General features: G+C 42.4%; 1 protein-coding gene across 2 annotated transcripts; it reads left to right on the top strand.

Moving 5' to 3' along the window:
• The first annotated feature begins 20,385 nt into the window (after positions 1 to 20,385).
• Positions 20,386 to 53,902, top strand: SMARCE1 (SWI/SNF related, matrix associated, actin dependent regulator of chromatin, subfamily e, member 1). 2 transcript variants are annotated; one of them, XM_063138807.1, is made up of 11 exons: positions 20,386 to 20,460; positions 22,832 to 22,875; positions 25,360 to 25,403; positions 35,568 to 35,672; positions 40,801 to 40,881; positions 41,861 to 41,992; positions 42,662 to 42,833; positions 46,326 to 46,498; positions 47,809 to 47,910; positions 50,768 to 50,978; positions 52,027 to 53,902. In XM_063138807.1, the coding sequence occupies exons 2-11, from the start codon at positions 22,869 to 22,871 to the stop codon at positions 52,236 to 52,238; spliced, it is 1,239 nt and encodes a 412-aa protein (XP_062994877.1). In that variant the 5' UTR covers positions 20,386 to 20,460; positions 22,832 to 22,868; the 3' UTR covers positions 52,239 to 53,902. The 2 variants fall into 2 exon arrangements, with proteins under 2 accessions (XP_062994877.1, XP_062994876.1); XM_063138806.1 differs by having other exon boundaries at positions 35,568 to 35,735.
• The last annotated feature ends 18,187 nt before the right edge of the window (positions 53,903 to 72,089 follow it).

The following is a 72,089-nucleotide window of genomic DNA, read 5'->3' as shown; positions in this document are numbered from 1 at the left end:
CAAAAAGACATACATGGGAGAAGGTGTTCAGAGTGGTATGCAGGACTCTGGCTATTTAGGGCTTTCAAGCACTTTGAATTAGGCAGACAGTATACCTGTGCTAAGGCTGGCATCATATGATCTCTCCTTCAAACTGCAGCTAGAAAGTGCAGCTGCATAATTCACCAGTTGAAGATCCTGAACCATCTTCCCATGTAAAGCACATTACAGTTATCTAAATGGGGAACAAATGCAAGATCACAGCTAATTTATAGTCTAAGCGGGTAAATGATACTCATGGCTACCTTTGCCATTTTTGAATCAAATAGCAATGCAGGGTCCAGGAGAACCCCTTGGGATAACTGATATTTTAATGGGCATGTAACTACAGAACAGGCAATAAAACCCAAATTACCACATCTGCCAACTAACATCAAGCTCTGTCTTGTCAGGATTCAACTTTCTGGCCCACATCCAGCCATTATTATTATTATTTATTACATTAATATACCACCTTCTCCCCCCCCCCCAAGAAACCCTCCTCCTCTCTATTTCATCCTCCCAACAACCCTATGAGGTAGGTTGGGCTGAGAGTCTGCAACTGGTCCAACATCAGCCAGTGAGCTTCCATGGCCAAGTGGGGACTAGAACCTGGATCTCCCGACTCCCAATCCAACATTCTCGCCACTATACCACACCATAAAGGTGTTCAGGCAATTGTTCAAGTATCTGATATAAATGAAACATTGGGTTGGATATAATCAGCATATGATGATGCCGAATTCCCAAACTCCAGATATTGCTCTCAATAGCTTCATATTAAACAAGGGTGAAGACTCACAGCTTTGCCGGATAAATCCCAAGGAGTAGAACAGCAGTCACTGAATAGTACCTTCTTGCGCCAGTCAGCCAAATAAGAACCAAATCAAAGAATGGAGCTTCCAATCACTCAAGCTTAGTCCAGAAGTATTTGATAGTCTTATATAAAAAGATGCTGAGAGGTTTAAGAATTTCGAGAGGAGGACACAGTCAAGTTCCAGCATTCATCCGACAGGGCCACTTAACAGCCTTTGTTCTTAACCCCATTCAATGCTGACTGATGCGGTGGTATAAAAATTGGTTTCATCCAAGATCTGGCCACTCAGTTGCCAGTCCAAGGGTTAAAAAGATCAGGAAGGAAACTGCCCATAGCAAGATTAATTGCTGACCAGCGCAACAAGTGAACTGCTTTTACATTATCTCAGAAGTTATTGATTCAAAGATCACAAAAATTGTATGTAGCTGTGTTCATATACCAAGCAGGATATAACACTTTGAAAGCGATTTGAAAACAGTATGTGGAAGAAGTCATGGGTGTCAACAATTGTCAATACCGTTAGAAAGCAGTACTGTAGAGCCAATTGAAAGTGCTGGTTTTGACCTTTAAGGCTCTAAGTGGTTTGGAACCAGGGCCGGATCTACACTACTGCTTTAAAGCGCTTTATAACAGTTATAAAGCGCTTTTAAAGAGCTATAAAACTGTTACAAAGCGCTTTAAAGCAATAGTGTAGATCCGGCCCTAGTTACTTGAAGGAATGCCTTCACCCATATCAGCCTGCCCACACTTTAAGATCAGAAAGAGAGGCCCTTCTCAATTGCCCAACTGTGAGAGCAATTAGGTGGGTGTCCACATGGCAGAGGGCCTTCTTTGCGGTGGCCCCAAACCTCTGGAAGAAACTCCCATCGGAGGTCTGCCATGCACCATTCTTGCAGGCTTTCAAAAAGGCCTTAAAAACATTTTATATTACCATGTAATATAAGATGCTTTTAATGTTTTTAGGGATGTTTTTGGCAATGTATGTTATGTTTTGGTTGGGTATTATGTATTTTGTCATTGTTGTTGTTCCCTGCCTCGATTGGAGTGGAGAGGCAGGTAAGAAATAGAATTATTATATTATTATTATTATTATTTCCTTCCCATGATAAATACAGTTATAGCTGCTATTGTTCCTGCTGGTTTTATTGTTGGTTTTATTGCTTTAGTTGCTATTTTATTGTGATGTTTTTATTGCTTTTAATATTTTAATATTTTATTGTTTTTCATATTTTGCGTATTTTATTGGAAGCTACCTTGCGATGGCCTCTGCCCTGAAAGGTGGCCAATAAATAAATGCCTAATTACAAAAAAATAAAAAACCAAAGTATAGTAATGCCTTTTGACTCAAAGGGCTCACCCTTTCATTGTGCAGGAATCTCTAGCAGAGAAGAGTTAATCTGTAAGGCGTTAATGTGTAGATGAAATGTTCATTAGTGCAAAGGTAATCCTTGACTTTGTTCAAGACCTAAGACAAAAGTCTCAAGTGAAGTCCATAATCAAGCGCAACAAACGATCCTTAAATTCCTGTCTTTGCCTTTTCCAAGACCCACCTATTTTCACTGACAACCTAGTAGCCCAACAAATATGTACTTAGGACACAGCATGCAAATTATTGCACAAGCAAAATAATTACACAAAAAAACCCCACCCTCCAATGTTACACAAGCCCTGCCACAAACGCAACAGGGGAACCCTATCCGTCAGGTCACTGCCAACTATGACTATTTCTCTTGATCTCAAAGAATAACAACCTTACCCTTAAACTGAAACTTGCACATATAATAACAAAATTACAAAAAGAACAAAACCAAAAAACCATAAAAGCAAACGCATTGCTGTTCACTGAGCTGTGTACAAGAGATTTGGCAGACGAAACAAATAGCTAACATTCAAGGAAACTGACTACACAAATCCCTTATTAAAATTAAATATTTTGTTTAGCTATACAAATCTCATAATTTAAGATTTCTCCCTTTTCTCTATTCAAACATGCCAAAGGAATGATGATAGACCGTTTCCATCTAAATACACACAATACAACCGCGCCCCCGGGAAAATGTCACATGTTAATTGTCATGATAGATTTAATCTGATAGATTTAATCTCTCTTAATCTGATTTCAAAGTATTCAGTGTTACCTTTTATGTAGTGACTATATTGCTTGTGAGGTGGAGGGGAGGAAAACACCTTTTGGGATGACTTGACAGTTGGCAGCTTCTCCAGACAGCATATAATTACAAAAAATAATAATACATTGTCTGGGAAATTTCCTCTAACTTTGTTGCCTTTCATCCAAGCTCTGATTTGTTTTTGTTTTTTTATACCTTAGCCATTCTCATTCGAAAGGCTCGTGGTGAACAATCATATTTTTAATACAAACTTCTATCTTTACAGCTTAAAAAGCTATGTTAGCAACAGATAAAATCAGATATCAAAAATATAATATCGGGGAGTAGACTCACTAGAATCTAACTTTCTGTGTAAAGATATTGATTGATCGATCAACTGGATGGAGGAGCAATCACATGAACAGAAGCTTGCTGTTTGAAGTAGTGCCTCCTAGGTTTACCACCTTGTTAAGATCTATGCCATAATTACTGGTGAGCCATTTTTTGGGGAGAGAAATTACTCACAGGTCATTCTGGGATTGGGTGTTGAGATGCCAACAGCCACCCTTTACTCCCTTCTAACTCAGCGCCTAAACTGACCTTCCAGCAGGTTCCATTGGTATATAGATCCCCTGCCACGCCCCCAGATACATCCAGGCAATAATGGGGGTGGGATTTGGCCCACAGGCCTCCCATTAATGACTCTCACCTACCTATGTATAGGCAATCAGTGAAGACACTGGTCACAGACCATCCTTACATTTTTCCTCATTAGTCATTACTATTGGTCAGGGGATCAGGTGCTGTTGCCCAGCAATGGCAGTGGGCCAAGGCAACTCAGGCCTGCTCCGTGATCAGGTCCACTGTGGCCTGTTCTGAGGTAATTGCACTGGGTGGCCAGCAGAGATTTTTGTAAGGCCAATAAGAAATCAGGCCTACCGCTTTAGGAAAGGCCTAAGGCAGAGCCCAAGAACAGTTCAAGAAAAGCAGGTTAGATCCAAAGTTCTGCAAACAGAAAGGAAAGGAAGCAACTCCAAGATCAAAGTCAATCTGCCTCTTGCACCAGAAACTGTCATCTACAGAGGGAGGGTTTCAACTCATCATAAGCTTCATCATGTCAGTACATGCTATAACTAGTGCTGTGCACAAATGGCCTCTTGAAATTCTGCACCCTATTTCATGGCAGGGGTGAGGGGACAATTTCACTGAATTTGTCCAGAGGGAAGAGAAATCCTCCAACAATTTCTCACAGGTAGGGCTCACCATTGTCAAGAGTTACATACCACAGCTTTTTTTCCTTTTTCCCAATGGGTTATTTGGCACTGCCATTTCAAGTGGCAGCAGTATCGTCTGTGTTGGCAGCCTGGCCCCAGTTTGCAACCTCCACAATCCCCATACCAAGGAGATATCTGAAGACCAGGTGATCGTGGATCCAGAGGAAGGCTGAAAGAGATCTCTGCTGAGTTCTACACCCTGGTTCACCAGTGAGCAAAAAAGCAAACAGGCCTTGGGAAAAGAGAGCCCAGTTTGAGCTCCAGCTGGAGGGAAGGGTGCACCTTTGAGTGTAGGGTGTAGGTCTTGCATCAGTTTCCCCTACTCAGAATAGTGAGGAAGAACTAGTTGGTTGCCTAGGTGTTCCTGCCCCATTGTGAGGTCAAGCCAGCTTCCCTCAGCTCGCAAAAGGCCTTTGTGATGCGGGAGTGACATCAGGAAGAGAGTCCAGCTTGGGCCCAGAACAGTTGGCAGATATCATGGACATAGACATGGACATGATATTGGGTGAAATTCCCTTAGAGCTGCCAGTACTATTTGCCATTTCCTGTGTTGTTGGTTTCTTCTGGACAGCCACCACCTTTCTGGTAAGATACAGAGATTACCTGGGACAGGGGTTGTTAACTAGGGTGACCATATGAAAGGAGGACAGGGCTCCTGTATCTTTAACAGTTGCATAGAAAAGGGAATTTCAGCAGGTGTCATTTGTATATATGGAGAACTTGGTGAAATTCCCTCTTCATCACAACTGTTAAAGCTGCAGGAGCTATACTAGAGTGGCCAGATTTAAAAGATGGCAGGGCACCTGCAGCTTTCACTGGTCTGATGAAGAGGAAACTTCACCAGGTTCTCCATATATACAAATGGCATCTGCTGAAATTCCCTTTTCAATACAACTGTTAAAGATGCAGGAGCCCTGTCCTTTTCATATGGTCACCTTATGTTAACCCCTCTTCATGGCCCTGATCCAGATACATCCTGGAAGGGGAACCCACTCTTAGAGACTTGGTAGGGGGCACCCCTATGCTAGCTCATAGGCAGCCACGTCACCTGAAACCATTTTTGACCAGTGACAAAGCCTCTTCATTGGGCTCAGAGCAAGTCACCGGTCCTTGCAAGAAACTTCCATGCCAAATGTGCTCATTCATAACCACCAGTGGTTATGAAAGAGGACCCAAGGGGCTACCTACCACATGCCTGAGCATCATCAGAAGTGGTGTATTTGATCGCCTGCATCAAGTGCTCAAATATTTAAACCTGTAAGCATAAAAAACCTGAGAAAATCAGGAGGTCTTCACCTGGCACCAAAAAGATAATAAAGTGACCCCCAAGGCAAGCCTCTCTGGGGACAGCATACCATACTTCCCAACACTTCCTTTCTTTTTCCCTTCCAGGTGCCAGACTTGTGGCCCACAGAACCAATGGCATCTGAGACAAAGACACTGGATTGGAGGGCCAGCCGGCCTCTTGCTAGGAAGGAGCCTCTTGTGAGCATCTCCCTCCCGGAGGCTGAAGCCATCCCCCCTGGTGGAAGCACCAACACCCTGGGACATTTGTCTCAGCTGGACTCTCTCGGAGGTGGGCGTTTCTTCTTTTTGAGTCCCCCTTATCTTAAAGGTGCTGTTACCCTATGAGAGGCTGTTCCCCAATGCCTGGCACTTTTGGACGTTCTCTTACTGTGGGCCCCCACCCAAATGCCCACATCCCAACAGCCTCTCTTGCCTGAGCTTTTGAGGAAACCACCAGTGAAGCGGCCAGGCAGCCTCACTAAGTCTTGGGGTCTCCTGGTCTGTGGCTTGAATTTCTGAGGCTTGGAGCTGAATTTCTGAGATGGGGCCAAGATCAGTTGGGAGGTGTCTTGCCAGGGAACATGTCAGGCTATCTCTGTGTCCTTCCGTCTCTCCACAGGTTCTTCCTGCAGCCCTCCAGAGCCCCAGGATCTCTCTGCTCCACCCACCCCCCATCTCACCAGCCACACCAATGGGCACAGGAGTCTGTCATGGAAATGAGGAGACAGGGAGCTGGGCAAAACCAGGAGCTGCTGAGCAAGTGCCCTCTGCCTTGACTCTGCCACAGGGAGGCCAACTTTCCAGGAGGGGGCACATAAGCCCTCCCCTGAAGAAGTCCTCCTGCCTCCTGGGAATGGAGGTGGGATTCACCCCCCCTCCCAGGAATCAGCATCTAAAATAAGGATGGGATAGCTCACCCACCCCACAATCATCCAGACATCTAAGGAGCAGTGTGACGTCCAAATCCCAGCAAAGGACAGAGGAGAGGAAAACAGGCCAGATGGACAAGTGCCAGATGCCACCCACTCTGCCTGTGCCCAGGAAGACCCACCCCATCACTTATACCCTGCAGTCATCATGAGAGAGAGTCCTGCACAGTTTAAGAAGACCCTCGGCCAGAAATGGAGGCTGCTGGAGAGGGTGAAGCTAGGTGAAATAAGGGTACATTCCCCAGAGCCATGCAGCGGGGCAAGTAACAACAGTGCCCCTGGAGAACCGGGCACCAGGGCCTTCAGCAAGGGAGGGATGACAAAACAGAGTCCAGTGAGGGCCCAAGCCCAGGCCGCCTCCTCCTCAGCCCAACTCAATGTTTTTTGCTCCATGCCGAATCTACCCCTTGCCCAATTCATATTAGATGTCTTCCTAGAGCTCAGCTGCTTGTAACAGCAATATTATGATTTCAGGTTGTTTGATAATATCATAGAAATAAATGGCTTGTATTGGAGGTTCACTTTCAGATGTGTAAGTTTCATCCCTGCTTCAACGATATTTCACTAGCAAGAGTTTCCCCACATCTCTCAGAACTGGAAATCTAAAGTAATTTGGGGGCATGACTCAGAGGTCACTCCTTTAAATATTAATAATTGACTGAAATCTCCAGATTTGTAAAATTTATGAGGAGTTCAGCATCTAGAACTGGTGTTCAGGTGACCGATTTAGCTTGGGGCGGCACAGCCAAAGTGCTTCATGTACTGATTAAAATGTCCGGCTGCTATTGGCTCCCAAAATTATCTGAAGAGGATTTTAGCCCAAAGGGATCTGTCAGAACATGCGAAGCTCTGGTCAGAACTGGGAGGGGATCTACACTACTGCTTTTAAAGCGCTTTAAAGCACTTTGAAAACATTTTGAAAACTGTATATGCAGTGTGTCCTGGGCCTCAACAGTTGTCAAAACTGTTATAAAGCGCTTTAAAGCGCTTCAAAGCAGTAGTGTAGATCCTGCCTGGGTCATGAATTATAATGGGCATTTTAAAAACATGCTTCAGAATGCATATGTTTAATTCATGTTTAAGGGGTTGATCATTTGGCTACTCTGATATTTCACTAGCTGCTGTCAGGCAAGGGGAGCCCTGCTTCATTTCCATAAGCAAAGATCTCTATCAGATGACCATAAAAATGGGCAAAACAACCACACTTGTGTATCTGGTTTGCTTGTTGGTTTCATTCAGGTTCACAACATCTTGCCTTAACACTGTATTTGGCTGGTAAATCCTCACTTGAGGGGCATTCCTGATTAAGGGACCCCAACAGACTCCCCCTGCCTGTTCACAGGCAAATGTCATGGGTGACCAATGACTATATACAGATCAAGTCAACATTGATGGGATACTTCTTGAAGTCACACTGGGTCACATCCAATGCTATGCTAGTGGGATAATGACAAGAGTTGGCATTGTTCTACTGACAAGAGAACACAAAAATAGTACAAAGATGTTCAAAAGCACTATAATGTTGTTGTTGTTTAAAAAAAGCAAAGGAAATGAAAAGGTCTCCTTTGGTCACTGAAAATATCACAATGAAGGCACCAGCTGAGCCTCTCTGTTAAGGGTATTCCACATCTGCAGTGCCACCAGAGTATGTCCTGGCTTAGAATGTAAGCTTATGTGGCATGTGGCAAGGTGTTGCTGTTTTATTCTTTTACTATGTACAGCACTATAAATAAATAATAATAATACTGTCCGTAGTGTACACAGATTGACCTCACTTTCATAATCAAACATGTCACTCCCATACCAAACTCCTTTTCCTTTTGCCTCACCATCAGTCTAGGCTGGATTGATGCCATCATGGATTTAGACCCTCAGGTTCACCTAGGCCCAAGGGCAGAACCTGATTGCTCAAGTCACATCTGTCCACTTGGCAGCACCATGATAGAGGAGGACTCCTTCACTGCTGTCAAGGCCACTTGGTAGGCAGGATTAGCTGCTCTTATTTGTGTCCTGACCCATGTGTTCCAAAGCTTGTGCCATTAGCAAGCAAGCCATCGTCCACCCTGCTTCATCATCCAGATGACTCTGGCTGCCATGTTCATTGGCCAGAAAACCAAGGGCTATTGGGAGGCTGTATGTTCCTTCCTCCTAGAAAGAGCTTCCTAGTGAGGGTGGAGACCTAGATAGGGGGAGACCAACCTGGCCCCATCCATTGGCCAGAGAAGGAACAGCTGCAGGGAGCTTCTTTCGCCCTTCCCTGCCAGAAGGAACTCCTAGAAGACAAAACTTGGGAGGTATGAGAATTCTGTTTTGATTCTTTGTTCATTAGGATGTGCCCTGTTTGCAACCTCGAATGTCAATGGGATTACAATCATCAGAAAAAAGCTTGCAAAATTCTCAACTTAAAAATTACAGGTAAGCATGGTCTAGGAGAACAAAATGAAGCGGGACATAGGCTGATAGAATTCTGCCAGGACAACTCACTGTGCATAACAAACACTCTCTTCCAACAACCGAAAAGACGGCTTTATACATGGACTTCACCAGATGGCCGACACCGAAATCAGATTGACTACATCCTTTGCAGCCAAAGGTGGCAGACATCTATACAGACAGTAAAAACAAGACCTGGAGCTGACTGTAGTTCAGATCACGAACTTCTTATTGCACAATTTAGGATCAAACTAAAGAGAATAGGGAAGACCCACAGATCAGTTAGATATGAGCTCACTAATATTCCTAATGAATATGCAGTGGAAGTGAAGAATAGATTTAAGGGACTAGATTTAGTAGATAGGGTCCCGGAAGAACTATGGACAGAAGTTCGCAACATTGTCCAAGAGGTGGCAACAAAAAACGTCCCAGAGAAAAAGAAAACCAAGAAGGCAAGATGGCTGTCTGCTGAGACACTGGAAGTAGCCCAAGAAAGAAGGAACGCAAAAGGCAACAGTGATAGGGGGAGATATGTCCAATTAAATGCAAAATTCCAGAGGTTTGCCAGAAGAGATAAGGAATTATTTTTAAACAAGCAATGTGCGGAAGTGGAAGAAAATAGAATAGGAAGGACAAGAGATCTCTTCCAGAAAATTAGAAACATCAGAGGTAAATTCCAGGCAAAAATGGGTATGATCAAAAACAAAGATCGCAAGGACCTAACAGAAACAGAAGAGATCTAGAAAAGGTGGCAAGAATATACGGAAGATCTGTATAGGAAGGATAATAATATCGGGGATAGCTCAGACGGTGTGGTCAGTGAGTTAGAGCCAGACATCCTGAAGAGTGAGGTTGAATGGGCCTTAAGAAGCATTACTAATAACAAGGCAGCAGGAGACGACGGTATCCCAGCTGAACTGTTTAAAATATTGCAAGGTGATGCTGTCAAGGTGATGCATGCCATATGCCAGCAAATTTGGAAAACACAAGAAAGGCCATCAGACTGGAAAAAATCAACTTATATCTCCATACCAAAAAAGGGAAACACTAAAAAATGTTCCAACTATCGTACAGTGGCACTTATTTCACATGCCAGCAAGGTAATGCTCAAGATCCTGCAAGGTAGACTCCAGCAATTCATGGAGCGAGAATTGCCAGATGTACAAGCTGGGTTTAGAAAAGGCAGAGGAACTAGAGACCAAATTGCCAATATCCGCTGGATAATGGAGAAAGCCAGGGAGTTCCAGAAAAACATCTATTTCTGTTTTATTGACTATTCTAAAGCCTTTGACTGTGTGGATCATAACAAACTGTGGCAAGTTCTTGGTGGTATGGGGATACCAAGTCATCTTGTCTGCCTCCTGAGGAATCTGTATAACGAACAAGTAGCAACGGTAAGAACAGACCACGGAACAACGGACTGGTTTAAGATTGGGAAAGGAGTACGGCAGGGCTGTATACTCTCACCTTACCTATTCAACTTGTATGCAGAACACATCATGCGACGTGCTGGGCTTGACGAATCCAAGGCTGGAGTTAAAATCGCAGGAAGAAACATTAACAATCTCAGATATGCAGATGACACCACTTTGATGGCTGAAAGCGAGGAGGAGCTGAGGAGCCTTATGACAAAGGTGAAAGAAGAAAGTGCAAAAGCTGGGTTGCAGTTAAACCTCAAAAAAACCAAGATTATGGCAACCAGCTTGATTGATAACTGGCAAATAGAGGGAGAAAACGTGGAGGCAGTGACAGACTTTGTATTTCTGGGCGCAAAGATTACTGCAGACGCTGACTGCAGCCAGGAAATCAGAAGACGTTTACTTCTTGGGAGGAGAGCAATGACAAATCTTGATAAAATAGTTAAGAGCAGAGACACCACACTGACAACAAAGGTCCACATAGTTAAAGCAATGGTATTCCCCGTAGTAACCTATGGTGCGAGAGCTGGACCATAAGGAAGGCTAAGCGAAGGAAGATAGATGCTTTTGAACTGTGGTGTTGGAGGAAAATTCCGAGAGTGCCTTGGACTGCAAGAAGATCAAACCAGTCCATACTCCAGGAAATAAAGCCAGACTGCTCACTTGAGGGAATGGTACTAAAGGCAAAACTGAAGTACTTTGGCCACATAATGAGAAGACAGGATACCCTGGAGAAGAGGCTGATGCTAGGGAAAGTGGAGGGCAAAAGGAAGAGGGGCCGACCAAGGGCAAGATGGATGGATGATATTCTGGAGGTGACAGACTTGACCTTGGGGGAGCTAGGGGTGGCAACGGCCGACAGAAAGCTCTGGCGTGGGCTGGTCCATGAAGTCACGAAGAGTCGGAAGCGACTGAACGAATAAACAACAAAAGCAAGAATTAATGTGGTCTTTGAAATGTGCACTCCACTCTCCCCCTCTCCACTCAAAATCATTTTCACATTTTAAATTTATCGGGGAAACTGCGTTATCACAGTGCACTTTAAAAAATGTGCACCAAAATGCACATTTGTCTTGTATGAATTGGTCGGGGTGGGAGCACTCATGTTTGAGCAATGGGCGTGAGATGAACATCAGAGAACTTCAACAAAAATGAACCTCACTGGTTTTTCCATACCTATTAGAAATGAAGAACAGGTGCCTGAATTCTGCTTTTGTTCCTCCTCCCTCCCTGTTCCTTTCCCTTTTGTGCCATGTCTTTTGGATTGTAAGCTTGAATACCAGGACAATCTCATGCTTAACCTTTGTATGCCATTCTGGGAGCCCTTCTTAAATGAACAGCCCTGTTCAAATGCATTAGAGATCACATAAAAAGCTTTAGCAGAAAAAGAACAGATGCCAGGTAAAGGCAGATGGAGAAGTAGGAGCTATAAAAGTAAGTAAGTAAGTAGTTGCTGCAGGAGCTGAAGGGGGAGTGGCCTGATTGTCAGTTGGACTCAGCAATCAGTGCCTAATTGCTGTTGATTGTTGTTGGCATTTCAGTGACCTCATTCTGGTTCCTGATTTGGAGCTAAGCAGAAGCAGGGAAGAGCAGCTGGCCCAGCTCAAGTAGGAGCTATAAAAGTAAGCCAGATTCCCAGGGAGCGAGCGAACAGGAGTTTGACAGGGGGAGTGTAGGGGAAGAGGAGACCAAGGACAGGGGAAGAAGAGAAGCCTCAAGGAAACCCAGGAGGCTGCCAATTCAAAGAGGCCGTGTGCTTGCCATGTGCTCCTGAGTGCTGAGTGAGAGGTCGGTGTGAATAGTTGCTGCAGGAGCTGAAGGGGGAGTGGCCTGATTGTCAGTTGGACTCAGCAATCAGTGCCTAATTGCTGTTGATTGTTGTTGGCATTTCAGTGACCTCATTCTGGTTCCTGACTTGGAGCTAAGCAGAAGCAGGGAAGAGCAGCTGGCCCAGCTCAAGTAGGAGCTATAAAAGTAAGCCAGATTCCCAGGGAGCGAGCTAACAGGAAGAGCAAACAGGAGTTCGGCAGGGGAGGTCAAGGGGGAGGCCTCTTAAAAAATAAATAAAATAATAAAAAAAATAATAAAAAATAAAAATAAAAAAGAGGTGGGGGGAAAAAAAAAGAAAAACATAAAGAGAAAAAAACCCCACAAAACCACCAACAAACAAAAGCAAAAAAAACCCAAAAGATTACTTTCCCTTAAGACATCCTCATATAGTTGTGTACCTTCAGAGAGGACACAACAAAGCAAAGGCAATTCTACTATAATCAAAAAGGAAAAAACCAAAGCAGAAATCGACAATATGGATGGAAAGGAGTCCCTAGAGGTGGTGACCTGCAAAGGGTGTGCAATGTTCGTGTTTCTGCCTGAGCTCAACATGGCGTATACCTGCAACAAGTGCAAGCTGGTGGCACTTTTGGAAGAAAAAGTGAGGGGACTTGAGCAGCGAGTGTCCACCCTCCAAGGAATAAGAGAAGTCGAGGAGTTCTTAGACCGAACGGTGGAACTGCAACAGCAACAAGAAGCACATGAGATTGAAGAACAACAGCCAGCTGAAGCCGAAGTGGAGTATGCTGAGGGGAGGAAAGCCAATGAAGAGGAAACTCCTTGGAAAAGCGTGACAGTTAGGAGAGGAGGAATTAGAGGGCGTTCTGCACCGGTGGGGCCATTGGAGTTAAGCAACCGCTTTCAGCTTCTGGAGAATGAGACTGAAGGACAGTTTGCAGAGGAGGAAGTACAGGAGACACCATGCAACAGTGACCAAGGGACAGAAGGTAGGTCAACCAAGAAGAAGAGAAGAGTAGTCGTTGTGGGAGACTCCCTGCTGCGTGGGATTGAAACCCAAGTATGTCGTGAAGACCCATGGACTCGCCAGGTGTGCTGTCTCCCTGGAGCACAGATTAGAGATGTGGCTGAAAGGTTACCGAAGCTCATAAAGACAACGGACACATACCCCTTTCTTCTCATCCATGTGGGAACAAATGATGTCGCCAAGCAGAGCTACGAAGAAATCATTTCAGACTTTGAAGTTCTGAGAAGGAAACTGAAGAACTTTGGGGCCCAGGTAGTTTTCTCATCCATCCTCCCGGTTCTTGGAAGAGGATTAGAAAGGGAAAGAAAAATACTCCGGATGAACGACTGGCTTCGAAGGTGGTGCCGTCGTGAGAGTTTTGGATTCTGGGACCACGGGCTACGCTACTTGGAACATGGACTGCTGGCAAGAGATGGGTTGCACCTCACAAGGGCTGGAAAGAATGAGTTCGGCCACAGCATGAAGAACTTCATCAGGAGGGCTTTAAACTGAATCTTACAGGGGTGGGAGACGTAAATTTTGAGGCAACAATGGATGAAGGCCAATGCACCACAGTACAGAGAACAGCTCCAACAGTGTCCCAAAATAGTGTCTGCAACAAGGTAGGAACAAAGCCAGACTATAAAACACATGGTCTTCGATGTCTCTATACTAATGCCCAGAGCATGGGAAACAAACAGAATGAACTTGAACTCTTATTACATGAAGGCAAATACGACTTGATAGGTATAACTGAAACTTGGTGGGATGACTCCCATGACTGGAATATAGCAATTGAAGGATATAACTTGTTCAAAAAGAACAGAAGAAATAGAAACGGAGGTGGAGTTGCACTATATGTTAAAAATACCTATCCCTGCACAGAAATACAGGCGGATGAGATTGGGAGCCCCGTCGAGAGCGTCTGGATTAAAATAAATGGGGCTAGGAATAAAAAGAATATGATAATCGGAGTCTACTACCGACCACCCAATCAAGGAGAAGACGAGGACGAAACTTTTGAGAAACAAATTACCAGTGTTTCAAGGAAGTGTGATGTAGTAGTGATGGGGGACTTCAATTAGCCTGATATCTGTTGGGAGACCATTACTGCCAAAAGCGGCCCTTCCAAGAAATTCCTGACATGTATGGGTGATAACTTTCTCCTACAGAAAGTGGTGGAAGGAACTAGAGGATCGGCAATCCTTGACTTGTTATTGACCAATAGGGATGACTTAGTGGATAAAGTGGCAGTTACGGGAACTCTGGGGGAAAGTGACCACGTCATACTTGAATTCTTGATTATGAAGGAGACAAAAGTCGAGCGTAGCCATACACGTACTCTGGATTTTAGGAAAGCTGATTTTAATAAACTCAGAACTATAATAAGTAAGGTCCCGTGGCAAGGGAACCTAAAGAGAAAAGGAGTGCAGGATGGGTGGGAGTATCTAAAAAATGAAATTTTAAAGGCACAGTTACAAACAATTCCAACAAGGAGAAAAGATAGAAGACAACAGAGGAAACCAATGTGGCTCCACAAAAAGCTTATTGATGAACTGAAAACAAAAAGGGATACATATAGGAAGTGGAAGGAAGGCCAGGCTACAAAAGAAGAGTACAGACAAGTGGCGCAGAAGTGCCGAAATGGCGTCAGGAAGGCTAAAGCTGTGAATGAGCTGAGATTAGCGAGGGATGCTAAAAGCAATAAAAAGGCTTTCTTCAGATACGTGAGTAGTAAAAGACAGAGGAAAGAAATGGTGGTTCAACTGCTTAATGAGGATGGCAAATTGATAACAGATGACAAAGAAAAGGCTGAAGTGCTCAATTCCTACTTTGCCTCGGTCTTCTCCCAAAAGCGGGTCTATGACCCCCCTGGAAAAAGTGAAGCAGAAGTTGAGGGGGCAGGATTGCAGTTTGAGATTGATAAACAAATGGTCAAAGAACACCTAATTTCCTTGAATGAGTTCAAATCTCCAGGGCCCGATGAACTGCATCCAAGAGTAATGAAGGAGCTAGCGGAAGAACTCTCAGAACCTTTGTCTATTATCTTTGCAAAATCATGGAAGACGGGTGAGGTGCCGGATGACTGGAGGAGGGCTAACGTTGTCCCTATCTTCAAAAAGGGCAAAAAGGAGGAACCTGGGAACTACAGACCAGTCAGTCTGACATCCATCCCTGGGAAAATTCTGGAGCAGATTATAAAGAAGTCAATCTGTAAACACCTTGAAATCAATGCAGTGATTACTAGAAGCCAACATGGATTTGTCAGGAACAAATCCTAATTTGATCTCATTTTTTGATAGGATAACCTCCCTTGTGGACTGTGGGAATGCTGTGGACGTCATATATCTTGACTTCAGCAAAGCTTTTGACAAAGTACCACATGACATTCTGATTAACAAACTAGCTAAAAGTGGGCTAGATGGAACAACTATTAGGTGGATCCACAGTTGGCTACAGAATCGGACTCAAAGAGTACTTATCAATGGAACCTTCTCAAACTGGGGAGAGGCAACGAGTGGGGTGCCGCAGGGCTCAGTCCTGGGCCCAGTGCTCTTCAACATTTTTATTAATGATTTGGACGAGGAGGTGCAGGGAACGCTGATCAAATTTGCAGATGACACAAAATTGGGTGGGATAGCTAATACCCTGGGAGACAGAAACAAACTTCAAAGTGATCTTGATAGGCTGGAGTGCTGGGCTGAAAACAACAGAATGAAATTTAATAGGGATAAATGCCAAGTTCTACATTTAGGGAATAGAAACCAAATGCACAGTTACAAGATGGGGGACACTTGGCTCAGCAATACTACAAACGAGAAAGATCTTGGAATTGTTGTAGATCACAAGCTGAATATGAGCCAACAGTGCGATATGGCTGCAAGAAAGGCAAATGCTATTTTGGGCTGCATTAATAGAAGTATAGCTTCCAAATCACGTGAGGTACTGGTTCCTCTCTATTCGGCCCTGGTTAGGCCTCATCTAGAGTATTGCGTCCAGTTCTGGGCTCCACAATTCAAGAAGGACGCAGACAAGCTGGAGCGTGTTCAGAAGAGGGCAACCAGGATGATCAGAGGTCTAGAAACAAAGCCCTATGAAGAGAGACTGAAAGAACTGGGCATGTTTAGCCTGGAGAAGAGAAGATTGAGGGGAGACATGATAGCAGTCTTCAAATACTTAAAAGGTTGTCACACAGAGGAGGGCCAGGATCTCTTCTCGATCCTCCCAGAGTGCAGGACACGAAATAACGGGCTCAAGTTAAAGGAAGCCAGATTCCGGCTGGACATCAGGAAAAACTTCCTGACTGTTAGAGCAGTGCGACAATGGAATCAACTACCTAGGGAGGTTGCCACACTAGAGGCATTCAAGAGGCAGCTGGACAACCATCTGTCAGGGATGCTTTAGGGTGGATTCCTGCATTGAGCAGGGGGTTGGACTCGATGGCCTTGTAGGCCCCTTCCAACTCTGCTATTCTATGATTCTATGATTCTAAGTTGCCATGATAGAGAAAGATATCACAAGATTCCCCACATCTGTTGGCATACCTGAGTAATATGGTACCTGAAGCATTAGAGGCCCACGTTATAACAGAGAGGAGAGAAGCTCCTCTATGAACTCAGTATTGAGCTTCTCTACAAATAGAATACAATCCCACAGCCTTAGAGGCTTTCATTCTCTTCAGTTATCCCACCTTTATGAAACACCCCTTTAAACACGACCATGTGATTTTGAATTCAGACCTTCCCTTCTTGGAATAGCTCTATGTGTTTAATGAGACAGAGCCATCTAGTAGCAGAATTATAGTGTGATGCTCCAGATAATACCATATTATTTAAGTTTTGCTTTGTTTTTTAAGAAATAGCGCTGAAGACGTCCTGGACTTTGACAAAGTAGTGTACCTTATCCAGAAAGTTCTGTGAGTAGCCAATCACGAGCATGCACTAAACTGCTTGTTTAGAGAAGCTCATTGTCTACAACAGGAGAAGGTGACATTTGGGGGGGGGGCATGTAGGCACATTTTGCAATTTGAGAAGCTGTCCTAGACACCACCACAAAATGGGTACCCAGCAGAGGAAAGCATCGCCCTACAGCCACCCACCGTACTCATTTCCTAAGAATGTCTCTGAGCCCCATATATAGCCCAGGAGCATTCATGTGGATAGAGGAAGGGAGCAGTTGCCTGAAAGGGATTCAAGATGCCATTAAGACCGAAACAAAATAAAAAGTAGGAGGGGTAGAGACCAGTCATTTCATCCAGCACTGCCTCATTGGTCACCCTGCACTGCAACAGTCAAGTGCCACCTCCTCCCTTTCCCAGACAACAATCCGGGCAAGCCTGAACTCCATCTACCAAAAGCAAAAAAAAAAGGGAACCCTCACTGTGAAACTGAAAAGAAAGGGAGAAGATCCACCAACACTCCTTAAGTTGAGCGCACAAAATATAGGGAGCCCAATGTGTTGTGCATATACCAAAAGCCTCAACACGGTTTATCCTAGCCAGCAGCCATATAACGAATGTCAATGGACATTTAGCAAACATTTAATAAACATATAGCAAAGTTACTGGTGATTAACAAGGACAAAAACATGTCATAAACGTGAAAGACTACAAACAAGGGAAAACGTATAAATGTAATATTAAATATTAAACAATGACTCCGGATTGTATGCACCGTTTCCAACTTCGTCAGTAATACATGTTTTCAATTTTCAAAAGTTAAGCATTCGCAATAACATAAACATATAAGCTTGGCATGTTGGCTGCAGGTTCTAACCTCTTTGGTAGACTGTTTGCTTCCTGAAGAAAAATGTTGGACTCTATGTCCAAAATTGGGGTAAGGATTTGTAATCTGTAATTGACAACTTCTAGAGACAGCATAAGTCTCAACCGAAGGAGAAGGCCCATATTGCGCAATACAGACTTCAGCCCAGAACGGGTATCGGAACGTGGTTTTGGTGCAATATTTGGAGCTTATTACATCAGGATCACCTAGTAATGTGTGTCAGGTGAGTTTGGTTGACTTACCTCACTTGTAAGCTGCTGTTCCGGCCTGTTTTGCACAATATGGACTATGCATGGAACGGGTATTGGAACGCAGTTTCTTTGGATGTTTTGTGGCTTATTGCATCCCTGCCATGGAGTTATGTGTGACTGGTGAGTTTGGTTGATATCACTCGTTCAGAAGTGGCCGTTCCGGCCATCCCATTCTGTTCCGGATGTTGTTTTGGGAGTTCTGGGGTAAATAGTGATATAATATTGCAAAGGTTTTAGTCCTAAAATATTGTTCCCAAGTGTTGCTAACACATGCCACCGGTTTTGGTATGGTTTTTTTTAATATAAAGGGTTCGTTCCGGCCTGTTCCGTTCCAGCTTTTACACAGTCCTTTCCTCAAGTTACTTTCAAGAAGAGCAAGTACAGAACGAGCACGAGGCCCATTGAGTCTGCTGTTCTAATGGCGCTGCTTCTCCTGCACACAGCAGGACAGAGCAGCAGTGCCGATGAGGTTTTCTGTTGTTGTTGCACAAGGAAGGCCAGAAGGGGCGTGGGAGGCAGATGACGTCATGTGAGGGACCTGAGCAAACGCCACGAGTCCCCAGTAATGAGCGTGCAATAAAGAGCTCGTTGGATGGGGCTAGTCTTGATCAATGTAAAAATAAAGGCAGATCATTAGTATGTGTAGAGTACCTGTGAAATAAGGCTCGCCTGGCACCAACATTATCTTTTCAGTGCCAGGTTAAGACCTTTCTCTTCTCCCAGGCATTTAACAGCATTTAACTACATATGCTGAATTTGTTTGTTTTTTAACAGACCCCAGAATTGCTGTTTTTTATAAGGATACTGTTGTTTTTATGCTTTTTATGTTTTTAAACTTTGTATATGTGTTTTTAATGTTTACTGTTTTAAACTTTTGTAAACCACCCAGAGAGTTTCAGCTATGGGGTGGTGTATAAATGCAATTAAATAAATAAAAATTTCCCCTCACCAGCAAATATCCACAACTGTCCCTTTAAACATTTTCAGTACTGGGTGTGCAACAAGGACAACAGTCAGGGTTTAGCATCTCACTTTAGAAATTTAAAACATTTATTATAATTGTCAATCATCTCTGAAGGTAGCTTGATAGGAATTTAAGGGACAAATAAAAGAGGCGCGGAAGGTATAAGATGCCAATTTACAATCCTGCCCTGAAAACTGAACAAGAAGCTTGGGCTAAGATGCTTGCATGTATATATTGTGCACCCTTGCCTCAACTTCCTGACCCCTTACAAAATAGATGTGCACATCTGAAATATATCCAATGTCTATCCAACAGAGATAAGAAAAATTGTAAAGGGAAATTCCAGGTTTATACTGGAAGTCATTTTTTTTGTCTCTCTGGGGCCAGAAGAGAGAGGTGCTTATAGATATCAGTGGAGAAATCCAAGGTTTTAGCATAGTTGTGATTGGATGGCATGTCCACTCAGAAACAAAAGGCAATAGTTCATTGTTGATACTGCAGGTCAGAAGTGGAGTTGAAGGTGGTTCGGGTTTGCAGCCTAAACCCAATGCTCAGGTCACTTACTTATGCGCCACTGATTTGAACATAGATGTCTTGAACTTTTAAATATTTAAAAGCTTTCTTTTTTTTAAAAAAAAAAAAAAGTCCTAAGACTTCAATCCCATTCATATTGACCTGGAAGTAGTCCTTACTGAATAAAATGGGACTTATTCCTGAGTAAGCATGCGTAAGAGTGTGCTGTCTTTTGTTGCCCAGTCACAGACAGATACGGTAAAAGTCCTGAATTTCTCCATGGATTTCTATCTGCATCTCACTTCCATCCCAAAGAGAGAGAAAATACCTAAAAAGAAACGGAAATTTAGGGCACAATCTTATGCATATTTAGACAGACAAAAGTCCTACAATTCTCAGCATTCCCAGCAAAATGGAAACCCTTTCTTCGGTCTAAACGTTCATACGACCGCAATGATGCCTTTTGCCCAACCGCAACCACTTTTGGGAAAACGTCATCACGTCCTCACGTGACCTAGCACGCAACCACTTTCTTCCGCCCCTCTGTCAAGCTTATGGTTACGGTAAATGTAATTTTAAAACAAATTCGCAGTTTCGCTACAATCTAACGTCATCTTGTTTTAGGAAGAAAGGAAGAAAATTACAGGAAAATCCCCTCCCAAAACGGGGGACTTGTTTATTAGGGGGGATGCGTGGGAAGGTTGCTGTTTTTTTTAAAAAAAAATTAACGTGAGAGTAATGTGAGTGTGGAAAGTACCGGAGCGGAAACGGAAGTTGCCCCTACTCGGCTTTCCGCTCCCTGCCCACCATTTCTGACTCCATCATTTCTCTCAGGTTAGAAACAAAGAAGCGAGGCCTCAGTTGCAGCCGGTGAGTTTGCGGGGCCCAGCCTGGACTTGGCTTAGAGGAGGAAATCTTCCCTCTTTAGTAGCCCCCCAGCTGTGAGAGTGGCGCTTTCTGCCTTAATAATCGCGCGATGAAAGACCTTTTCTTCTTCCTCCAGTTCCCCCATCCCCGACACAGCAAAATTATAACGGGCGAAGAGACACTGTCAGTATTTCGCCTCCGGGTTGTTGTTGTTGTTTTTAAAATTCCTGGAGGTGTTTCTCTTTTCTGATAAAAAAATCAATGAACCAATCTAGTAGCACTTTTTAATTCAGAACGTTTCTATCTTCGGCTGGGAAATAATTTGCTATATTTGCTTAACACTTTTTTTGTGTGTTTTGGTATTGTCAACAACAAAATCAGTGCTATACACACCAGGGAGTAAGCTCCATTAAACCTAATGGGGTTTACTTCCGAGTAGCTATGTATAGGGTTGCACTGTCTTTAAAAAACAAAACCCATTCTGTATTGGTTCAGATCTCAACTCTGTTGTAAACTTTGTAGTGGGCTGTAGGCAAGCTAGTCTTTTCTTAGCTTCCAGTTCCCTCATCCATAATATCAGGGTAATAATGCCTACCTATCTTACATGTTTGTTATAAAGATGACTGAGAAAAATTATGCAACACACTTGGTTACTAGTTCACAATCCAAAAGGGCTGGGGTTTCAACTGCAAGCAGGTGAGGAATATTGCAGACAATGTAAAATCATATGGAAATCTATCAGCCCAGCCACAAAGGAGTGTCATCCAGATATTTCAACCTTTTTTATTATTATTGCTTATATTTAGTGTCATATAGGTGCATATTGATTTAAAAAGTAAAAAGGACAGGTGCCATTGGGTGTTTGCAATCTATATGTCAAAATGGGAGACCACAGAGAAAAGAGAGGGAAATATGCAGTTACATCTTTAATCTAAGGTAAATCCATAATTTTATGGCTTTTACTACCCTAGTTAGCATTTAGGATTGCAAACAGGTTTTGTTATAGGAGGTCAGGGCAACGTTGGAGGGATTGCGCTCCAATTTCTGCCCCTGTTACAGACTCCACTGATGTTGAATTGCCATCAAATTACAGCAGTGAAGGGGGAAAGCTGCATTTCCCCTTTAAAGCAAGGTCGGTAGGGAGCATGTGCCTACATTTGATGCAAGAGTGTGATCCCCAAGGGCCACACACACACACAAAATAGATGGGAGGTGCATGTTGCCCACCCCGGCATTAGGGTATAAGTGTATTAGGGGTTGTGCCTAAATTCTTCACAGAAAAATAACACAATATAAATAATTCTTTACCATCCTACATAAAACAGACCCCAGTGTGCTGCAAGCAGAAAAGGAAGAGGAGGAAGTACAACCTATACTACAGTGACAAGATATAAAAGAGGGCAGAGCTCCTGCAGCTTTAACTGTAGTGATGAAGAGGGAATTTCACCAGGTGCTGCCTGCATACAAATGACACTTGCTGAAATTCCCTTTTCAATACAGCTTTAAAGACACAGGAGCCCTGTCCTCCTTTTCATATGGCTAACCCTAGTTTTGGTTATAGTTGGAGGGGCATGCTACATACTTTGTAAGGGATCAATCCTATGCATATTTAGACCCCCAAAAAGTCCTACAACTCCTATTATGCCCTAGCTAGCATAGCTAGGGAATGCTAGGAGTTCTAGGACTTTTTCTGTCAAAATATGCATAGCATTGCACCCTAAATCAGTTCTTATCTTGTCTCAGATTTCTTACTGCTACTCATATTTGGTATGCTTTTTGGTGAAGAGTGGATACCAGGTTTGTACGTTGTCATTGCCTCTACTTCTAAAACATTTATTATTAACATTTATATACTGCCTTATCGGCTAATAACCAATCAAGCTAAATATCCTATAGGGTGTTTCCAAATCTGCTGCCTCTCCACATACAGAGACTATGAGGTACCTAAGAAGGCACTTCTATGACGAGAATTGTTCTTATGCCACCAGTGGTGAGGGGCTTACACCATAGATTACAAGCAGGGTTTGAGTATCTCCGATGTTCTATGATCACAACAGATAGATGAATTCCTATAAAGCAAGATGTCTTTAATCGGTGTGTAATGTGTAAAGTGTCAGAGAAATGAAGAGGAAGGGAGTAACTTCAGGATTATTTTCTCACTTCGTTGCCACTTGTTGGTATGAGTCAGGAACTATGTTTGATGTGTTTGTCTGTTGATAGCTTAATACTAAGGATTGTAGAGTTTGTGTTTTGTGTGTGGCTCTTAGTCACTAAGTCAATTAGGTATTAGTGGACCATATTGGGCCAACTTTTTATACACAATGTGTCAAGAGAACATGTTTTACAATTTTGTTCTATTATTCATATTTTTCAGATCTAATGTCATCTGGTTGAACATTTTATCTACCAAAATGTCAAGTAAGTTTAGCAGAGTTTTTTCCTCGTTTAATATAACATATCCAAATTATTTAAATCCATGGCTCAGTGCTGATCGTGACCATACTTTCTAAAGCAGCTTTAACTGTTGTGATAAAATGGGAATTTTGCCATGTGCTGTGTGCATACAAATGACACCTGCTGAAATTCCCTATTATATGCAACTATTAAAGATACAGGAGTGCTGTCCTCATTTTCATATGGTCATCCTAGTTTATCTGATGGCAATTTTTAATTCCCCAGGCAGCAGCTAATAACACGTTTGAGATAGGAAGAATGGTCAAACTTGCAAAGTTGTAAAATCAGAATATTAATGAGTTGGATCCGGACTTAGTCATTCTTAGAGTGGACCCATTGGAAGCAGTGGGTCTTAAGTTAGTCATGACGTGTCCCATTGATTACAGTGAATCTACTCTAAGCATGACTGAGTCTGGATACAATTCAATGACTTGGTTCACACACTACAACAACCCATTGAGGATTAATTAATTACAATGGGCTACAATACATGCCAGCCCCCATTATGAATATCCAACACTTGGTAGCTTGTCATATCATGCAAATCTGACTGGTGAGCGTTATTTGAGGATTAAAGAACCCTCGTATAACCTATGGTCTGGTTTAGGTTTATGCAAGAGTTGTTTAACCCTCAAATAACCCTGCTGACATGACAAGCCACGGCAACCCTCAGTTGGGTGTTGCATATTCATAGTGGCACTCAGCACACACTGCACCTTCTCGGGGGTAAATTAACCCATGATGGGCTGTTGTGATGTATGAACTGACTCAACATCACCAAGAACAATAGACCTCTAGCCCAGTCCTTCCACTATCCCCATCCCTGTCTCTACAGTTCTTGGTTTGCAATCCCCTTGATGGGTAGGGATCCCCAACATCAGAACCCTGCAGCTCTTGTTGGCACCGCTGACCACCACTGTAATCACTCTGGATTTTGCTGTCTTATACTTTTCCCTGGCTCTCTAAATGTTGATTCCAGCATATAGTTCTGGGGATGCTTTCGTCTCCTTGCATGATATATTTTAGAGGTTGTACAAACCGCTAATTTAACTCAGGTTTCATGTGGAGAGTTGCTTGTATGAAAATGTGTCTGCATGAAAATTATGCTTCATGTTAAATGAAGCATAATTCATTTAGAGTGAAGGTTTCCCATCAAAGAAGGCTTCTAGCATTGCTCTCTCATGTGTAAAACTTTTCATATTGGGACACTTTTGAAAAAGTGATATCATATAAAAAGACTGAGAAGGGTGTAGTCACATGAGAGGCCTGTATCATCATTAACTGTATCACCATTAACCAATCAGCCATCCGTCTTGGTGTTTAACTATTTATTTATTTATTTATTTAAAACATTTATATCCCGCCCTATATCAATAAAATCTCAGGGCGGCATACAAATAAAAGCATACAGTATAAAAACAATAAATATACACAGCTAAAAACAAATTAAACCATAAACCAAGTTAAAACGATATATAATTTTAAAGCAGTAAAACTATTAAAACAGTTAAAACAATGTGCCTAGTGAATTCAACCATTAAAAGCTTTGTTAAAAAGCCATGTTTTCACTTGGCGCCGGAATAAAATCAGCGTTGGCGCCAGTCGGCCTCCAAGGGGAGGGCATTCCACAGTCGGGGTGCCACAACAGAGAAAGCCCTCTCCCTTATCCCAACATAGCGTATATGTTGCGTTGGTGGAATGCAGAGAAGGGCTCCTCCAACTGATATCAAGTCTTGGGCAGGCATATATAAGGAGAGGTGCTCACTGAAGTATCGAGGTCCCAAGCCATTTAGGGCTTTAAACGTCAATACCAACACCTTGAATTCCAACCGGAAATGTATAGGCAGCCAGTGCAATTCCTTTAAGACCAGTGTTATGTGGTCTCTGTAAGACGTACCTGCCAGCAGTCTAGCTGCTGCATTTTGCACTAGCTGCAACTTCCGTGTCGTCTTCAAGGGCAGCCCCACGTAGAGTGCATTGTAGTAGTCTAATCGGGAAGTTACCAATGCATGCACTACTGTGGCTAGGTTGTCCCTGTCCAGGAAAAGCCGTAGCTGACGGATCAGCCGAAGCTGTCCCCAAGTACTCCGTGCCACAGAGTCCACGTGGACTATGCACCTGCTCCTTTAGAGGAAGCGCCACCTCATCCAGAACAGGTCACTAACTAGGAGAAGGGATGTACAAAGAATAAGTCTGTTATGCTTTTAAGTTATTTGGGCTTGTTCATTCTATTAATGCCCTTGAGTTCTCAGGAACTGCGAACAAACCACAACATGGGTACGCCTATAATAGTGCTTTAAGTGTTTTCTAAACTTACAGCATCCCCCGTTTTTTTTCTTTTGCTCATCCATTCACATTTTCATTGGTTATTCAAGAATTGTCATTGCAGTTTACATGTTCCACCTCCTCTACATAGTAAATTGTTCTCTCCTTTTCTTTTTTAATCAGAAAGGCCATCTTATGCCCCACCACCCACCCCAGCCCCCACAACCGTAAGTATTTTTCTTATTTCACAAACTCTGGAGCCTGACTTCATTTTAGTCCCACAGAGGGTATATAGGGAGTTCCATACACAGAATCAGACTAATGGTTGCTCCCTCCCAATATGGTTAAACTGATTCAAATCCACAGAGGTCTTTGCCAGCCCTATTTCTGGAGTTCTCTTAATGGTGTTTTTCCAAGAATTAGGATTTGGAGTCTCATGTGTGCTCTGTCTCCAAACTAACTTACAACATGAGCTTATTTGGTATGAGATTTAGCATTAACTTTTGAAAGAGTTGATATTTATATTGCTTATTGGGATGACATCTTTAACTTAAGTTATTGTTGGCTTCTGTTCAAACAGTCTTAAAGCTGAATATATTTCCCCTGGCTTCCAATACATTGTTGGAAGTCAGAGGAAATGCAAGCTGTAGTGCTTAAAATGTGCTCAGTTGAGAGCATATGCATTTGCAATAATAGATTTGTGATTTCCCCCCCTAGTTCTAATAGTTTTGTGTTGAATTTATTCCCAAAGAGTGAGATGCAGACACCTTGGGAGGGGAGGGGAGATATAAAATAGCAAAAGTGCTGTACAAAATAATATATGGTTTTCATTTCCTTATTGAAACTGATAGTTCTGAGCAAAGGCTGTTGATTAACCTGAGTAAAAATATTGAGAACACCTGTGATGTATACAGTGAATAAAACAAGCTAAAATAAAAGTTCTCTGAAATGCAGAAGGCTAGGATTCAGTCTAGGCCTACAGATTCCACTGTTCATGAGTGTTGGGGGCTGAGATACTTTTCACACTATCCCAAAGTGATGATTTCTATATTGTAGCCCTTATGGCTCACCTTATCCACATGAATACAGGTGGGTTAAAAAGCTTACCAGAACAGAACCGAATTCCATTTTATAGGAACATCTGGAAGGAAAATGTTTATTTAAAATATTTGGTACCCCACCTTTCACTTTCACAAAACTTGAAAAACTTTAAATATAGAAACATCAAAAAAAAATTTACAAAATATAATTCAAACAGCAGAACCACAAAAGTGCATCAGCAGCATTAGTGAAAATGTAAATATATTTTGAAATGCTTGGGTAAATAAAAAGGTCCTCTCCTGGTACCAGATGATTTGAGAATCAGTACAGGCAAACTTCTGTGGGGATTGGGTGGGTGGGTGGAGAAGACATTCCACAGGCAGGACCTTGACAGTTTTGGCATCCTTTCTCTTGTCATCACCCACTTAACCTTTTGGAGAAGCACCTAGAGATGGGACTCCATAGCGGTCCTTACGATATAGGAAGGTTCATGTGGAAGTAAGTGATCTTTTTGATACCAGGGAAGTCCCAAGCAATATAGGGCTTTAAGGGTTAACTGAAGCATTTTAAATTGTACTCAGAAACAGCAGCCAATGAAGTTGTTTAAGGAGTGGTGAGACATATTTCACTTGCTGGTCCTGGTTAATAATCAGCCATATGGAATGCTTCTCTGGGCTTATACCATGTCAATTTCCTATCCCATGTAGCTCCTAGTACAGTTCTGGAGTGAAAAGTGGCAGGTGGTGAATGGAAAAAGGGGGTTTTCATGGGTGGCATCCCACACCCTCCCCAAGAGGCTCACCTCACATCTTTCTTGTTGTCTTTGGCACTTGGTGAAAACCTTTTAATTTACCCATGCCTTTTAATTTATTTAATTGCTCAAATTAAATCATTTGTCTACACAGTGGGATTTTAGGCTGCTGTTACATTTTTATGATATTTTTAATCTTGTATTTTAGATATGCGTTATTTTGTATTATAAATGGTATACTTGATTGTTAGCTTCCCTGAAAAGTCTGTTGAAGGGTGAAATAAAAATAAATATTAAACATTGAAAGTGAACTGATTTTGTATAGCACAAATTGCTTAGAAAAACACAGATACACTAAGCATTCATATAAATGGCTACTTCTTTTGACGCTAGAACCTGATCATTTCCTTTCCTGTGATGTGCCATGCTTTCTAAAATAGAGAATGCCCTTTGAGTCTTCTATTTATGTGTGGGGGTTTCGTATTGCATTGGCACCTGTACAGCCACTCCTAGTTATTGCATCACAGCAGTGAAACTTCCTTTTTGCGCTGTGATGCACCAAATGACCTTCAGATTCCTTTTAAGGATTTTAATTTGAGTTGGCAGGAGCCACCCTAGAAGGTTGAGTGGTGATAATTCTAATTTTACTGATTATTTTAGAATGCTTCTTTATGTCAGGCAGGCAAATTGCCACTCACCTTAGGAGCATAGCAAGTACTCCACAAACAGGCAGCTAACTGGCAAAATAGTGGATGATTCAGACATAATGCAAGATCATCATTTAACATTATACGAGCACGCCTTGGGATTATATGTTTCCTCCTCTCCTGCATGCTACAATTGCCTCACACCCAAACCAGAGTGAGAGAAACCATACTCAGCCATTTTGTCCAAACAAGCAAACGGTGCGTTGCCCTTGTCCTGCAAACCAGGATAGCAAACCACAGTTCGATCCACAGCTTTTCCGGTTTGGATGAAATGACAAGCTATGACAAACATTTCCCTCCTGCTAGCTCTCAAATGAAGGGGCATGTCTACACCAGGCGATATCCCGGGGATCGTCCCGGGATAGTCTCTGTGCGTCCACATGACACACAGGGGATCCCGGGAGCAGGGAGGGATGATCCCTCCATTTCCCAGGGATATTGCCATACCCTTTTTTCTCAATTTTTCCCGCCATCTCGGGATCGCCCCGAGACCGTGGGAGCCATGGGCAGCCATCTCGGTTTCGTCCCGGCTCCTCGTGAGTAAATGCGGGGAACCAGGCACAGGGCATGGAGCTTTTCAAGCGCTCTGTGCCCATCGGGTGGGGAGGGGAGCGGGGTCAGGGCTTTTTTTAAAAAAAACTTTTGTGCTGGGGCGTTCCAGGTCCTGTCTTTTTTTTAAAAAAAAAATGGCGGGTGCGATGTCCTCCTTTCTCCCTGGACGTCGTGTGCTGCGTGTGAATGCAGGGGGAGGATCTCTCGATCAGCACATCACAAGATCCTCCCCACTCCCTCCTGGAACGCCAGGAGGTGTAGACATGCCCAGGGTTGGCGGGAGGGAATTGCAGAGGGATCTTCCTTGCAGGGAAAACACGGTGTCATGTTTTTGCACTTACGCTTGCAGCTTCTCTGTCTTCTGTCCTTTAATGTTTAAAAGCAGAATGTGAAGAGCTGCACGAATACTGCTTGAAGTAATAAATAATAGCATGTTTACATATATTGCATCACCGTATGTTATCTATCTACAAATACATTATTTTCTGTTATTAACTTAAACATAAACGAGTTACGTTATACAAAAAATAATATTTTAGTTTCAGACATTTTTACAGAGTTTCTGCTTTGTGGACTGGTTGTGGGTACAAATTTTTTTGCATAACAGTACCAGTCAATTCACAGATTTGGTTTGGATATAGCTGTGGTTAGTTAAACATGGAAGTAAAAGCCTCCGATTTGCTCCTCATGGCTGCACCAGAGGAGAAGAGTGGAGCAGCCCAAGGCTCATTCTTGTAATGCTAAAACATAGTTTAGTGTTCGTCTGAATAACACCAGAATCTTTCACTGTCTTGTTCATTAGATTCTGACTTGATCTTTTTGTTTGATTGCTATTGCCCATTTTTAAGTGTGTTCATGTTACTCTCAATTGATTAATACAGAGTTGTCAAACAGCAAATTAGCTGCCACATTTGCTACCCCAACTAGAAGATACTTATTCCTCCTTAATTCAGTGAACATTCGTTCTTCCAATTCCTTTTCCTGATGCTCAGCCGCCGCCACTTTTACACCTGTGTCATCGGCCATAGATTTGGGAGCCTATGAACAGCTCTGTTTGTAAGGATGTATCCCAGCATGCTGTTTCAGGTGACAGTCCAAGAAGCTTACCCTTAGCAAACTTACAGTGAACTGGGATGCTTAATTACAAGTTCTTTTGCATGTGTGGACTGTACACGCTCAAAGAACAGCACTGGAACATACAGGGATCAAATGAGCAACTGAAAAGCAAAAAATAAAAAATAAATGAAACTAGATGTGGCTGCAGATTTTTAACTGCAAATTCTAGAAAATTACATGCTACGCTACAGGTTAGTCTCTTTGGTTTATGAGGAACATCTTCCTGGCCTTGAAAATACTTGCATTGTGTGGAATATAATTTGGACGCCATGGACTGCATTGGAACCCCTAAAGGCTCAAATACATTTGAGAGCCCCTTATTAATGAATATGTTTAATGTAAATACATTTACATAAATCCATTTATGAGACTATTGAACGGAGCATAGGATATTTTACAGCTAAATAAACAAAAGCTACTCCTCATTGTTAAATGGAGGGCTACTTTTTACAGTTGTTGTCTTCATTCCTTTATTACAGTAATACTCCAAATCTGAAAAGGATTTTAAAAAATCTATGTGCTTTTGGTCTCAGCCCAACTAAACTGAGCCAATGAAATGTTTGGATTAATCATCTATCAGTTAAAGATTGCAGGCTTTATTGTTCAATTTGTGTCCTACCCTTCCTCAAAGAGCTGACAGCAGCATTTTAGCCATACAACCAACTCTGTTATGTAGGTTAGCCTTAGAGAATAACTTGACCAGGGTCCAGTGTGTTCATAGCTGAGAGGGGATTTGAGCTTGAGTCACCTGCTTCCAAACCAGCACTTGATCTGTTGAATTGTAGAGGGCTGAAAGTCAATAAAACTTTTCCTCAGGTGATTTCCTAGAAACGTAAACTCTACTTATTTGTAAATTGCATTTCTAAAGCATCTTTCACTTCAAGATGGCAAAGCGCAAACATTTCATATGGTAACTTGGGCCACTGAAATGATTTTGTTCAGAATGATTTTGACTTCATCAGCAGGCACATTGGTGGTATTTTTGCCATTTCTATTCCTGTGAGGCAGTGATTACTAAATTAATTCCCAAAGAGGCATCACAATATTTGTCTAGTCCTGAAAACTTGGACTTTTGTATGTGCCTTAAATGTGCCATTTTGGCAGTAACTTTAATTAAGTTTAATGCATCAAGTTTGCTGTTGCCTTGAGTCCATATGCTATGCACCACCCCTCATTGAGCTTCTATATTAATATGCAGTGGTGTGTAGCGTCAGCAGTTTGTTGCAACCTTTGCAGAACATAGAGGGGGTACAGAACCTGCTACTTAAGTGATATGGATAAAACAAACAGGCAGGGAAAAGATGGAGGGTGAATAAAGAGCAGTGAAGATGTTGGACCTGTGTGGTAGGTCGTGAAAAAGGGGCATGGAAAGAAGCAGAAGAACAAGGTCAGTGAGAACCAGGGTCAGGAGGACAGCTTTGATTACATGTATTGAACTAGAACCAGGTTCAAAAGGCACCAAGCTCACATCTGGCTGGTTTATTGAGGGGACCCAAGCACGTAAATGACATATCAAGGACTAACATCAGGGTAGGGGCAGGTTGGGAGGGAAGTCAGGTTGGGAAGTTCAAATTAAGTGTTTGAGTACAAGGTCAGGTAGTCTGTTGTCCTGGACGTATTGATTCCAGGAGGGTCACTGGGGTCCAGTTTGGTCAGCCCTGAGCTATCTGACTAGGCAGGCTTGGGAATAAGCTTGTCTACTGGTGACGACCTGCAGATCTTACTGGCTTGTTACAGTAAGTACGTAAAGAGCTAGAGATGACTGCTCAGATCGCCAGCCTCGACCCATCAGGAACAGTGTGGCAGAACAAGCTGTTTGATCATGCACACACCTCCTATTGTACCGTTTGCTTTGGTCAAATGTGCATATTGTGATAAAGATTTCATCTATTCCCAACCTTGAGTACTGAATTGAATCTCCTATAGTTCGGAGTTTGATCTTCGACCTGAGAAATGCACATAGAAAAGAAGGTTACATAAGTATGAAAAATCCAGATACAAACAAAAAGAGTTAGTAGTCTAGTTTCCAGCTCAGATGCTTCCTGCAGCGGATCCCTCTGTAAAAACTTCAGTTTATCCAGGCCTAAGTCACATCATTGGATTCTATCAAATCAGATTGGGTAGTAGACAGACCTATGAGCTTTCCTTAGGCGCTTTATGCATTAGAACTATAAACTGACAATCTCCATGGCTGCAGCATCGTGAGAGACTCAGGGAATTGCAGTTTTGTGATGTATGTTGGAAGGTATTGGGGATACGTGTATTATTATAGGTGAAAGAGGAGTACTGTTTTCTTGTTCTGATTCTGAGCCTTTGGAAGAGTGACATCTTCAGATATTGCACAGTCCCGTAACATCATTAGCCTTTAGAAAAGCCGAAGCTATAAACATACATCCTTTCTTAGTTATAAGTAGGACTGGCATAATACCTAGTCACCTGCGTGTCCACAATTTGTATTTATTCATGCTTTACATTTTTATCCTATCTTTTCTCAGGGTGATGTACATAGTTTGTTCCCTACCCCCACCCTTTTTATCCTCACAGCAACCCTGTGAGGAATGTTAAGCTGATAGAGAGACTGGGTTTGGACGACACAATATTCAACCGTTGATTAAATAGTCAACAGTTGTTTATATAGTCAACCACTGACTATTGTGTTGTCTGTCGAGCCTTTTCCATGCCAGGTTTGGTTATTTCCCCAAAATAATCAACACAAGTAATCAACAGTGTGCAGAATTGACTATCTGTGCAACCATTGATTATTGTGTTGTGTGTTGGGCTCCACTGATTATTTCACATGCCTACAGGGCCGCGAGGCAAGTATGACAGAAATCCCCGCTGTTCTTGCCCAGCGGGGCTCTATAGGTATGTGAAATAATCCTATCCTGGGAAGTACATGGGGAGCTGCCAATTGTGCCATCCTTTAGTGAGGCACAGCAATCGGTGGCACCCCACACGCTTCCCAGGGACATGCACATGCCATCCCTGGATGGGGCGTCGCTGATCACGGCACCCCACATGTTTCCAGGGATGTGCACATCTCTTCCCTCCCCCAGCCACGCGCTCCAGGAGGTGGGCTCCTTCCATCCCCTCAAGCTGATATCTAAATGGATCATGGGGCAGGGGAGCAAAGGATGTATCCCCCAGCTTGACATGTAATGTCAGACTGGGGGAGATATCCTTCCACCAAGAGCGTCCTCCCGCACCTCACCATCATTCTCCACAAAGTGCTAGAGAATGGTGACGGGGGACGCCATGCCCTCTGTTCACCATTTGTGTATCTCAGGGTGGCGCAAAGGAGAGAAAAGAGTCCTTTGCTCCGTCCTGAGATGCACACATGGCAAAGGAGGGTGTGGCAGAGACAGACATTCTCCTGACAGCATTTCAGGAGAACGTCTGTCTCCGCCACGCCTTCCGGTCGTCATTGGTGGGTATGGGGTGTGCGAGGGAGGATGCTGTCAGAAGAGCTGAACAATGGGGGAAGTGTGCGTGGCGGAGGAGGACTCTTGGCGGCAGCTCTCCTGTGCCTTCCCCCTCCATCCTCCACACCGAATGGCAGCACTGGTTCACGCTTTCCATATCAGGGCACTACGGAGAAAGATGCAAGAGAGCTGCCTGCCCCTTTAGCACAAGGAACGTTCTTTGTGCTGAAGGGGCGAGTGGCTCTCCTGTGTCTTCTCCACAGTGTCCCAGTATGGAAAGCGGGAACCACTGCTGCCATTACATAAGAAGAGCCCTGATGCTGGATCAGACCAAGGGTCCATCCAGTCCAGCACAGGGGCCCACCAGCCATCGGCCAGGGATGAACAAGCAGGACATGGTGCAACAGCACCCTCCCACCCAGGTTCCCCAGCAACTGGTGCACACAGGCTTATTGCCTCGAATACTGGAGATAGCACACAACCATCAGGGCTAGTAGCCATTCGGTGGTGAGGGCCAGGTGTGTGGGCGAGAGCAATAGTCAGCCCTGTGTGAATAGTCTACTCCACAGATAACTATTGGCATGTCACATTGGGGGTACCCCAACGCGACAACCTAATAGTCATCTGTGGACTATTCACACAGGGTTGACTATTGTGTTTAAGTAGCCAGGGTGACCTGGATCAAGGTCACCCTGGCTACTTAAAGGCATCCTGGTTTAATTTTAGCTTACTCAAAGGGGCTCTCTGCACAAACAAAAGGCTCATGTATGTCTCTGTATACTAAGCTGAGATATGATTGTACGAACGCAACAAGAAAATCCCATCACTGAGCAGGAATTTGAACCAGCAGTTCCTCAACCTAAGACCAGCATGTTGACCCCTCTACTACACTAGCTTTCAAATGCTGATGGCAAGGAATTTGAAATGCTTTTCAGCCCTGTGCAAGGCAGGTGCCTAGACATAAATGGCAAGTTCTAAAAACTCAAATAATTCGAGGGCAATTCGATAGAGATTGGTGTGGCTTTGGAGGTCAGTCTTTATTTGGTCCTTCTGTGCCCCTGCTGAGACCAATTAAATCAGAGCTGCTGACCTAGGCTAGGAAGGGGAAAGCACAAATTGTCTGGGTGTGGACAGAATTTTGGCTGCTTCACTCCCCTAAAATAACAATTGGATCTATTGTAAAAGCAGGTAGCTTTGGGTGTTGTGGGAGGTATTTTTGCCTCTCCCCCCCCCCCCCCCGGATTGCATTCCTGCTGCCCCTGATGCCAAATTTGGTGGCCCACTACAAAAGGTTCCATAGAGGTTTGCTGCTGCAAATTTCTGCAGTGTGGCACAGGATGCTGCCCACCCCTGAACAGGGTTGATTTGATTTGAATCAAATTGATTAAATCATGGTTTAAATAACTTCTCTGAAGGACTCAATTATTTAAATCACAGTTAAAATCACTAGTGAGGAAGATTCCATTTAATCATCAGTTTTTGGTAGAGGTACGTTATCCTTAATATGTATTCAGAGATGTAGGTTTCATTAGAAGATAGATTCTCACTAAGCAATTATTCTGAATTTTTTTCAGAGTAATTTCCATCGAAAAAATGGGATGATAATTTAATTTGGTCATTTCAGTAATAAAGCAGAATGAACTTGAGTCATTCAGGAGATAAACCAGCTCCAACTGTTCAATTACTCACGATATTTTTGTCATGATGTGCCAGAATCACCACCAAGCAGGCTTTTAAATTGTATTATTAACATAGTTTATTGTTCTGGGTAGTTTTCTTCTTCAACAAACGATAACATTAATAAAACACACACATGGATTTTTAAATGGTTAACTATTTCAGCTTTTAGATACATGCAAAATTATATATATATATATATATATATATATGAAATTTCAACCTCAGCAGGTACAGAAACAAAATATTCCCAAATCGGGTGTCTTTTATGGCCTGCTGCTACCATGCTAGGTATTTCCCTTCTACCATGCAGGATACATGCAGCGGAAGTTTACTCAGGAGCGTGAATAACTTTTGTTCATTTTTGGTTTCACTTTCTAGTCCCCTCCCCTAGCCCTTGCGTTTATATACAGACTCTTCCTCCTTGTTCAGATCTGCTCCATCTCCCCAAATTCACCATTCATTGACCTTCTCTATCATTGCACACAAGAGAGAGAGTGCACTAATGTACACCACCTGCAGTGCAAAATAAAAGTGATCAGGTTAACTCCCATCTCCGTAAACTGTTCTTAAAATATTCATAGACTATAATTAGAAGTTGTATAATTAGTATTCATGATGATATCTTTGACCTAGGTTCTTTTTTTACTAATTGTTTTAAGAAAATTTCAAAATGTGATTTAAATTTTAAAAATCTGATTTAAATTTTAAAAAATCTGATTTATTTTATTTTATTTTTGAAATCATTGGTTTTTATCAACCTTGCCCCTGAATTATTGGTAGGCATTTGTGTGGGTAGGTCTCCTCTGAAATTGGTTATAAAATGTTTAAACTATAATTGCCAGAGATAAAAGATTACCACGTTCACGTTGGAAGCTTTGAGGTTGCAACTGTCCAGAATTGGCCATGACAAGATTTATAAAGGGAAACATTCCTGTTTTCTTGACAGGTTTCATTCAGGCTAACTGCCCCTCTCAGGAGGGACCTAGCTGCAACACCTCATTTTGCTTGTTTAAACTTCCGGTTGCTTTTGCATGCTGTATTGCAAACCATTTTCATTTCTCTGTGTTCTCCTCGTTGGGACTCATTTCTCATTCGTGTTTTTGTCTCATTTGTTTCCATCAGCAAATGCCCAGCACACCAGGGTTTGTGGGATACAATCCATACAGCCATCTGGCCTACAACAACTACAGGCTGGGAGGGAACCCGGGCACCAACAGCCGGGCCACGGTAGGAGAATCAACTATTACGTCATCCGGCAAACAACAGGAAGTGACCAGAAATGGCTTTAGAGTTAGGTTCTTCTGAATCTTAGCCGCTACCACTTTTTTTTTTTTTTTTTTTACAATATAAACATAAAGAGTAACTTGTGATTTCTTTTCCTTTCTCCCTGGCCTTCCTCTTTTCACTGTGCAGGAACTAAGCTTTAGATAATAGACTTTTATATGTAAATTGGAACAAGATTTTAGGTGAGTCCACATGTATGTCAATTGATGACTGGAACATCAAGTATATATGAATATTGTCACAGTTCAGGCATTGCTGACAGAACTTTCATGTCACCTCCAGTCACCTTAGTTAGTGTTTTCCATAGAGGCATTTGACACATTGAGTTGCAACTCATCAAGTGATAAATCATCAAGCGATATACATGGATATGTGAATTGGCCTTTCAGTTCCATTTACAAGTCAGGCATGCTTTGGCACCTTCAAGACTGATTTGCCTTATTGGGGCATGAATTTTCTGAGGTAGTAGCCTACTTCATCAGATGAATGAAGCAGTCTGAGATGGTCATTGATGTAGATATACATGGGCTGAGTCACACTGGAAGGGATGGACCGAAGTAGCAAATTTTGGAACTAAAGATTTTTTCCCCAAAATTTGGGGGAAATAGTTTTTGGAACTATAGGAAATTCCAATCGTGCTGTCCCTTGGTGAAATGTTTACTGAAGGCAGCATCTTCTGCCTCCACGTGAAGTGTAAAAATCAACAGTGATCTGGAATTGGGTGGGTGTGATGGAGGGATACCTGTCCACTCTCAAAAATTTTTTTAAAAAAGCGTTTTCCCATTACTACCTTTACACAAACTTTAATTATGCCAAGTTCTTACATTGTTCTGAAAGGTGATTACAATTTGGAAAGCATGTCCTCATCTAACTAAGAAGCAGTTGTCACCTGTCAACGTGATACCACCACCTTGACACACTTCATGTATCTAATGAAAAATGACATTGTCTTGAAAGATTTACTCCATAATAACCCTTTAGCCTCTTAACTACCATAGCACCATGTCATCTGGCTGCTCTCAAGTGAGGATCAAAGTGTACCAGTACCTGCCACTGATGACTGCATTGGCATGGCAGCCACGTTGCCATGCCTTCCATCCATGATGCTGCAGTAACGTTTGGATACAGTCTAGGCTGATTACATTATTTCTTCCCCCGGGATTATTGTCCTCCCAGCTAAGCAGCATATGCATGGGAAAGAATCCCGCCATTGGCCCCATTTGTGCAGTTCCTGCATGCTTCCTTACAGGTACAATATGGGAAGAAACCAGAAGGAAGTGGTTCCCATGCCCCTGCATTTGCATGTGTAATATATCTAACATGGCTACTCTTCTGGAATTAACTAGAAACTGATAACTATAATAAGTATTAGATAACTGTAATAAGTATTAGATAACTATAATAAGTATTAGAAGCATTATTGCTCTCACTGGACACTCAGCCAAAGAAGTACATAGCTATTTTCATAGCTGCACCTAACTCCCCTGCCACTGAAGTGTTCAACTCCAAGGGGACTTACTTGATGATCTCCTGATAACTGAAGGTCCGCAACTAGCCTGGTCCCCCGCTAGCCTGATAACCTGTGAGGTAGAAAAGTAGATGGTGAATTGTAAGGTCACCGGTTTCCCTACCAGCATGGAACTTTCATCCCCAGCTGCCCATGATCATGAGTCTGTGATAGGATGCAAGGAAGTTGTAACCTTTTCCAGCCCACTTCTTAGTCCTAGTTCTCCCTGAAGTGGTCATCCTGTGTCTGGGCTGTACCAACTCAGCTTTGGTAAAGGATGAAATGGCTCTCCATCTAATATAACTCCCTGGCACATGAAACAAGCCTGTTTGTGAGAAGGATTCTATCCAAGCCTTCTCCCTCACATGCTCATTTTCTGTGTGTAGACATTGTCTGTGTTGATGAGGGAGCATCATATAAGCTTCCACTCCAATTTGCAGTGGTATAGCTCAGACATAGTTTTGCCACTTGGGTAGGAACTAAGCCTTACTCTTCATGGTTGCTACAGTTTGTATAGGCTTGGTATTGGTCCAATAACGTTTATTATTTCCATGCTTAATTTTAGCAGAACTGGCCCTGGAACCTGAACTCTTATTAAATACCTAGGATTCATCTCTTTTGCATCTCCTGGCTACCTTAAAAGGACAGCACTTCTAAACTTTTTCTGTTCTTAAAATAATGAATCACTGTAGGCAGTTATCACTTTTCTGTGGCTAAAGATCAGGCTTGAGGCCTAGTATCCCACTTTTAGTAAATTAACTACTAGAGTGATTGTTTGACCTAATGCCATCCAGTAAATCCATGGCTTTCATGGGGCTTGAAACCATGTCTTCAAGGTTCCCTCTAATACACTAATTTTCTAAATTGAAAGGAGCCTTCTTTCTGTTCTGCATGGTGAGATCAAAAGTCGAAATAGGAAATAGGGCAAAACAGAGAGCGAAGGGATACAGAGAGCGAAGGGATACAGAAACCACACACAACTACAGTGGTGGGGAATTTCCCTTCATTCATGAACTTTGACTGCAATCCTTGTACATACTTACCTGGGAGTAAGTTCCATTTAAGTCAATGGGGCTATTTCTGAATAGACATATATAGGTTTACATTGTTAAATCCAACCCAGGTTTTGGTTAACACATTTTAATCCCCAAATTCTGAATTCAGATTGAAACAGGATTTCTTTCCTTTTGTTTCACAGATTTTCATTGTATATATGTCATGAGTGTTTACAGCTTTCTCTGCCATGTATATTTCAATATGTGTGGTTTATCTTTTAAAAACTCCTATTGATTTATAAGCGTTAAATTGATTCACTGAATGTTTTCAAAGTCATCTTTGTGTGTGTGTATCTGTATACATTTGCTGATGCATACACCTCATAAACATTTTTTAATATTTCAGTGGAAGTGATGTATGCATTGATTGGTTCATAGCATTTCATAAATATGGCAAGGAGAAAGCCTTCTCCCTTTAAAAAAAGAAGAAAAGCTATTTCCAAGTGCTTCTTTTAAAACACTAGAGGCCTGATTTTGCAAACTATTCTTACCATATAGGTTTTACCGCTAACTAGGGAGTTGTACTATTAGAGCCCATGAGATTGACTTGATTCTTCTAAAGCTGAGATCCATGCAGTGGTGTGTCTTGTTCTGGAATGGGCTACAGTGTTTAAGTTCAGCTGTACGTGCTCCAATTTGCCAGTGGAATTTTGCTCACACAGACTGTTCCTCTTTATGTGAAAGAGGAAATTCACATAAGAAAAAAAAAGGTATGCATGGATCTTTTTCCACCCTGTTTTCTGAATGTGAAGCCCTTGTGGATGGTGTTCAGTGTGCATATCAGAGGTTCTGGTACTATAAGCAACCACCCAGTGAGTACTACAATATTACAATGATATAATTCTACTGTCCAAAGTGGAGCTCTCCCACTGTCAGCAACAGTTTGGAAAAGTGGTCCTTGTATGCCAACAGGTCAATTTATCAAAGTCGGCACTAAATTCCCATGTTATACACACAACTCTGGATGATAGCCACTATCTGGAAGTTACCCTGATTTCAGCACATGTATGGAAGTCTAGGCTTGTCGTGGTCATCGGAACTAGTTCAATTGAAATCATTATGCAGAAAATGTATAAGACTAAGGCTATCTCAGAGTAAGACTTCTGGCAATCTATAGATAATCCAAATGAAGTGTCAGCACATCTCTGAAAAGGACTATTTGTATTCGTGCAAATGCTGTATTTTGAAACGAAAGAGTTTTTTTTGTAGAGAGGAAGGGGCTGTGCAGCTGCTAGTCAATAACACCTATTTGTTTTAGTGTCTTTCTTTTTCTTTCTTATTGAGTGCAGGCAAAGTGCTTCGCGTTTGTACAAACCTTTAACGAAGACAAAGGTCCCTCCAGGAACTCACAATCTAATTTGGACTCGGACAGTACAATTCGGACTCATATGATGTACAGGTTCAGGGAGCAAGCCTTGCAGCGATCTTGTTCCAATAAATATTCTGGGGTTCTTCCCACTTGTAGTCTGTCTTTATGGAATAAGTGTAATTTGAGAAGGCCTTGAATGAAAGAAGATCCATACCACTTCAATTCTGTTCTTTTTCCTCTTCCTGAAGCTTCCTGTCTCTTTTCTTTAGCATTGAGGTTGCTTTCACACCTGACCTTTACTCCTAGTTTGCCACTGTACCTATTGCAGCAAGTGACCCTAATCCTCTACAGTTCATGCTTCCCACTGAGAGTTTGGGGGAAATCCATGTGGTAAATCCATTGTAATACTCAGCAGCAACACCGAGTACTCGCAAAGAGCCAATGTTGCTTTAAAAAAATCTATTTTAAGGTGTTTTATTCTGTTTTATTGTATTTTATATTGTACACTGCTCTAAAATTTTGAATGGGGAGCAGTATATAAATATTGTAAATAAATAAAATGTGACAGGAGCAACATTGGGCACATCAAAGATTCAGTAGTACTTGCCCTGGGGGTGGGCGGAAGTGCCCAGTCAGTCCCTATCAGACACCGAATCCTCCAGTTTCCCTTACTTGCTGTAGGGGATGGTGGGATAGCCAGATTTTTCACAGCATGAAAATTCCAACCATTGGGATTGAAATTAATTGGAAATTGGGAATAGTTAAATCCTCATGAAGCTGTGCAGGCAAATGCTACAGAAGTGATGTTGTTGGGACTGATATTTCAGCTGGGATTTAAACAGGAGTTAAAGGGAAGGTGTGAATGTAGCCTCAGGTAGTTAGTGCAAGTAGAGTAACAAGCGCTCTCATTAGAAAGAGAGAACAGACATTTGGCGCTGCTGTTCAAGTTTCTGCTTGTGCTGTTGAGATAATTGCCATTTTAGTACAAAATCTCTGTACTGACAGACAAATTCATTAAAGCTACAAGTCCGGGTACTGTTGTGGTACTTCTGACTCAGGACTAGCATTGGAGAATATACTCTGTTCTCATGAGAGCTAGTAATGTTACCTGCACCTGTGTCTTACTTACCTGTATATGTCTCTTGGCAAATTGGTGTTTGAGATAAGATAACCAGTGGATCTTATTTGGTTCTTCTCTAGGCATCGTCAGGTATTACAATCCCCAAGCCCCCAAAGCCTCCAGATAAGCCTCTCATGCCCTACATGAGGTACAGCAGGAAGGTGGGTACAAAATTTTACCAAGTGACACTTAAAATCTGGCTCATGTTTAACTTATTTCATTGTTCTAAAGAATGCTTGAATTGAAAAACTGAACCTGAGTGCTTCACTTATTCTTTTTTCCTTAAGGGAAAACTTGAGAATGCAGTTGTCTTCTCCTTCCACAGAGAAGGCTATAGTGAACTATCCAAGTGGAGGGGGAAATAAGTTTCACCACAAAATGAAATATGGCCGCCATACTGTCGGGGGAGAAATGAAGACTTTTTAATTGGATATTTAGAAAATATTTAAACATACTACCACTTCCTCTACTAACAAGGATGCGTCCGGTGACTTATTGGCAGAATTTTCTGTGTTAAAGGTATCCACTTTCAGTGGCAAAGCAAGATTGGTGCAACTCCATAGATGGACTTTGCAATAATGGCCGTAGAATCTACTTTGCTTCTTTAAAAGTTTTTTTTTAAAGTTCTCTTCTCATTTTACTTTAGAGAGAGGGAATGAGGGTGTAGTACCATGCCTCTTTTTTCCCTTTTAAAAAAGAAATCAGTGACTTTTTCTTAAGTTTTTTGGACAGCACCTGATCCGGTCCAGTGTCAAGGAGTGACTGAGCCAGAAGGAGGACTGTGTTCCCTGCCTTTCTATCTCTGGTTCTTTAAAAAAAAAGTTTATTTCATCCAGAAGCCTCTTTTAAAAGAAAAGAGAAGAAACGTGCAGAATTTAAGGGAAGGATGCTATGAAAGGATGCTGTGCGACTGAGAATAAAACCAGGCAGTGGATAAACATTGTGCCTCTGTTTTGCTGCCCCAGAGAAGTAATCCAACAGTGGACATAGCGTAGCCAAAATGACTGTCTTAATGTAGCCTTGCTTTGTGGTGATAGTTCTCTGAAAGGACCATAGTCATGGTGATGATATTAACAAAGATGTGTTTAATTTTATAAGTATTTAGTTAGCTGGAGCTTTACTACAGATGTTTTTGTTAAGGTCTGGGACCAAGTGAAGGCGTCTAACCCTGACTTGAAGTTATGGGAAATTGGAAAAATCATTGGAGGGATGTGGCGAGACCTCACTGATGAAGAGAAGCAAGAGTACCTAAATGAATATGAAGCAGAAAAGGTACACAGAAGAAATCTCCCTCTCTCACTCCCAAATGACGCTGGAAGTCTCTCTCTGTCACACGCACACACACACAAAGCTAAAATAAAAAAGACTGGTTCAGCAAGAGGTGATGATAAAACGGGCTCACATACGAGAACGTCATTGAGGAAAGAAACTGACTCAACACTTTGCTGTGCAAGGCCAGATCTCCCAGGAGTTTTAAGGAGAGTATGATAGAATCACAATACCTTGGATGGCTTGAAAAAGAGCCCCCACACTCCAAGATCATACAATTAACCTGAGTCAAGGTTGTGTGCCCTCCCTGTCTGCCCCCAACTCTTAAGTATAAAGGCACCTGGAAATAAAGCAGTTACCAAGACTCCCCTCTTCCAGTTCCTTTCAGCATTACACTTCCCTGTATTCCCCTTTGCTGTTCAATATATATGGAAACACTCCAAGAGGGTTGGATTTAAATTTAACCCTACCATGCCTTTGCTTGTGAGACCCTTGCAGAAGAGAGCAATTAAATCTCAGTAAGTTGCCCTGAGATGTGCACTCCTTGCTTCGTGTGAAATTATCCTTGTTTACTGCGAGGATCCTTTAGTCAGAAGAATTTCCCAAGGGTATAGGCAATGGTCTTGATCACAATTTAAAAGAAAAAAAAAACCTGTATGTGTCAAACTGTAGATAGAATACAACGAGTCAATGAAGGCCTACCATAACTCACCTGCTTACCTCGCCTACATCAATGCAAAAAGTCGTGCTGAAGCTGCACTGGAGGAGGAAAGCCGGCAAAGGCAGTCCCGTATGGAGAAAGGGGAGCCATATATGAGCATCCAGCCTGCAGAGGACCCAGATGGTAAGCAAGAGTGTAGGACGTGGTGCTTTCTGCCAATGGCAAGGTGATTTGCGATGGAGCTGCAGGCTCTTACTAATAGGTATTTGGCAGGGGGAACTCGCAGGGCAGTTCATCCCCTTCGATCTCTTGTCACCTCTACCCCCAAGCTGCTTGGTGGTGGACTAACCACAAGTCTCTTTATATCTGCTCTTTGGGTCATCTATGTATTTGCTATAACTGTTCTTTTGAGACCTGCAGACGAATAGAATGCACAAAATGCAAACAGCTATTTTTCATCCATATTAGACATATAAGAATTTGAACTTACCACACACACGGGGCCGGGTGTTGGGGGGAGGCATTATGCTGTGTCCTGAAAAAATGGCTATCTATCTATCTTACTGCCTGAGTCCTCTGCACTTCCTTGTCCAACTGGCACGTTTTGTAGAGTACACCGGCTCTTTCTGCACAGTTGTTGGATTGATTGAGGTGGGGGAGTTGCTTGCTGGTCAGAGATTTGTTACACAGTCCCATGCGGTGCACAAGCAGAATAGGCCCCGCTCCAGTTCACCTATGCAAAGTCCATCAGTCTTAAGTCTGTCAGTCTTTTTCAGAGGTTGTGCAAGAACACAATAAAGGATGTGTTGTGGAAACCGCAAGATCAAACCAAGAAGTCAGTCTTAGAGAGGCAAAAATTAGGGTTGACCTGCACACTTTCCACCGTGTTGCACCAGCTTGTCAGCTATATCTATTAAAACCTTGCTTCAAATCATGTCCATTTGCTGTGAAATAGATCCAGCAGCTTCTGTTCATACCTGTCACTTTTTGTACCCGTGCTCTCATCTGAAACCTCCCAATCAGTTTTAATTACTTCTGTCAGTCATCTTCACTTTGAAAGAATTATGTGGAATTCTTTGCTCATCCCAGAGGCAGGCAGTCTAGCTAATACATTCTGCCTATTCCCTTAGGAAGCAAGCCACCAGCAGAGGTGAGCTCCTTGGTGCCCAAGAAGATGGTGTCTTAATCTTTTTATCCAAACTTTTCAGGACATGCAGGCACCTCTTTCTACTGCCCAAGGGTCTTCTGGGGCCTAGCTTGTTATCCCTGTGCGCTGTGCTCATTGCCCCAGAGCAAATCTCTCCCAGCTCAATACCGTTTTCCAATTCTGGATGTGAACTGGAATCCCCACTTTGGGAGTATGACGGGGTGGTTAATGGGTACTTGTAATTGATCTGCTTTAAACGATACTGCATATATGCTTGTTGTCTTGGCATAGCTGCAGTGCGTTCTTTTGTGAGTTTGCTGAGCAAAGACTGTAGGTAGGGGAGCCAGATAATCAGGGGGAACATCGCTCTTCCTTTCTCAAAAGAGGAGAAAAGGTATTTTTAACACTCCCCACCCCCACCAAACTTATGGAGGATTGGTATGGTCTGGGCAGTGGGGGGCAATCTGTCCCTTCAGTGCTCCTCTCCCCTCTCAGCACAACATCCTGTTCAACTCGTCTTTTAATATTAAAAGCTACCAAGCTGCTGCTTTCCAGCCCCCAGAGGGTTTGGTATCGACCATATAAGAACTGTATGCCTTTTTCTTGAAGCCTTTCCAAATCGTGGGCTTTTTACTATAGTAATTGCAGTTTTCTACAAGTAGTTGCATGGAATCCAGTCATCCTATCTCTCAAAGTGACTCTTCAGTTGCAGGCGGTGTGGGGGTGGATTCAGCATGCACACTGCAATATTTTGTCTTGAGGCGTGTGTGATATTTCTCATGGAGATCCTAGGCCTAGAAAACTTGGTTGTCAAGGTTCAGCCCTCCCAACATTGCATGGAGGGTAAACGGGAACCTTTGAGCATGTCCAAAATACCTTTCATTGGTGAGTAAACCACAGCAAACTCACACAAACTTGAGATTGGTGCAAAGGGCTTTCAGGGTACACAATGAGTAAGCTTGCAAATCGGCTACCCACCTCTCATTTTAGAAACTAAAGTGAGGAGGGCTGGATCCAAAATGGCTACTCCATCATGTATCTGTAGGGCCAACATTGGAGCTAGTTGTACTACAGTCGGAAGTTAAACACTTTCATTAATCATAGGATTCATTGGCTGGAAGGGATGGGCTAGAAATTCAGGGTAGCTCCTCTGTGAAACCTGAAAATAACGTTTTATTTAGATATAAGGTCAAACCCATACTTGGCATTTATTCTCCTAACTTAGAAAAGCACTTTGGAGAGGTGCCTTTGATGCTTGTCTGCCTGTGGCATTCTTTCATTTGTTGGGAAGTGGTTCTGGCAGCGAGAGAATGGGTGGGTGTGAGTTTGCAATCCAGTTTAACTGTTTTCATGGGGAAAGATGACAGAGAGGGCTTGCTAGGTTGCTATTGAAAAAAACAATGATCTTTCAGGTTTCTTCAACAGGGGCAACTGAATGTTTATATGAAAAAAGTTTACTGTTCTGTCTGCAAAACACTTCCTTGTTCCTTTTTATTTTCCACTTTATAGAGTAGCTCATTTTGTCTAGTTTTTTTAAAAAAGATTTGTAACGTGCAATGGGAGAAGCTTCATTTAACATAGGGCTAGACCCGCTTGTATTTCAACATGTGCCTGGTGCCTATAGGTGACAAGGAATTCCAGGCAAGGAAGTAAGTGATCTGGTAGAAGAAAGATGGAGTGCTCCATCCTTTCCCTGGAGCCAGCATAGAAATAAAGTGGGCTACCAGAAGAGGAAAGCCCCTTCCTCTGCAGGCAGCTTAGAAATGCAGGTGACTGTTGGAGGGAGGGAGGCACTCTCTCTCTCCCTCCTCTGCCAGCCCTCAACAGGCTAATAAAAACTTTGGCAGGCTAGTAACTTTTGTGGGCTTATTTACAAGGCCTGGACCTTCCCATTTGCTCTTGCAAGACTGCAAACCTGCGCATACTAACCTAAAGGTAAGTCACATTGAGTACAGTGAAACTTGCTTCTGAGTAAACGTGTAACAGAGTACGATGTAATTTCAAACCATCCACAGCTTCTGTTTAAGAGGAAGCACCTGTATTTAGTGATCTTTACAATAGGAACATTGGTTTTCTGTCCTGGTAAAACAGTGGTTAGAGGCATGACCCAGCCCAAATTTCTCTTCAGAGCTTAGCTCATTAGATTTATTCAGCCCCCTCTCTCCCCACCCTGTAATATTGGGATAATTAATAACACCGCCCTACCCTGCAGGGTTGTTGCAAGGTAAATGGGAGTGAACACACATTCTCAGCCAAGGAGGCCCAAATTTTACAATCAAACAGCTGAGTGTATGTAGGTATACATTTTAAACGTATTTTTATCTTGCTTCTGCTTCATAGCTTCAGGATTTCAGAAAAGGGCATAGGAATGGCAGAAAGTTACAGAGGGAAAGGAAGGGTGTAGAATTCAAGGCTATGTGTCCAGTGTGTAGCTAAGCAATAGTAGTAGTGTGCAATCTGCCCTTGTATCTTTTGTAATTTGCACTTGTATCTTTTGTAATTCGCTACTGTAAATGTCTTTGTTTCAGATTATGATGATGGATTTTCTATGAAACACACTGCTACAGCCCGTTTTCAGAGAAACCACCGCTTAATTAGTGAGATCTTGAGTGAAAGTGTGGTCCCTGATGTCAGATCAGTGGTCACCACAGCAAGGATGCAAGTTCTGAAGCGTCAAGTCCAGTCCTTAATGGTTCACCAGGTAAAGTTTGGATATGTGAAAACTATTAATAAATAATAACTTTTTAAACTGGTTTCAAATCAGTGTAACTTCCCCCAAACTCGGATTTGTACTTTGGTGAGCATGCTGAGAATTCTTTTGAAGTGCTAGCGTCTTCAGAATTCCCAGATTCCCTCTGTTGGAAAATCACAATAGTTTAAAACTAGGTCAAAACCTGTTTGAAATTATCTGTGGTGTTAAACATACTGGGAGAGGTGTAAGACATTTTTATGACACTGGCTTTTGGTGGCCAAGCATCTATTAGAAACAGGATCCTGAACTTGATGTACTTTCGGTCATCTCTACGGAGGGCTCTTATTTTGTCAAATAAAATATACCAGAGTGTCATCTGAGCTACCAAAGAGGGCTGGAACCTATCAAATTCCCCTGAAACTTTCAAAAGGCATAGGTAGCAGTGTTTGATCCAATGGGGGGGGGGGGCGGGGGAATCAAAAATCATACAAGGGTGAAACCTTTTTAAAGGCCACCTAAATTCCTACAAAATAGTAAACAAGCTTTTTAATCCTTCAGAAACTCTTCTTCAGGCTGATTAAGCAAAACCTGGGGGGGGAAGAGAAAATGCTGGACATGGTGGTGTGGAGCCCAAAGTCTGCAGAATATAAACCTGCATTTCCCTGAATTACTGTTTTGTATTTTGTTTCCCCTCAACCCCAAAGATTATTGTATCATTCATTCTAGCTTTTGCCAGAAATGTACACTTCCTCACTCTTCCTGTAAGCCATAAGTTCTTGCAGGTGGGAAAACGAATCTTGCTATAAGCCTGAGTGTATTTCAATGAAGCAGCTTTGGGATATCCTCCAATTCACATGATGTACCTGAACACACATGCTTGGCATATGACTCCTTCTGCCCGCAGAGCATGCCTCTCTCACACTCTCTTTTGGGGGAGGTTTAAGGGGTGAGGTCCAATATTCAATGCCTCAGATGGTATCTGTTGGGAGATCAAATGTAATAAGGGGTGTGGACTAATGCTTCAAATTATCCTGCTCAGAAATGCAGCCTTTGACCCAGGCGAACCTGGGAGCGGCTTCGTTCAAAGATGTGGCACTTTCCCATTAGCAGAATCTATTTTTCTACATGTGCGTTAATTTCCGTAGTTGTTAAATATGTGGGCTAAATGTTCACTTTGCAAAGTACAGAATAGAAAGCAAGTGGCACACATCCTGAAATCATTCCCCCAAATGCAGCGATACTTCACATGTACGTTTGAACAATTGTGTTTGTTACCACTTTGTGTTCACTTTGTATTGTAATTTCTCACCCATATACAGCGGAAACTAGAAGCTGAACTCCTGCAGATCGAAGAACGCCACCAGGACAAGAAGAGGAAGTTCTTGGAGAGCACAGAGTCCTTTAACAATGAGCTGAAGAGGGTAAAGGTTCTCCAGGGCTTTTCTGCTTGTACCTCCATTTTCAGTCCAAGTAGAAAGAGGTTGTGTGTGTTGATCCTGATCGTTGATTCCCCAGATCCAAGTCTAGGGAAAATTGAAATCTTAGCACCTGCTTCCATTTGCATTTTTATGCTTTCTACTAATGATCTGTCAAGGCCAGTGAGATCTTTTATCTGGAAGTACTATTTATTATTTATTTATTACAATTTTATACCGCCCAATAGCCGAAGCTCTTTGGGCGGTTCACAAAAATTAAAACCATGAAGAACATAATAAAAACCAACAATCTAAAAACACAAATACAAAATACAGTATAAAAAGCACAACCAGGATAAAACCACGCAGCAGAAGTTGATATAAGATTAAAATACAGAATTAAAACAGTAAAATTTAAATGTAAGTTAAAATTAGTTGTTAAAATACTGAGAGAATAAAAAGGTCTTCAGCTTTTTACTAGGCAGGATCAACTCCGATCTAGGATTACTTTCTTCTGATACCTTTTGTGAACATTTTATTTGTCTCCTAGTATATAAACTGGGAATGGAATAATGGGGAAACCGCAGACAGTTCAAGCACTGCTATTTCCAAGGTAAAATAAATGCAAGATAAAGAGTGCAGAGATTTTTCTACCAAGGCCTTAAGTTCTCACTGAGGTTGTAAAACTGTGGGGGCGCTGTGCCATGCCAGACTGCAGGTTGGGGAGCAGACACAAATGACTGAACATACTCCCCAGTGGAAAATATGACATCAAGGAAACCATTTCAGATTACTGTCCTCCCTAACATATGAGTTTACTCTGTGTAAGAATCTTCCTCCCACCCCACCCCACGGGGAAGCATTCCATCATGTGAGCTCATATCTGTTGTCTAAGGCCCAAACAGAGGCATTTATTTATCATAGCACTTCAGTGAGATCTAGACCTGTCTCAGCTTCCAACATTCAACATAGCTCTCAAGAGTTCTGGATTATCATATTAGTTTATCTCTTTTATACCCTGCTTGTAAGCCTCCCCGTGTTACCTAGCTGGCAGCTTTTGGGGACAGGCAGCAGGGCTATTTATAGTCTTGGAAACTACTTACCTTTGCTCCAGACCTGCATCTTTAGCCTCTGTATAATTATCCTAGACAAACTGTATGCTCCATGATGCTGGTCAGGTGAGATGGCTACTTCACTTAGGGGAATGGATTCAACTTCATGTGTGTCTCACCCAGGTAAACTTCAGAGGAAAGGTAGGGTCCACAACCCTGTTCAGGGAGTCTGCCAATTGGAGCATTCTATAGAAAATTGAGGAGGAGGGAGTCAAATTGGTTGACATGTTTTTTATTGTAAAACCTCATTCTCATAAAAATGACACACATACTTATATATATATTTAAAAGCCATATTTCCAGCTTAATGCAGGAAGGAGGATTTCTTGTGGAAAATTCTTCTGAAAAGCCATTCATTATTTTTTACAATAAATCATGGTTATACCAGCTGGATTTTGTCTTCCATATTCTGAGTCAGATAGTACTGCTGGTTTTGCACAACGCATACCTAGTCATTGGAGACCTGGGTGTTTATCCCAGCTTGGTGGTGGTGGTGGTACTGTGAAGTCTCCTGTTTGAACACAATGGCCACTGTGTGAACAGAATGCTAGATTAGATAGACTCTTTGTCTGATCCAGCATGGCTTTTCTTATGATACTGATGCTTGAATAAACAGGAAAGCAATTTGTCTAGGATTCTCAGAAATAGGCCAATAAAAAGTCTAATGCATGTTTATTCATTGATTATATTTTTAATCCAGCTAGTAACATGTTCTCTTTGCACTATATTATTGCCACAAATATAGTGGTGGAGATTAAGGTTGCAATCCTATATCCACTTACTTAAGAGTAACCTCATTGAACCCATATATAGGATTGCATCAGCATCTAGGACTTCTAATTGCATTTGCTGTATTCTGAGTAACACCATTTCTCAGAGCACCAGGGCTTGCCACAGGTTTGAATGTTATGCCACCTTGAGAGGCCATCTTTGAACTGATGCAAAAGACATGTTATGAGTAAAATTATTGTGTTTTCCCTCCTTGCTATTATCCAGCCTAATTTCTTGAAAATAATTTTGGGAAAGCCTATTACTGCAGATCGTTTGAGGGTGGGAAAATGTGCAGACCTTTAGGCATGTCTGTGTGGCCCTCAGGCTTTGGTTAGATACTGGAAAACTGCAACTTAAATGTTTTAAAAAGCAAGTTTCTAGCCATCATTGTACCCTTTCAAAATTCTCTCTGTAGCCAATCCCATTGAAAATGCGACCTTGTATTTGTATCAACCTTTATGGTGTTCTAAGAGATCCACATGCATTATTTTGGTAGTCCTTCCAGTAAATCGATAAGGCAAGAGCAGAAGGTGAATCACTGGCCAATTTCCATTGGACTTCGTATACTGACAAGGCAGTTTCCCTGTATTCACCCATCTCTATAGGCTGGGGTAGAAGAAATCCCATTGATCCAACATTGGTCAGTTTCTGAGCGATAACCTAGTGTTGCTAGTTACTGGGATTTTTGCAAAGCATGCTGGACTAGATATAGAACTTGGTCTGATCCAGCAAGGCCAAAATTCTTAAGCAAAAGTGTCCACTCAGGATCACTTTATACAGATTAGTTATTTATGCCTTGGGTATTAAGAGAATCAAAACACATAGCAAAAGGAGCTGATCTTGAAATAAAATGACTGGTGTAAGGCCACCTAGTGAGTTCAAAGTAGGAACAAGAATTTAACTCTATCATTAGGCTGATAAAATAATCTAACAATACCTCCGGATTCAAAAGTGAGATGGTTTTCTCCTTTCATCACTAGCTGTGCAGCCTGAAAGTCGAGGTGGACATGGAGAAAATTGCTGCAGAAATCGCTCAAGCTGAGGAGCAGGCCCGCAAGCGGCAAGAGGAAAGGGAGAAAGAAGCTGCAGAGCAAGCAGAGCGCAGTCAGAACAGCACCAGCACTGAGGAGGAGCAAGCAGCTAGCAAGGCAGAGGAGAAGAAAGAAGAAGGACCTACTCCCATGGAAGCAGGTAGTCTATTTTTGGCAAGGCTGGCTGTAGGGTTTTCTCTCCAGCAGCCTGGTTCTGCTCACGGCTTAATTGGGGAAGGGAGGGGAGGGGAGAACTAGCCAGTGTCACCAGATTGGCTGGAATGATCAGGTACATTTGGTAATTTCTTCCATCCCAGACTATATTTTAAAAAAACCAGCTCCCCTGTTAATTCTGTTAATAGTTTTCCTCCGATGTTCCTCTCAAGTTGCATCTGTCTTACTTTGATCAAGAGCGCTCAAGGGGCAGGAATTATTTTGTATTTATATGGAAGAAATACTTTGTGTGAGACCTGCCGAATTTGGCTTTTTTTCCTTGTTGCTGTGATTACTCTGTACTATTGCATTAATCACCCTCTTCATTCTCTCAGCCCAAAAGTTGATTACCATTGCTCTAGTGGTGCCACACACACACACACACACACACACACACACACACACTATTCTACACACCTTCCCAATGAAAACTCATAGCCTGTTCTGTTCCTAAGCCCTTGTGGTGGAAATTTAACACTTTAGCCTTCAGAATGCCTGTGAGTATTTTATGATGCCGCAGCAGTCCCACTTTGTTCATTTCAAAAAAAGTTAAGACAAAGTTCATGCAGCCATTAGCTAGGGAAGTTTCAAACATTGTAGGTGGAACTTACCTCAGGTAAGATGGGGAGTTTTGGGGAAAGGGGTGACAACCATTACAGAATATCTGCATTCCCTACTTTGACATCTAATTCATCTCTCTGATCTCCATGGTAAGTAAGTGTTATAACAGCTTGCTAAACTACTGAATTTGACAATGTTTAGAATATAGAAGGGTATTATGTAGCCTAGGTTCTAGGAGTAGAGTGGAAACAGTATGTAATGCATAACAACTTTTAAGATAGGATCATCTTAATTTTGCTTTCCTTCTATCCATGTCATTCCTTATTTGAACTCTGTTCATGCTGTTCTTGTGCCTGAAAACTTTCTAATAAAATTCAAGTTAACAATCACAAAAGAATCTAATTGACAAAGAGACATGTTTCTTTCTATGGCAGAGGAACCTCCCCCAGAAGAATCTATTGAAAGCCAGCAGAACGGTGAAGGAACATCCACTCCAGAAGACAAGGAGAGCGGGCAAGAAGGAGGTGAAAGCATGGCGGAGGAAGGAACAAGTGACAGCAACACTGGTTCAGAAAGCAACAGCGCCATGGTTGAAGAACCCCCAGCTGACCCAGTAGCTTCAGAAGACAGTGAAAAAAAGGAATAAATATACAGCGGCCTCTTTTCATATATCTCACTCTTTCTAAAACGATTAACATGGGAAAGAGTGTTCTGTAAATTGCTATTGTTTTGTGTTTTGTATGTTGGCCACCACCAAAAGAATACTGGGCATTTTAACTGTTTGCAACTTGTGTGATGCCAGTGCGTTCAAATGCTCAGAAGTGAGTAACGGCTTCTAGGTGATCAGCTGGCACAAAACCAGATCCCAGCTTGCTCTCCGTTGCAGTGCAGCGCATCACATCTGTCTCAAGGAATAGTTTTGTTTTATTGTTTTGTTTTCTCCCCTATGTTCTTTTTCCAGAGAAATGCAGAAGAAGGCTCTAAACCTTCAGAAAAGCTCACTGTTCTCAGTTAGGATCCCACATTACTCTAAACAGTGTAGAATCTGGTTATTATGGTACAAGTTTCCCAAACCTCAGTCACTCTCTTCCACATTATTTCAGGGCACATGTGGAATTAATAATTCCAAACTTCAGCTCCTGCCAAACATAATCAATTTTCTATCTGTGAAAACCACAAGTTCCTTCCTGCAAAATTAAGTTGCCATTCATTTTTGCTGATAAAGGAACTTTCCTTTTTTTTTTACTAGATCCAAAACTGCAGTGCTGGGATTGAAAATCATCTCTGTTGTTTTCTTTCCTCCTTCTCCAAAAATACTTTTTAAAAAAAAGTTTTTTAGCACAATTTAAAAATATATATATTAGTGGTGTCACTATACAATTTACTTCACTAAAGAATAGTATGAAAAAGTAGATGCAGATAAAAAACACAATCACAGGACATTTGACCTTAAACAAAATTTCAGAGTCTGTAAAAGAAAAGTGGCTGCAATGTTGGAAATAGCGCAGTCGGTCAACCCTGAAAGCCATCATAGATAATATAACATTTCAAATCTCTGCAGTTTGGAAACCCAAAGGCTTTAAGCAAAATTTTACTATGTAGATCCGTTTTTCCTTCCTACAGTAGTAGCATCTCCCATGCAAGCACGAAAAACAGCATGCAGTTTCTCCCAAGGCACTTGACTCACAGCCAGATTATGGGAGCTGTACTCCCAACACGTCAGGGGAGTGGGTGTCACCAGGTTGGGGAAGGCTGTTGCAGCCCATTCCTGACGGAAAATGTGATTGCGTCATGCAGCTTCATGGTGCCTTGGGGCTGTTTAGAGTAATGTGGGATCCTTTTGTTGAGGGCCTTTTCTCCCTGTCGGATGCCCTTTGATCCCTTTGTTGTGAATGGCTTGATGCAAAGGTGTGGTGGAACACAATCCGAGGCAGTTCCTTCAAGCTGATCAAATTGTTTCACCTCCCACACGGTGCCACACTACATAAGCACCATACAAAGTTTGTATCAAACAGCTCTGAGTTGAAATGAACTCTACAAATGTCTTGCACCATCACAAAGTTATTTGTTTTCTTTTTAAACACAAGCTGTCTGAGAGTTCTGCTTCAGGCTTGCCCTCTACTGACGAATCCTCAGAAGATTTTTTCAAAATTGCTAGCTTTAACTGAAGACTACAGGTTTTGTGAATGTCTCATAATCCATTGTTGGCTTATGGTTTAGTAGTGGGTTCCATTTTTGTTTGTTTGTTTTTAACTTTCATTGGCCTATTTTAAATAGTTTTTGATGTAATAAACTAGAATGTTTTAAAAATATGAGAAGGCTACAGTGTTCTGTTCTGGTCTCGAAACACATTGGTCGTAAAGTGCTGCTTTCCTACAAATAGAGAGGAAGCTGAACTCTATCTGGAGATGCCAGTTTCTAAAAAAAAACACAGAACTTCCAGTTAAAAAGAAAAGGAACTTCCCTGATCCCAATGTATATCTAAGGCTCAGCAACTACTGGCTCTGTGGATGAGGATGTACATCTTCATCTGCATTTTTAAAATGCATCCAGACAGGCACCATGATTTTGCCTGAGCCAAAACTATTTGCTGCATTTTTCGGGATATTTTAGGTCTGTCAAAAAGTACCTTCTTAGTTTGAAAATATTTGCTGATATATCTTCATGTCCTTCTCTTGCTGCCTTTCTCAATTGGTTTTGTTTGCCCTCACCATTAATGATACCATTAAGTAGCCAAATGTGACTAGCTGTGCAGTGTCATGACTTTATCTCCATGTTCCTTAATTGGATGAATTGCCTATGTGATTACCTGAGGAAGCAGTAGCTAGAAGCAGTAACAGATAGAGGCCCTGTTCAGAAGACACCTTAAATCATGGCTTTAACCACGGTGGTTAAGCCAGAAAGCCAGTCTGTGTTCAGAAGACACCTTAAACCACAGCTTTAACCACGGTGAATGAAGCAAAAAGCCTTATTTACCGTGGTTAAAGCCGTGGTTTAAGGTATTCTGAACACGGCCTGGCTTTCTGGCTTAACCACTGTGGTTAAAGTCATGGTTTAAGGTGTCTTCTGAACAGGTCCATCAAAAATAATGGCAGCAAACAGTATTTCCAACAAGCTGAAAATTCTCACAATTAAAAGGATTTGGGAGAAATACTTCTACCGCCATCGAAGCACTATTTGCATCCCAAAAGTCAAAAGTGAAGAATATTCAGGATAGCCCTAACCTTGATACACATTTGGACCTGCAGAAACCTGCTTCTGCATACAGATTTTGCTGCATTGTGTTGACTGAACTTGTACTTGGTTGTGAATGCATCCTAACTTAGGCGTTTGGGGTATATAGGGTTTCTTTGGTGAGGCTGGGGGTCTGGAATTGGGGGAGTGATTGAGAGGAACGTGGAGCATGAGCCATGGGGAGGCATCTCTGCATCTGAAGTTCATCGTCTCTGCAATCATACAGTTGGGTTCTGCCACTGCACAGGCTGCACCTAGAAAACCTCCTGAACTCTAGTTAAGAGCCTGTTCAGTTCCCTTTCACAGTAGCAGATCTAAAAACCTGGAGAGTTTCTCCCCTGCGATATATGTAATCACTTCATGGCTTCTCAAAAATAAGATCCAACGTAACGTGTCCATTCGCCTATTGAAAATTGATTTTATTTAATGTCCCACTTTTCCTCCCCAGCAGCCCGAGACACTCCCCTTCTCTGATTTTTATCCTTGCAATAGCCTTGTGGGGCAAGTTAGGCTGACAAAGAAAATGAACCGAGTGGGCCAAGGCCGCCTGCCCAAGCTTCATGGCGGAGCGAGGATTTCCAACTGAGTCTCCCTGATCCTAGTCTGACACTAACCCAGCCTTCTGCAATGATGATCCTTCTAGATACTTTGGCCTACAGCTTCCATCATCCCTGACCATTAGCCATACTAGCTGGGTTGTTGGGAGCTGTAGGTGCCATCATCCAGAGGGAGCCAGGTCAGAGGTCAACTGCTCTAACCACTGCACCACACTGGCTCTCTACTTCTGTATATGTCGGCGGCTGGTGTTTGTTGCTTGAGATGCTTCCACGCCTAACAGAAACACTTTTTCCTTTCAGAGCTTTCAAGCCAACTCCACAATTTTGCACACCTGCTTCTTTGCAGTTGGGTGTGGAGTAAATGATTTTCCCTAACTGCCTGCGGTAACTTTCAGAGCTTGTGTGTTCTTATGTGAAACCCCAGGAGGATTTGGCTCCTGGAGACAGTTTAAATCCGTACAATCAAAATTTCATTAACATTTTCTCCACCCAAGGCACAGGTTGTCTTGTCCCAGCACGCTTCTGTTTTATCCTGTTTTCTCCCCCACCCCAAGTGCATTAGAACGTCATTTTATGTATATTTGACTTTATTAAGGACCAAGATGAACACTCTGGTGTGACTCCAGACTCCTCAAAAAATGTTCAACTGGGTAAAAGGGAACTGAGAACAAATGAGAAATCTCCATGTACTGTAATTTAGGCCTCTTGTATGGATTCCAAAGTACAACTCTTTGTTAACATTTGGGCTTTTATCATTAGGGCTGAAACCAGTTATGTTAAATTGACCAAGATCAAAGTGCAGATGCACATGGGAAACACTGCAAGGGCTTGTATATCTAAATGTGATGCAGGAAAGAGAGAGGGATTGGTTGTACCGTTGGCTCCATCTTCGTTTACACTTACCTCTCAAAAGGAAGATGTTGCAGGAGTTCTCTCCTTTCTAACACTAATATTTAGAAATCTTCACTTTGCCCTGTGACTTCATGGCGATCTAAGTTTCACTGCCATCATTCAAAAGATTCCTCATATGGCTTCCAGGACCTGCTTGGATTCCCCCAGGGGCTGGGATTTGATGAGTAGCCAGCAACACTTAGGTGAGAATTTAGAAGGAAGATTTTTCCTCTTCACATTGCAGTCTCTTGGCCACTACTATTCCACTCTAGCCTGTTAGGTGGATACTAGTAGCCAGAGATAAGGACAGGCAGAACTGTAAAGTTGCAGAAGTTGCTTCCCAAAACCTCCCCAAGGCCTCATCTACACCAAGCAGGATATTGCACTACGAAAGCAGTAGGAAAGCGGTATATAAAAGGCAGGAGCCACACCAAGCAGGATATAGTGGTATGAAAGCAGGTATATGATATGTGTCAATGGGCCCCAACAGTTGTCAGTGCACTTCAATACCTCTATAAAGCAGTAGTGTGGCTTCTGCCTTTTATATACTCCTTTCATAGCACTTTCATAGTGGAATATCCTGCTTGGTGTAGATGAGACCTAAGACTCACCACTGGTGGGGCAAAGGTGCTAAGAGTTGGTGTGAAATAATTTAACGACTGAGTTGTTAAAGCGCTGAAGTAAGAAGTGGATATTCCAGGAAGTTTGGAGAATGTTGAGACATACATAATGTATGGGACTAAGAGAGTTTGGGAGTTTATTGCTTCTAAACTGGGATTTGGGGGGTTTAACTGGACAAAATGAATTTGCAACATGTTTGTTTGCTGCATTTCGACACTGCCCAGTAGGCAAAGCTCTCTGGGCGGTTCACAAAACATATAAAAATGGATCCTCTTGTCATAAGGATGTCAAGGGAGTTGTGTAGAATGGAGTTGGGTGGATTTCCATTAAGGGAGCAGCACTTTAAATATAAGCTGTCCTGAACCTCTAATATGGAATGGGATGTATAATTGTCCTTTCATTTGAAACGGGTAGGGAACCTGTGGCTCTCTAGATATAGGACTACAGCTCCCATCAACCCTGATCATCGGCTATCCTGGTTGGGTCCAATGAAAGTGGAGAGTCCAACAGCATCTGGAGGGCCACAGGTTTCCCACCCAGTCTTTAAAAAACATGGTGTACAAAAACACTACGACATTTATCCACCACTAGGTTCTTTTCAGGCTGCTTTCTCCTCTCAGGTGCTCTAGACAGACTGTTCTGCTTTCATTCTCCTTCTGTCACCACCACCCCACACACACACCCATATTTCCACTCAACATACCTTGCAAGATGGTTCAAAGATAGCCTTGAGGTGGCAGGCAAGAGAATGGCACAGAGCATCTACTGGATGCTGGATGGAAGGTGGCTCTCATTCGAGAGTTCTCCATCATCTCTCTTCTGTCTTTTGGGAGTGCAGAGGAGGAGTACAGAACAGGGCATCCTTCCAGCTGCAGTCCCTTGGCCTCCCCTTCTGCTGTTTTAGCTTAGGCCGAGAGATCATTGGCCCATGGACATCCCGTGAGTTTCATGGCTGAGTGGGGATATGAAGCTCAGACCCTCCAGCATGCCAAGGATGAAAACAGGGGCATTTGTGCACTTCTCAACCCCTATTTTCACATCAAGGATCATTGCCTGAGCTAGTTCTGTTCCCCACCCACCCCACAATATTATTACACATTGCTCAAGGATCTACTTTGCCTACTGTATGTTGTAATCATTCACTCTGAAATACCCTATTCGACACTGGCTTTTGAAACAAGTGTGTGAATAAACTGGTGAGAAGTTTCCTTGTTTTTGTTTTTTTTCAAAGGTGAATATTTTAATCTCATAATGGATCTGCCTGTACATACTATAGAATAGCTGCAACTCAGACACCTTTACAAATTACAGGGGCTTAGGGGGGAATCAGTATATTCTATTCTTTTGCATTCATGTATAGAGACAAGACGTGCATGCACACTCACTCATACCATATACCCTATTTCTTCAATTCTAAGACACACTTTTTTCCCCATATAAACATCTCTAAAAATGGGGTGCATCTTAGAATCGCAAGTGTGTCTTAGGGTTTTTTTTTCTGTTGGTGGTACTGAAATTAGTGTGCGTCTTACAATCGACGGCGTCTTACAATCGAAGAAATATGGTAACTTCCAGAGAACTAAGGTAGGAGCCTGAATTTTCCAGGTTTTTAATTCCAGTACACATAGAAGAATAATTTATTACGGTCACAAGACCAGCAAAACAGAACAGCACTGTAAACACAATAATATTCCCAGGGCCAGCAAAGTAAGATGGTGCTATAATATGGGCCAGTGTGGTGTAGTGGCTAAAGTGTTGGACTGGGAGTCGGGAGATCCCACTTGGCCATGGAAACCCACTGAGTGGCTTTGGGCCAGTCATGGACTCTCAACCCAACCTACCTCACAGGGTTGTGATGATAAAAATGAAAAGGAGGAGGATTATGGGTTCCTTGCAGGAAAAAAGGCGGGATATAAATGCAATAATAAATAAATAAATAAATAAACAAATAAAAGTACAAATAAATAAGCAATTAATTAAATTGTACATGTCCCACTCATAATAATGTAGGATTTAAGAAATAAACCATTAACAGATTTGTAAAAGGACAACCCCACATCTACCCAGAATGCAAATAAGATCACAAAAGATACCGTATTTCTTCGATTGTAAGACGCCATCGATTGTAAGATGCACACTAATTTCAATACCACCAATAGAAAAAAAAACCTAAGAAACACCCGCAATTCTAAGACGCACCCCATTTTTAGAGATGTTTATATGGGGGGAAAAGTGTGTCTTAGAATCGAAGAAATAGGGTACGTTGTCTTTTTAATGAGGGGCAGGTACTAGAAAATAGTGTCCCTGGTAAATAGGGGCAATTGAAGCTTATCATCCTTGAATCTCTGTACTTTGTGCCTGACAGCCAAGCAGCAAATTAATAACCGCAGCAGTACCAGCAGCGCTAACATGATAGCAAGAGAAAGCAGGTAGAGGACCCAGGAGGGCATGAATTTCTGAACCTGCTCTGCACTCAGGTTTATGTAAGATGCTTCTAGATCCAGATTGGCCCATTTCAGTCAAAACAATGGAAGACTCATCTTGGAAGCATCAGGTTCTCTAGTTGTGAGGATACACACATTTCCAGATTCCACAGAACTCTTCAGTGCAAAAGGTGCTAAACCTCAAAGTATGAACAGCAAGTTTCGCTGTTACAAAAGGGCTCAACACTTGATTGACTTTTTTATATAGTATTTGTCAACGTTGTTGAGTGTTTTAAATAAAAACAGAATGGCTGGATGTACATTTTCTTAATAAAACAAACATTTGCATTCAATGGTCTTATTACAAACATTTAAGAAACTTGTAGAAAACGATGCATTTTGCCCACAGGCTGTTGGCCATAAAATACAGAAGAACCCAAGACGCTTCAGACTTCGAGCCTGCCAGGAGGTTATATCCCTTCGAACCTGGAAGCTTTTAGCTCTAGCTCAAGGTGTCTATTGTGGCAGGGTTGGTAGTTTAGAAGTAAACACAAGTATTTTGTACATGTTCAGATAAAACAGTTGCTTTACTAAATATTCAGGAACGGTTTTGAAAGCAGGTTCTCAGGCTATGACCAGGGCCGGATCTACACTACTGCTTTAAAGCGCTTTATAACAGTTATAGCAGTTATATAACTGCTTTAAAGCGCTATAAAACTGTTATAAAGCGCTTTAAAGCAATAGTGTAGATCCAGCCCAGGTAAGGCCCGGCTTAAATTCAGCCTGTCAGAAGTAAGCACTCTTTCCGTGTCTACTGGGGGCAAGGAGAATGGGATAAAAGTTTTGGGGTTCTAGTTGTTATTTTTAGCAGCTGCATTTCTTCATGCTTCTCACACTAGAAACAAGGTGGACACTCTGTAGTGACAGCATTTCATTATCATCTTTATTTGCAGTCAATTGACCAGAAAGAGAAAAATACAAATCGTTTCAACAGGGAATAAATACATTGAATTAATTACAGAAAACATACCATTAAAACATATATGGAAATAATACATAGGGATCAAGAGTGGAAGGAAGCAGGATCAAAAGAAGGATACATGAATTAACATTAGGTCTTGGGCTGAATATATTCAAACAATTATACAATGATACATGGTCTAGTAAGGATGGCCAGGTTCAAAAACTTGGCGACCTATATGGTAATTGTTTTATTTTGGCCCTGGAGGAGACTAATCGTCAGGGTCTCCGGGGATCGGCCGGGCAGAGCCTGCGTGATAGGACGTATCAACTCCTTTCTAATGTCATCATCAAAATTGCAAAAGAGCAGGACATGTGTAATGTTCTGTACTTCAGTTTTATTGCAAGGGCAGCATCTTTGACATAAAGGGATTTTTTTATATCTACCTTCCATCAACTTGGAAGGGAGGGCATTAAATAGTGACAGCATTTATACCAGTCATCTAAACAGGTCTAGTATTTTATTGAAATCTTTTTTTGCTGTCTAAATTCTTTTAAATTTTGTATATGTAAATGTCTGTGCTGTATTTTTATATCATATTTTATTATTTTATCAATGGTTGAAAACGGCCCAGAGAGCTTCGGCTATAAGGTGGTACAGAAATGAAATGAAATGAAATAAATAACAGAAAGGCATTTAGCATGCTCCATGCAGTATGCTCCAGCAAACGCCTAATGAAAATGGACGATTGATATTCTAGAACCAGAAACAGGAGCGACTCCCATTTCATGCAAAGACAGTCAAACTGTCTTGTTCATAAACAAAAGTGCAGTTTTAATACTTGGAAAGAAAGGTGTAATTTGACAGCAGATTTTATATCTGAATGTCTGCATGTTGTCATTTTCCCGGGCCCAATTTTCTTGTTTGTTCTTCGTTTGCCTGTCATTTTCATTCCTTTCCCAAATCTGGTGCCCTCCAGATCCGTTGGACTATAATTTCCACAGGGATGCTGGGAGTTGCAGTCCACCACATTGGAAGGCACCAGGTTGGAGAAGGCTGCTGTAATGCACAGCTTGGAGACATGCTACCACCCTTCCCTAAAACCAACGGCTGTCTTCTAAGAAGTCGAAGATCTGTGAAGTTCTGTGGTGTAACCACCTAGATTTGCAAAAGTGTGTGTGTTTTCCCTCATTCAAACTCATTTTGGGTTTTCAGCAGGTACCTAATTCTCATAGCAAATGTTAATTAACCATAATTAGTGGCAGAGACGGAATGTCTTGCTGAAAAGGGTGTGTACGCAGAGGAAAGAAATAACGTGTTCGTTAATTTTCCCACAATAGAAGTGCTGAAATTGAGAATCCTGAACCTGCGAGAATCTGCTTGAATGAAATCCTCCAGTGAGCGGTTAAGCTGTTAGTCGCCAAACTTTCAGCAACACAAGATCAACCTGTCAGTTGAGTCATAACAGTGTTCGTGTTGATAATGGGCTGATGTTATCGTAAGTGTGGTTAAGATCATCGTATGTAGACACAGATTAGCTTTTTAGGTCTGGCATACAACTGAGGTGCCTGTCCTACATACGTAGCCTGGTATTTTGCAGGACACACCTTAAATCTGGTGGGCTTAAAGCTGTGCGGGCAAGGCCTACTACGATCTTTGAAGCTTGAAAAAGGAAAGGAATACGCAAGAGCAGAAGAGCCCAGCAGGATCTGGCCAAAGACCCATGCACCCCAGCATCGTGGTTTCCACAGTGCCCAGCCAGGTGCCCCTGGGAAGCCCACCAGCAGGACATGAACGCGATGGTCCTCTTCTGTTGTTTGTCCTCCTGCAGCTGCTATTCAGTGGGAAATGGCCTCAGACATTTAGCCATCATTGCTAAGAGCCATCAAGAGACCCACCATCCATAGATTTGTCTAATCCCTTTATAAAAGCAGCTAACACGAGTTTTTAAAAAGCAGATTTTGCAACTGCACAAATGCCCTCTCAGACACCCCATACTAAAGGAAAAAAAGGGGGGGGAGAAGTGCCAAATGAAATTATTATTATTATTATTATTATTATTATTATCATCATCATCATCATCATCATCATCATCATCATCATATGAACACAAAGCGGACTTTGTTCCTTGCTTACACCCTGTATCTGGTGGTTTATCCATAGGAGTCAGTAGTTAAGAACATAAGAAGAGCCCTGATGCTGGATCAGACCAAGGGTCCATCTAGTCCAGCACTCCGTTCACGCAGTGGCCAACCAGCCATCGGCCAGGGACCAACAAGGCAGGGCATGGTGCAACAGCACCCTCCAACCCATGTTCCCTAGCAACTGGTGCACACAGGCTTACTGCCTCGAATACTGGAGACAGCACACAACCATCAGGTCTAGTAGCCATTGATAGCCTTCACCTCCAGGAATTTATCCAACCCCCTTTTAAAGCCATCCAAATTTGTGGCCATCACTACATCTTGTGGTAGTGAGTTCCATAATTTAACTATGCATTGTCTGAAGAAGTCCTTCCTTTTGTTTGTCCTGAATCTCCCACCAATCAGCTTCATAGGATGACCCCGAGTTATAGTATTTTGAGAGAGAGAGAGAAATGTCTCCCTATCCACATTCTCCATACCATGCATAATTTTGTATACCTCTATCATGTCTCCCCTTAGCCTCTTTTTTCCAGGCTAAACAATCCCAGTTGATGTAACCTTCCTTCATAGGAGAGATGCTCCAGCTCCTTAATCATTTAAATTGCCCTTTTCTGCACTTTTTCCAGCTCCATAATATCCTTTTTTAGGTGTGGTGACCAGAACTGTACACAGTATTCTAAATGTGACCGCACCATAGATTTGTATAAGGGTAGTATGATACTGGCCGTTTTATTCTCAATTCCTTTTCTTATAATGCCTAACATGGAGTTTGCCTTCTTTACAGCGGCCGCACACTGGGTTGACATTTTCATTGCGCTGTCCACCACAATCTCAAGATCTCTTTCTTGTTCAATCACCGCCATCTCAGATCCCATTTGGTTATTCTTGAAGTTGGGGGCTTTTGCCCCAAGGTGCATCACCTTACACTTGCTTATATTGAACCACATCTGCCATTTGGATGCACAGTTTCCCAGCTTGGAAAGATCCCTTTGGAGCTCTTCACAATCCCTTTGTGTTTTAACAAACTTAAATAATTTGGTGTAGTCAGCAAAATTGGCCACTTCACTGATCACTGTTCTTATCTACTGTATAATTCATTCATAGCAACTCCTGCTTTCTTGTTGGAAACTGGTTTACAGTCTATCACCTCGAAAGCTTGGTTGAGTACACTAAAATTCTGGATTCATTTGTATGGCCCTGGTTCTTCAGGCTACCTCTACAAGATATGTAATGATTGTGGATGAAACTACTCTGGAATAAGATCAACTCTCTGGGCTTATGCCCCAAGTCCCTATTAATGATGGAAGCCAAAACCCTTTTTGGCCAAAACCCTTTTGTCTCAAAGAGTAAGAGACTGTGACTTACAAGTTTTAAGATGTGCAGTGGATGGTACTTGCTCTCCTCTGTTCTTAGGCATTAACCTGAGTTACGGAATGGAAAAAGCAAAATATTTTTCAGTGCTTAACATCCCTAAATATTAGCGTGTGCTAACTCTGGCAAGATTTAATGTCCTGCCATCTGCTCTATTACAGGGTGAGGTTTTTTTTCAGAAAATCAGTTTTCCTGATCGCTTATGTCCATGTGGAAGCAACGAAATTGAATTGGTTACCCACGTTCTACTCTGTTGCTCATTTTATAAAGAGATTAGAGAGAAATTGTTGCTTGACACCAGATTAGAAATTAATGCACTTCTTCGTTGCGTCAGGGCCACAGAGGACAGAGACACAATCGAGGCTTTTGCAAAATTCTTTTTGAATGCTACGACAGCAAGGTCTCTCCAGAATTGATTCTACTGCACATTTCTCAAATATGTATGTAATTTCACCCTACTCTTTTGTATGCCTAAAGTTTGTTTGGTGAACATAATAAAGTTGATGATGATGATGATAATTCATTTTTGGATTATGCAATAGTTCAGTAGCAAAGTTATCTATCGATTCCTGCTGCCTCATCAAACTTGTGCTGCCAAAATTGGTACCTGTCAAACGTGGCTGTTTTTCTAGTTTTACAGAAATTCATATGGCAGCTCTGTGTCCTGCTTTTAAAAAGACACCCCTCTGTTTGAAGGCATCCTTACTTCATGACCTGTCCAGGCCAAGTCCGGTTTAAAAAGCAAAAGGATACCATAAGGGAGAACCCTATAGCACCAACCTCAAGCACCATAGGTTGCAAGTGTTCACTCAAAAGTCAAAGAAAGGCCTGACTCTCTGTGAAAACAGAAAACTTATATCTGTAAATCCATAATAATATGCCATCATTGGTTGTCTGAGACCCCAGGTCAGCAGTTTGCATCGGTTGCAGAAAAAGGACCATAGACGCCAAGAAAGGCCAAAGGCACGAGAACAGCAGTGCTTTAAGGGTATTTACAAGGATGTGATGAAGGGGTACCTGCCTGAAGATAAAGGGGTTTTGACCAAAACAGAACTTGTTTTAAATAATATGGTATGGGTAATTTGCTTTAAGTACGAAAACTGGACGCATTCCACTTTTCTGTAATTTCCGTTACATGCCGTCCTTGTCATTGGCTGTCATTGAAGTTCTTAATAAACACATAGGTATAACATAGGTCTAATTTTTTCCAGCTGTGCATCTATCAGCTTTCCAAGCGCACAGTCTACTTTCCAACGGCACATTTTGTGTCCAACTGCACCCTATAAAAAAAAAAACCTCCCAGGATCTGCAGCCCCTGGTCTAATTTCAAAAGCCCTCCACTAGCAATCAGCCTTCTACCAAGAACTACCTGTTCTACCCTCAGAAGCCTGCTGGGCAGGGAGGAAAAACGAGAGAGAGAAAAGAAAGTAACCCCACCCACTTTTGTCTTTAGCTCTGCCCACTACTGGCTTTGGCCACACCCATGGCCAACTGGTGGGCCCTGACAGCTCACCCTTGCGGGAACGCATCCCTTGACAGGAGTGCGGGAGGAAGATTCCTCACTGAGGTATATGATATAGTATAATTTTGCCTTTGGAGCCTCTATTTTTTTTTTTTCTTATACTGAAAATATTGAAGCTGACAGATTATATATATATGGTCAGAGCAGCAACAATATTGTAGATAAAACACTCAGTAACTGACCTAACTCCTACTAGGAGATAACAGGTAAGAGCTAAAACTTCAGGATCATGCTAGACAGCAGTTGGTCTCCAGATCCTTGCAAGAAATGGAGTAGTTTAAAAGTAGCTGCAAACTTTTAAGACTTTCAGATTGTTTCAGTCCTACCATTTCTGCACTGCAGACGACAAGCCTGAGGAAAGCAAAGTCTGCAGCAAAACTAGTAACCACAATCGCGTCTGATAACATTTTTTAAATAACACTAGAAGCTGTTGCAAAGAACTTGCTGTTTTGCAGCAAACCCAGGAGAGGGTGCTAGAAACAAGAGGACGGAGCTTTCTGCTAGCAGGTTAACTCTTGTAACTATAGCTCCATCCCCATCTAGTGGCAATCAATAAACACTTCTGATCTTCTATCAGGCATTGGCTTTGTTGGGTCCCGTCTTCTGAAAAATCATACACTTACAATGCCTGTAAAGAATGTCACACTTTTAAAGGCATTATTATTATTATTATTATTATTATTATTATTATTATTATTATTATTATTATTATTATTATTATATCCTTCTTATAAACCGCAAGACAGATTACTGCAAACATAAGTCTTGTTCATCATGACATTCTATAACATCCATTATTTACAATGTATAGATCTGTTATTACATGGAAGAAACGTATCTTTGTTGACAAACAAAGGAACAACAGGGACGGTGTAAATGCCGGAACGGAACGGAACAGGCCGGAACAGCCCCATTATATTAAAAAAACATACCAAAAACAGTGGCATGTGTTAGCAACACTTGAGAACAATATTTTAGGACTAAAACCATACCAATATTATATCACTATTAACCCCAAAACTCCCAAAACGACGTCCGGAACAGAATGGGATGGCCAGAACGGCCACTAGGGAACGAGCGATATCAACCAAACTCACCAGACATGTATAACTAAATGGCAGGGATGCAATAAGCCCCAAAAGTTGCCCCGAAACCACATTCAGATACCCGTTCCGGGCAAAAACGCGTATTGCGCAAAATCGGCCGTAACAGCAGCTTCCCAATGAGATAAGTGAACCAAACTCACCAGATGCACATTACTAGGTGGAGCAAATATAGAAAGCTCCAAAAGTTCCCCCCAAACCACGTTCAGATACCCGTTCCGGGAAAAAACGTGTATTGCACAAAATGGGCCATAACAGCAGCTTCCCAATGAGGAAAGTCAACCAAACTCACCAGATGGACATGACAAGGTGGGACAAATATAGAAAGCTCCAAAAGTTGCCCCCAAACCACGTTCAGATACCTGTTCCGGGCAAAAACGCGTATTGCGCAAAACGGGCCGTAAAAGCAGCTTCCCAATGAGGTAAGTGAACCAAACTCACCAGATGCACATGACAAGGTGGGACAAATATAGAAAGCTCCAAAAGTTGCCCCCAAACCACGTTCAGATACCCGTTCCGGGCAAAAACGCGTATCACACAAAATGGGCCGTAACGGCAGCTTCCCAATGAGATAATTGAACCAAACTCACCAGACACACATTACTAGGTGGGACAAATATAGAAAGCTCCAAAAGTTGCCCCGAAACCACGTTCAGGTACCCGTTCTGGGCAAAAACGCGTATTGCACAAAATGGGCCGTAACGACAGCTTCCCAATGAGGTAAGTGAACCAAACTCACCAGATGCACATGACAAGGTGGGACAAATATAGAAAGCTCCAAAAGTTGCTCCAAAACCACGTTCAGATACCCGTTCCGGGCAGAAACGCGTATTGCGCAAAATGGGCCGCAACGGCAGCTTCCCAATGAGATAAGTGAACCAAACTCACCAGATGCACATGACAAGGTGGGATAAATATAGAAAGCTCCAAAAGATGCCCCAAAACCACATTCAGATACCCGTTCCGGGCAAAAACACATATTGCGCAAAATGGGCCGTAACAGCAGCTTCCCAATGAGGAAAGTCAACCAAACTCACCGGATGCACATAACTAGGGGGGACAAATATAGAAAGCTCCAAAAGTTGCCCCGAAACCACGTTCAGATACCTGTTCTGGGCAAAAACGCGTATTGCGCAAAATGGGCCGTAACGGCAGCTTCCCAATGAGGTAAGTGAACCAAACTCACCAGATGCACATGACAAGGTGGGACAAATATAGAAAGCTCCAAAAGTTGCCCCGAAACCATGTTCAGATACCCGTTCCGGGCAAAAGTCTGTGTTGCGCAAAACGAGCCGTAACAGCAGCTTCCCAATGAGGAAAGTCAACCAAACTCACCAGATGCGCATTACTAGGTGGGACAGATGTTAAAAGCTCCAAAAGTTGCCCCGAAACCACATTCAGATACCCGTTCCGGGCAAAAGTCTGTATTGCCCAAAACGAGCCGTAACAGCAGCTTCCCAATGAGGTATCTAGAGGGTCGCTCTTTCAGCGTGTCGGCTAACGGCAGCTCGTCCTCCTCTTTTCCCCTTTTAGTTGGGGTTCCTCAAGGCTCGGTGCTTGGCCCGTTGTTGTTCTCTCTATACATGCTGCCCTTGGGCAAGCTTATTCAATCTCACGGCCTCCAATATCACCTGTATGCCGATGATACACAATTATATCTTTCATCTCCGGAACTTTCTCCAGATGTTCACGATCGTATCTCGGCATGTCTTTCAGATATCTCAGCCTGGCTGCTTCATCGTCGTTTGAAACTTAACATGGCAAAGACTGAATTGCTTGTTTTTCCTCCTAAACCTTCTCCTCACCTCTCATTCTCTCTTACTGTCAACGATGTCACGCTTACTCCGGTCAAGGAAGCTCGTAGTCTTGGCTTTATATTTGACTCCTCGCTCTCCTTTACTCCTCACATTGAGGCAGTAGCTAAATCCTGTCGTTTCTTCCTATATAATATTGCCAGGATTCGACCATTTTTGTCTGTCTCTTCTGCCAAGACTCTCGTTCACGCACTGGTTATCTCTCGGCTGGACTACTGCAACCTTCTTCTCTCTGGCCTTCCTTCGTCCCACATCAGTCCGCTGGTCTCTGTCCACCACTCTGCCGCTAAGATCATCTTCCTGGCCCGCCGCTCTGACCATGTCACTCCACTTCTGAAATCTCTTCATTGGCTTCCAATTCACTCCAGAATCCAATATAAACTTCTCCTGCTGACCTTCAATGCTCTTCACGGTCTAGCTCCTGCCTATCTCTCCTCTCTCATCTCACACTATCGCCCCGCTCGGGCTCTCCGCTCCTCTGATGCCATGCTTCTCGCCTGCCCAAGGACCTCCACTTCCCTTACTCGGCTTCGTCCTTTTTCTTCTGCTGCCCCTTACGCCTGGAACGCTCTTCCAGAACACTTGAGAACTACAAACTCAATCACTGCTTTTAAAACTCAGCTAAAAACTTTTCTTTTCCCTATAGCCTTCAAATATTGAGTTTGTTCTGACTCTATACTGTTGGCTTTACCCTACCCGGTGCCTGTTTACACTTCCCTGTGCCTGTTTGCATTCTCCTTCCCTCTTTATTGTTTACTACAACTTATTAGATTGTAAGCCTATGCGGCAGGGTCTTGCTATGTACTGTGTTATCTGTACAGCACCATGTACATTGATGGTGCTATATAAATAAATAATAATAATAATAATAAAGGTAAGTCAACCAAACTCACCAGAAGCACATTACTAGATGGGACAGATATAATAACCTCTGAAATTTCCATGAAAGTCAGGTTCTGTTACCCATTCCGGGCCATAGTTCATATTCCCAAAATTAGCTGGAAAAGAAAATTATGGGTGAGGAAAATGAGGCACTATCTATTGTCGGGAAATTGCCTCGAAAGGCAACTTCTATGTGTGTGAATGCAATCAAATAAACTACTTTCATTGTACTAACTGGAACATTTAATAAACTTTCTCAGAATCCAGAGTGAAGTTCTGCAAAGATGGTTTCCTACAGAAGCCCATAGTTGTCATGTGGTTTGGTAGTGTGCTTAAAATATCAGTCTATGATGGCATTGTTGGGGTTGGGCTGTCTCATTCCATCATGAAGCTTACAATGACCTGTGGCTATTCACATCTTTCAACCTAACTTATCCCACAGGGTTATTACAAAATTGGGAAAGGCCATTGTGGTTCACCATGCATTTCCGGGTGGCAGGTGGGATATAAATGTTCTGTCAAAAAAGCCCAGGTCTTTTGAGGATTGCCATGGGAGTACTGGAGGCTGCATTCCAGGAAGTCCAAAAACACGGCCCCCAACCCCTTCCAGGGCTGATGGAGGCCTTCCCCCTCAGCCCTTTCCCCCAGGAAATTGGGTGCCAGTCCCAGTTGCCCTGGAGATCTCCGTTTTTCCAGAGGTCTCCCGGGTTTTCCGGGTCATCTGGTCACCCTTTTCACACCAGGAGACAAAGCGTTAATGCCCACATTCCACAATCTTGACAGGTACCCCTCCCCTCCCCAAACATGGAATTTAATTTTAAAAGCCAATCACACAATTTTTAATTGTATGTTAGGTGTCTTGAATAGGTTAGCCCCATGTGAATAAGAGGGAGCTAGGTTGACCATTTGTTTGATTCAGTATAACCCATTGTCATTGGCTGTGATGTTCTGAAGCTTTATTAACATATACGCTTCTTTAGTCATATTCTTTATGAAAACATGAATACAAGAAAAATAACCACAAACAGTAAGAACAAAAACAATGTACATAATATCTATATACTCTCTCTCTCTCTCTCTCTCTGTGTGTGTGTGTGTGTGTGTAAATGTAAATGCTAACATATAGCACCTGTTAACATAAATTTTTGCCTACAGTGTAGATTATTCATTTCTCACAACACTTTGGACATTTGAATATACCACGAGAAGCTTGATTTATCTCAAGGCAAGAGAGATGGTGCCAGTCCTGACAGGCTCCCTCGCACAGAACCATGGTGTCCTCCTTGGGTTTCTTGCACTGATCACCCATTAAGCACAAAGACCAAGATGAAGTGTAATACTGTTGTATTGCTGAAGACAAGAACTGGATTGTAGAAAATGTTTCTTTCGGTGGTCTTCTAGAAACAGGACTATTGAATTGCTTAATTTCTCTCTGATTTATTTGCTTCTTTATTCTCTGCTGCTGTCTCTGCATTAAACTTGGCCGTGGAAGAAGTGATTTGTGCTTGAGAAGTTCATTTGCAATTCACTGCCGTACAGGCACCATGTCTGCTGGGAAAGGGACAGGTCAGCCACTGCATAGCACATGTGCAAAGAGACATACAAAAAGTTTGGTTGACTTTCCTCATTGGGAAGCTGCCGTTACGGCCCGTTTTGCACAATACGCGTTTTTGCCCGGAACGGGTATCTGAACGTGGTTTTGGGGCAACTTTTGGAGCTTTCTATTTTTGTCCCACCTAGTTATGTGCATATGGTGAGCTTGGTTGACTTTCCTCGTTGGGAAGCTGCCGTTATGGCCCGTTTTGCGCAATACGCGTTTTCCCCCGGAACGGGTATCTGAACGTAGTTTCGGGGCAACTTTTGGAGCTTTCTATATTTGTCCCACCTTGTCATGTGCATCTGGTGAGTTTGGTTCACTTACCTCATTGGGAAGCTGCCGTTACGGCCCGTTTTGCGCAATACGCGTTTTTGCCCGGAACGGGTATCTGAACGTGGTTTTGGGGCAACTTTTGGAGCTTTCTATTTTTGTCCCACCTTGTCATGTGTATCTGGTGAGTTTGGTTCACTTACCTCATTGGGAAGCTGCCGTTACGGCCCATTTTGCGAAATACGTGTTTTTGCCCGGAACGGGTATCTGAACATGGTTTTTGGGCAACTTTTGGAGCTTTCTATATTTGTCCCACCTAGTTATGTGCATCTGGTGAGCTTGGTTGACTTTCCTCATTGGGAAGCTGCCGTTACGGCCCGTTTTACGCGATACGCGTTTTTGCCCGGAACGGGTGTCTGAACGTGGTTTGGGGGCAACTTTTGGAGCTTTCTATATTTGTCCCACCTTGTCATGTGCATCTGGTGAGTTTGGTTCACTTACCTCATTGGGAAGCTGCCGTTACGGCCCGTTTTGCGCAATACGCGTTTTTGCCCGGAACGGGTATCTGAACGTGGTTTCGGGGCAACTTTTGGGGCTTATTGCATCCCTGCCATTTAGTTATACATGACTAGTGAGTTTGGTTGATATCGCTCGTTCCCTAGTGGCCGTTCCGGCCATCCCATTCTGTTCCGGACGTCGTTTTGGGAGTTTTGGGGGTAATAGTGATATAATATTGGTATGGTTTTAGTCCTAAAATATTGTTCTCAAGTGTTGCTAACACATGCCACTGTTTTTGGTATTTTTTTTAATATAATGGGGCTGTTCCGGCCTGTTCCGTTCCGTTCCGGCTTTTACACCGTCCCAAAAAGCAAGTCTGTAGATCTGTGGTCCCTTCCTCTCCTCCACCACCTCCCATCCCATTATTATTATTATTATTATTATTATTATTATTTATTGCATTTTTATACTGCCCAATAGCCGAAGCTCCCTATTATTCATTTATTGTTTGGTTAAGTGGATTCATTTGATTTTCAAAGGTATTTTATAAATTGGTTTTTGAGTGTGGGGGGAAATGAGGGTGTTCTAAAATTTATTTTTGAGCATGGT

This window comes from Elgaria multicarinata, chromosome 11 (genome assembly GCF_023053635.1).
Source record: "Elgaria multicarinata webbii isolate HBS135686 ecotype San Diego chromosome 11, rElgMul1.1.pri, whole genome shotgun sequence".
NCBI lineage: Eukaryota > Metazoa > Chordata > Lepidosauria > Squamata > Anguidae > Elgaria > Elgaria multicarinata.
The sequence above is the reverse complement of the archived record's forward strand: the minus strand, read 5'-3'. Positions and strand labels throughout refer to the sequence as shown.

Excerpts from the sequence above, each read along its gene's own strand:
- SMARCE1 (XM_063138806.1), top strand. Across the intron at positions 35,736-40,800 it reads TGACCAGAAATGGCTTTAGA|GCATCGTCAGGTATTACAAT; the intron begins GTTAGGTTCTTC and ends GTTCTTCTCTAG. Across the intron at positions 40,882-41,860 it reads ACATGAGGTACAGCAGGAAG|GTCTGGGACCAAGTGAAGGC; the intron begins GTGGGTACAAAA and ends GTTTTTGTTAAG.